At 29.9% G+C, this 72089-nt stretch overlaps 3 protein-coding genes across 3 annotated transcripts in view; 1 reads left to right on the plus strand and 2 right to left on the minus strand.

Moving 5' to 3' along the window:
- Positions 1-6058: 6058 nt before the first annotated feature.
- Positions 6059-23207, minus strand: dup (chromatin licensing and DNA replication factor double parked). Its single transcript, XM_087161701.1, has 10 exons — positions 22301-23207; positions 20841-20980; positions 19229-19444; positions 17312-17454; positions 16133-16242; positions 12312-12497; positions 10386-10526; positions 8441-8553; positions 7277-7365; positions 6059-6315 (listed from the first exon to the last, which is right to left on the minus strand). Exons 1-10 carry the CDS (start codon positions 22994-22996, stop codon positions 6176-6178), a joined length of 1974 nt encoding a protein of 657 aa, XP_087017827.1. The 5' UTR covers positions 22997-23207; the 3' UTR covers positions 6059-6175.
- A 95-nt stretch (positions 23208-23302) lies between these two features.
- aln (divergent protein kinase domain 1C) lies at positions 23303-33251 on the plus strand. Its single transcript, XM_087161702.1, has 3 exons — positions 23303-23612; positions 29801-30661; positions 32901-33251. The coding sequence occupies exons 1-3, from the start codon at positions 23412-23414 to the stop codon at positions 33102-33104; spliced, it is 1266 nt and encodes a 421-aa protein (XP_087017828.1). The 5' UTR covers positions 23303-23411; the 3' UTR covers positions 33105-33251.
- Positions 33252-71194: 37943 nt separating this feature from the next.
- The window catches only part of LOC107455300 (silk gland factor 1-like), a 1669-nt gene continuing 774 nt past the window's right edge, over positions 71195-72089 (minus strand). The window contains 1 exon segment of the mRNA NM_001323833.1: positions 71195-72089. This exon segment is cut by the window's right edge and continues 774 nt beyond it. Coding sequence (NP_001310762.1) covers positions 71252-72089 — 838 coding nt within the window. The 3' untranslated portion in view covers positions 71195-71251.

The following is a 72089-nucleotide window of genomic DNA, read 5'->3' on the forward strand; positions in this document are numbered from 1 at the left end:
TAATGTTCAACTCCACAGCCTTGTAATTATGAACCCAATCCAGAAGACAAAGGAACTCCTGGATCAAGTAAAAGGAGATATTTGCCTTCGTGGAGCACTTTTTAATGGAACTAACCTTCATTTGCGTTGCATGGAGAGGAAAACCAAGAAAATCTCCCTCGGTTAGCCTGATGGCAAGGGGAGTTTAACTCATGATCCGTCTGCCACTGAGGATATTTTACGCCAGCACTGTGGTCGGTGCAAGCCGGATGCGGAATTCGTCATAAGAAATTGTTGCAGCACATTTTATGATAAAATTTTATAAAATAAACACAATATCTGAAAAATTAAGTAAGGCTAGAAACTAACTAACTAGTAACACTTTATTTTTTACTTTTTCGTCCGAAACCATAAAAAAAGTTTTTGTTTCTTAAAAAATTTTTAAACTAATTTTATTAAAACATGTGGTCATCATTTCAAAATTGAAAATATTTAAAAAAATATTTTTTCTAATAAGATCTAATTGAGAAGAAGATATAAAAAAAAAAGTATTTGTATGAAAAAAAAGTACGTTAAACGGAAACGTCACATTTTTCTTTAGCAGCTATTTCGTAAACTACTGTTGTTTTTACTAGTTAAAACAAAAATAACAAGTGTTATTGCATTATTATGTGTTATTGTTATAATTACAGTTAATTTATTTTAATTAAAGATTTTTCAATGCATATGCTATATATTCTACATAGTTTGACTGATTATATATGCGTATAAGTTATTTCTAACAAATATTGTTTAAACATAATATATTTGTTTTTATCAGGCTTTACCTCTGAAGCTTGTCATAGTTCTTCCTTTCAATACTACAATGCAAAAATTTTGGTCACATTAAATACCTTAATATTCATGTAAATAAAAAGTTTTGTTTTTATTTATTAATTAGATATTTCTTTGAAAAGAGGATATAGGTCAAGTGTTTGGTTTCTGTGCGTCTGTTTTATTTAACTGCCAAAATACCAGCTTACAACTCAAATTTAAAGAAAAAATCAAAAAAAAAAAAAAAAAAAAATTGAAATAACTAAAGCTAAACTAGATCAGTAACTTTACTGTTACTGTGTGCAATCCAGTTTTGCCTTGAAAGAAAATTCCGCAATGCCATATCAAACTGTGTAAAATCTTCATCATTATACTTGACGGCAAAAGCTTCATAATTGAACTAAAAAAAAAAAAGGAAGAAAAAAAAAGGGTGCACCCAAAAGCGAAGTTCTTCTCAAAACAAGTTCACCCTTTTACCATTTCAATAACGAATTTTTTATTGTCATGAGTATTTTTTGCGAATATCCGTTTCATATCAACATTGGTTGATCATAGCAAACGGAAGGGTTTCAGTCTTCAAAAAACGAGTTTGTCTAGCAGAAGTTTTGATTGGTACATTCGACCAAAATAATGTTTGATTATTTTAATACTTCCTTTGCTCTGATGAGCTCCAATAATGGTTCATCAGAGTTCTCCTCGTTTGACTTAACTAAAAAGTTAGCGACATCAAAAAATTTTAAATATTTTTAGCGTTATAGTCAAAATAAAAACTGTGTTACCATTTAATAAGTAATTTTAAACTTCATTCATTCAAACTTAAACAAACTTGGAATTTACATTTCTCTAGCGTAAAGAGTTTTTGAGTTTGTAAAAATTACCATGAAAAACGGGGCACTAATCTAAGTAAACATTTCCTAACAGAATACTACAAAGATATTATTTTTTTTCCTTTCAAAAAAATATGTTTGAACCAAGGCTGGAGCCAGGATATTTTTTCGGTGGGGGGGGGGATATGGTAAGAAGCAAGGACGGTTTCAGACATGCAAAGTAGGGGGAAAACATTGAAAACAAATATTGTTTATTCTGTTGTTTGCAAAAGTTAAACGTCCCGCAGTGGACTGATCGTTAAGACACGGTTCCCAGCAGATCACCGAAGTCAAGCATCACTGGCTACGGTCAGTGTGCGGGTGGATGACCACTTGGATCAGTCTGCGTAGGGACCGAGGGTATGCGGTATTGGTCCTCGTTAAACTGTGCTAGCGTAAAGTGCTCGACTTCACGCGCAGGTCGTCAGGCTACCGAAGCGGAGGTGCCATCCCTTCTGCAGAGGATCAAAATTGTGATGGCATATCTTCGGATCATCCTCCGGGATGTTTCCCAGACCGTCGCCTATAGCCCATTGTGCAGCTTTAGTGCGACGTAAATTAATAACAACAACAAAAGTTAAACTAGTAATTAAAAAATATCACATAATAATTATTTTTCGATTAATATAACATAATAATTATAATCAATTTGTAAACAAAGACATGAGACGGGGATTTGAAGAAAAATTTTCGATTACTTTTTTAGGACAAACCGAAATATCCCTGATAAAGTTAGTTAATAAAAGGTTTGATTCTACAGTTTTTGTTTTTACTGAGAGGCTCAAAGAAAGATTAAAAATTTTGAATCCCAGTATTTTTCGGGGGGGGGGGATTTGTCCCGTCGCCCCCCCCCCCCCTGCTACGGGCCTGGTTTGAGCACTCTAACTGCTACGTGAGGTTATATCGTCAAAAAGAGCTTCCTAAATAAGAGCCTTACATAAATATCTTGAAAACATTTTAATATACTTATTTGTTTTGTTTTTAACTTTTTTTTGGGGGGGGGGGGGCTTTTTCCCCTGTCGCTGGAAGAGGTAATGGTTTCTCCTGAAGGTTTTCTTTAACATAAAGTCAATGGAAAAAATTCTGTGCCCCCCAAAAGTGGTCGCACATAGAGGTAGTCTTCCCCCGAGGTTTTATCAGTATAAACTTTTAGCTCAGTTTGTTTCAGCTTTTTGCTTTACACGCATAGAAAAGACTTTTCATTCAGAAATTTACAAATATGTGCATGTTTACGCTTTCATGCTAGTGGCAGCTCACAAGGTCCCGCAGTGGACTGATAGTTAAGACACGGTTCCCAACAGATCACCGAAGTCAAGCATCACTGGCTGCGGTCAGTGTGCGGGTGGGTGACCACTTGGATCAGTCTGCGTAGGGACCGAGGGTGTGCGGTATTGGTCCTCGTTAAACTGTGCTACCGTAAATTGCTCGACTTTGCGCGCAGGTCGTCGGGCTACCGAAGCGGGGGTGCCATCCCCTCCGCAGAGGATCAAAATTGTGATGGCATGTCTTCGGATCATCCTCCGGGATGTTTCCCAGACCGTCGCCAATAGCCCATTGTGCAGCTCTAGTGCGACGCAAATTAACAACAACAACAGCTCACGAGATTGGTATTTTATTTTAATTCCTTGTTGGCAAAGCGAAAAAAGAATAGGGACTTTCGTCGTTTTCACTTGAGAGAAATATATATTTGACCGATATAGAAAAAATATACGAGAAATATATATTTGACGGATTTCGCTTAAATTTTGCCACCAAAAATACATTCTAAGAAATAACGTAAAATTTGTAGAACTTAAAATTTAAAGTTTTACGACAATTATTATATAAAATATCTCGAGAAAGTACGTTTTGTGTCTGATTTCGTAACTTTTAATATCAGTTGCACTAATTAGTTAGCTTATTTGATGTTACTCTGTTGAACCATTAAGTTTGAGGCCTGAAAGATCTGATCATAGGTTATTCAAGGTGATCCTTTAATTCTTCTGCGTACTGTTAATAAGTTATACAATAGTTTGCATGCATAGTAACATCATCAATTTGTAATTGCAATTTTGTGATTCTCACCTAGATATAAAAAATTCCCATAGTTTATCTGCATAAAATTTTTAGAAAAATTGAACGAAAGAGAAGTTCTTAAAACCTTTATTCCAGTAAAAGAAATAGCAAATTGAAAAAGAAAATTAATTTCAATATATTAAATAAATTATGAAAATGTTATATATTTTTAAAAAACTGCCTTACTACGTACCATCAAACATAGAATTCATAGGTTTTCCATATAACGATTACGGTACTATGTTTACAATTGAAGACCACAGGAAAAAACAACGGTTTATTTTTATAAAAGCTGTGTGATTCAGAGAAAAAAACGATTTTGCGTGCAAGAGGAAGGGTTTTAACACAGTGCAGACCATTTTCATTGTGTTTTAACTCTCGGGGAGAACTTATTTTTCACATAATTGATTTGTAACAGATGGCGATTCAATAGTCATTTTTATAAAAAATCATCATAAAACATTCCTCCACGTTTGTTTTTAATTGTAAATGTACTAATTGCTTAGAGTTTATAGTGGCAATGAATAGTTTTTACATTCACAGTTGCTAATAAACATTTCTTGTAAAATCTAAATTACAGGGTGGCTACTAATTACTGTAACATTCCAAAAAATAGGAATTCATTTTAATCGTTTGGTAAAACAATTGCCTCTCCCATTACTTCTGTGAGACATACTTTCTATAAGTGCAGATGATTTTTATTTAAAGCAAAATATTTCGAATCAGTTTAAAGATGGAATCTAAAAGGTTGATGGTTAAATAGCTTTTAGATTGTGGATAGAATCTTTAAACAATAAAAATTTCATAGGTTTAATAAAAAATTTGCATATAGAACTATATATCGATTATTGGATACTAATAGAAATAACTTTGAAGATTGAATCAGATCTGGCTGTCCATGCTCAGTTCATTCTTAAAAGAAGTCTTGAAAAGAAATGAAGAAATCCACACTGTTCTGAAATAAAATGGCTGCAGAAGAGAACCTGAGTCAGAGAACTATGCCAGTTATATTAAATGAAGACTTGGCTAAGGTTATCTCAAGATTTGACAACTACACAAAAATTAGAACTTTACAAAGATGAAAGAAATTGCTGAATTGGTACGGTTGCAAAAGTGTTGACAGAATAATCTCTTCTGATGACAAAATATTTTAACAGAACAAAATTATAATAAGTAATGTTGCATATTCAGCAACCTTCCACAATATTCCTGAAAATGTTCATACTGTGCAATGCTTCCAGAACAAGAATTCTATGATGGTTTGCGCTGCAGTGTCAAGTAATGAAAAATTTCGGCTGAAATTCATTAATAAAGGGGTAAAAAACAAAGTTGAATATAACAAAAAGCAAGCATTGGCTACACTTTTTTTACCACATGCTGACAGATAGTATCCCAAAAAGGATTGGATATTTCAGCAAGATTCTTCACTATTGCATAGAACCAAAACAACAAAAGTTTGGCCCCCTTTCTTTACCAGATCTAAATCCTTTAGACTATTGTGTTTGAGGGATTATAGAGACGTAAGCTAATGCCAAGCAGCACAGTTGTTTGGACTCTTTCAGAGCTTCTTCATTGTCCAAATTGAATAAATTACCTCTTAAAATGATTTGTGCAGCTATCGAACAATGGTGCAAGAGATTATGTTTAGTAATCCATAAAGATGGCGATCGATTCGAATAAAAATTTTTTTTTTTTACCATTTATAGAGTTCATCACATTTTCTACTTTCTGTGAAATGAAATGATTCAAAATTTGTAAGCACCCTGTACAGAACACTTTCTCACTGAACAGAGAATTCAGTTTGACACAAAAAAAGTTAGTGCAGAAACTTTTGCAAGGTTGCCACTCATATCTGGAGGGAAAAAAAATTCTCTGTATTTTCCCTGTACATATTGTACACAATATATTAAGAAGAAAAACACAATCACTCTGCTCCTGTGTGAGCTATAGTGGGCTAACTAAACTAGTTATAATTGCCGACAAAACTTAAAGGAAAAAAGGAATAGCTGAAATATCATCCTTAAATATTTCATAGATTGCACTTTGAATGGTTACCATTTTTTAAAAGACAAAAATAAGAAACAAAATTCCCTCTATTTTCCCAGTTTCTAAATATAAACTCAGAAGTCCCTGCATTTTAGGTGATTTTTAAATTCCCTGTATTGTACAGGTTTTCCCTGTGGAGTGGCAACCCTGTTTCGGACAGCTGTAGCTCATGGAGAGTCTGTTTTATGTAACAGCAACTATATTGTAACAACAGATTTTTCAGTACTTATTATGGTTTCAGTTAATTTAATGTAACTGAAATTTAGCTATTACAAAAGTGGTTATAAAAATGGAATAGATGATATTGCAAAAAACTTTATTTATATAACACACACACATGCTTTAAAAATATATAAAACTAAAAGCTTCGATAAAATTTAATAAAATTGAATAAAAATTTAAAAGCAATAGAATTATCACTGCTGAAATTTGTCAAGCATCTCAGTAATATTTTTATTCTTATTAATAGTAATGTAAAGTCCTTTAGGGATTTGTATAAATGATAACCAGCCAGGAAATTCTTCAGTTATCAGCGTTAGATGTGCTTTTACTTCCTCTGAAAAAAAAAAGTATATCTTGCAATAAAAATTTTTTAAAAAAAATTTAAATCTTACAATATTATATAAGAGTTACCTAAGTCTAACAAGCATAGAATTTCATTTTATATTTTAGAAAAGATACTCGATAAACTTTAAATTGAATGAAGGAAACTACGAGTGAAACAAAAGTAAAAAAAATTATAAATTCTGATTTAGGACAATATTTAATAATTTTAACCTCATTGAGAAGAGGACAATGTACATAAAATTAATTGTAACAATCATCATAATATCTTTCTCAATTTTTAGTAGCTTGTTGGTAGATTTTATAACAGAAAGTATAGTGTTTCATAAAATGTAGTCATCATGTTTTTCATGAGAACTACTCATAAGTATTTTGAATTATGATATATATTAGTAATAAACATGGCTAGGGTTCCAAAAATCCTAAAAAGAAGTTATAGGTAAAAGAAATATTTATGGAGAAAGGTACATTTTTTTAAAGATCAATTTTTTGCTTTGATATGCTTCATTCTAATTTTGAATAAGTATGAGGCAAAAATAAAAGCAAACAAAAAGGACAAAATTAGCAAATATTTGATATCATTGTATTTAAAGCAAAATAAGCCAGATAAATAAATATCCACCCTTAACAATGCCATGAAAATTCAAATAACATTTCTTATTATTTAAGTTTATCTTTCTAACTGTACGTTTTCAAAGAAAGCAATTAATAACTAGTAACTATTTCATTTCAAAGTTTGCTTTTTTCAGAAAAATTGTTCTTGCTTAAATATAAGATAACCAAATTTAGCAGCAATATGCATATCTTCAACTATTTTATTTCATACATAATTATCAAATTCGCTTAAGGTATCATATGAGTACCATAATTTTCTACAGAAAAAAAAACATATTTAAGAGTCAAGATTAAAATTATTTTATTATATTCAATACATAAAATACAAAATGACATACCATGAGTGGATAATGAGCTGCAGCTATGAATTATTTTCTCAATAGCAGTATCAACTGGTACAGCTGCCTTTCTTTCAGCTATAAAATAACTACACAGATTTAAGAAAAATACCCATTTTGGTACTGCTTAAAAGCAAGAACATGATTTGCCTAAAATTTAATATCAGTTGTTCTTAGATTAAGCCTAAAAAATAACAAAATGCATTCTTTAAAGGCTTTTTTAATTATATTGTAAACTATGTAATCTAACTATACATTTGCATGTTCTATTAGAAATATGTAACTACGATAATAAGCTTTAAAATAACAGTTTATAACGTTAAAAATGTTCAAATGCGCAAAATTGATTTCAGATTATTAACTTTGAAAGTCAAATTATTTTTTTAAAAACTTTTTTTACTTCTTCCTCACTTTAAAATGTTTTTGAAAAGACATATTGTATAAAATTCTTGAATCTATGTCAGATAAATGATTGACTAGACATAAATCATTACTCTCGATAAATGTTTTATAAGTTAAATAATGTTTTTCCATTGACATTTGTTATTTTTACTCAAATTAAAAAAAAAACATTTAAAATCTTTAGGTTCTTAAAGACATATAAAGGATATTAATCAGGAGGACAAATACAGGAAATAATTTCCTAAGTTTTTTTTCGATGCATATTTAGATGCAATGATTATAATCTCTGGCTAATAAGTAAACTTTTTACATCTGAATTCATAAAGAAATAAAAAAAAAAAAGGCTTTTTAAGAGGAAAATTAAAAATTGATGATTCTTCTGCAAATATGTAAATTATGGTCTACTTATACTTAATATATATACCTTAAGAAAAGTTTGTTATTAAAAGTTTATTATTATCTGTCGCTAGCTACAACTAAAATATCATTATCATATTATAACTGTTTCTTTTTCTCTCTCTCTACAGGGTCCCCATTCAATTTCAGAAAAAAAATTTCCCGACTTTTCCAGGTATATCAAAAAATTTTCAATGAAATTCTTGACCATATTTCTGTACTAACTCTATGCAATTTTACATCAGACCTCAATGAATAATACGAAATTGAATAATCTAGTTCAGAAATGTGTTACATTATTAACAATGTGTTACATTATCAACAATGTAATACAGTAAAAATAGATCATATAACTCAAAAGGATACTGCCACACAATCTGAATGATCTTTGGAAGACGTTCAAGCATTACTTTGCGCTTTGTTTCATCAGGAGTTTCTATCATCCTCTCCAGAATTTTAGCAGACTCACGAGCTCGAATCTAAAATAAATAGTAAGAAATTAAACACCCTAAAAAGAAGTTAATTTGTGTGAGAAAAAATTTAAATTATCCTTTGTATTGTTTTGAAAGAAAAACAAAGAGCAAGCATTTCACTTAATTAGTTTTTCTCATTCAATTTCCTAACTTTTCCAGGTTAACAAGAAAAATAGCAACCAAGTTACAGATCACATATTTGCTACACAAATAAAATTTTTCAATAGGGAAAGAAATTTTTTTATTTATTAATAAGCAACGAAAGTTATTTTATGATTGAGCGCTAATTGTATACAAGTATATAAAACACATATAAAGAAGTAATATTTTGCAGAAAAACAAAATTTCTAATCTCAATCAGGAAAAATAGTGATTCAAAGTGAAAAATAGATATCAAGATTAATTTATATACCATACATGTTATATATATATATCAATTTTGAACTAAGATTTATAATTAAATTACCTACCAATGAAGAATATCACACTTTTGAAGTTCTAATTTAAGAAAAATCTTAGTCTTTATAAGAATCACCATATTGAATTTTAAAATTGTGTGAATATGAGTCGCGATATTGGATGTTAAGAGCATGAAGATACAAATAGCGATATTGAGTTTTTAAGTTGCGTAAATATGAGAAGCGATATTGTATTTAGAAATCTCGTGAGCAAGAATCGCCACATGAAAACGAATTGTGATGCATAATTATTAGATCACAAGAATATGAATCGCAACTTTTAAATCAGGTATAAATACGAAAATCCAGGTTTGACATTATAAAAGCGTGAAAACAAAATGCAATATCGGTTTTAAAAAAGTGAAAATTTGCAAACCAACGATCTTGTGATAAGTGGAATTCCGTGCTATTTGGAGAAAAAAAAATCATATGATTTGCTCTTAGTCGTTAGACCTGGAAAAATGATATGAAAAATCGAAAATTCTGGGGTTCTCAGAATCCCAGATTTTTCATATCATGAGGGTCTCTCAGAACACAATTCTTCCTCTTCAATGTAATAGAGTTTTTAAATTGAGTCATATCACTCATACATGTAACTTTTTGTTATATTTTTCACAATCGTCCTTGAACAGCCGACCCAATTTTGGGTTTACAACTACTAATTTTCAACTCCCTAGCCTTGTAATTTTGAACTCAATTAAGTATTGGGAGAAATTTGCAGCCGTAGAGGACTAACCCGCATTTGCGTTACATGGAGAGGAAGACCATGAGAAACTCCCACGGTTAGCTTGAGGGCAAGGTCTACCTATGAGGATAGTTCACTTCAGCACTGTGGTCAGTGCAAGCCAGATGCGGAATTCGTGTCGACCAGCCATCGCCAGGATTCGAACTCGGTTTAACTCATTAGAAGGCGGACGCTCTATCCCCAGAGCTACCACAGCTCCTCTCATATGTAACTTGAGTGAAGAGCTAAAATTAATTTATATAAGAAGCCTAATTTTTGAAAATAATTACCATCCAAACGAATAGTATTATTGAAAAGCAAATATTGAATAGCATCTTCAGACTAAATGGCAGACATTTTCAAATCTCCCAACGGGATAAATATACATCTTATACATTATTACACATACATATGGACTTATACATTGAATACACTAAAAAATAAAAATTTTTGAATATAAAAATAGAGTCTCCACTCAAATACCAGATTTACATATAAACCAGAAAATATAGTAAATATAAAGCACAAAATAAGGGTTTTAATTCATAGAAGCATCTATCAAAATGAACTATATCTTTATTACTTTGCACAGTTCTCAGACAATATAAAATAAATAAAATTCGGGATAACACAGCTTTCAAGCACAATGAACTTACTTTTGCTATCAAATCACTACTGATTCCTTTTAAGGCACTTTTTGTTGGTGCTGGCGTTTTCTCACTAGTACTTGGTTCCAGTTCAATCTTTAAGTTGCTGTTTGTTGATTCATCTGCTACACTTTTCAAAGCTTTAACAACCTATGTTTGATACATATTTTAAAGCAAAGACTATCATATTACAAAACGATTACTTAAAAAAAAAAATTAGATTATGATAAAATGAGTAATGTGTTCTTTGGTAAAAAGTACAAATAATGGCCAATATTATATAATAACAATATTTTAACTAAAACACTTAAAGTTTTGAACTAAAATGGCAAAAAATTGTCATGTTATTACAAACCAATCACGGAATAAATAAAATCGATTATTAAAATCGGATAAATAAAATTGGAATAAATAATTCAAGTTTAGCAACCAAGTTTTATTAAAAATACAGTAAAGACCTGATCATCCATTTTGACCAAGCTATCAAATATTTCAAGGATTTTTTTGTTCTTTGTACATTTTATTTTTCAAACACCAGAAAGAATCTAAATTTTATCTTCCAAGCACTCAGGAAAACAAAATCCAACAACTTGATTCGCTGAAATGATCATTAATATTATCAATAATGAATCTAGCGAAGATAATGACGGTGAGCAGTGACGATGAAAATCAACATATAATCACACAGATGGACTAAAGCTATCGAAAGTGATATGGAATACATAGAACAAAGAGGCAACGCCTGTTATCCCTAAAAAATGGCGAAGCACTGCTGTAGAAAAGCACCAAAGTAATTTAATACAAAAAACCATTAAGAACTTTTTTAAGTAAATACTCTTCAATTCTTGTAAAGTATGCTCTTTGTGTCTTTTTTTAACATTTGCTGCCACTAAAAATGACATTTCCATCCTCAGAAGCCGGATTACAAAACAGGGTTTTAATGGTTCAAATGCTCCTTATATTTTACCAGGAAAACCAGAAAAACGAAGAAATATATTATTTTCCAGTTTAGAGAGCGTATTTTTTCTCGACGCTCTGGAGCGTCAGTGGCACACAGACTCAACCTGTCTTCGTGAGTGCCACTGACGCTCCAGCGCGTCTGATCAATATTCTCTGAAATTACTGGCATATTGCATAAAATGGCAGCTTAAAAGGAATAAATCGGAATACCACTCAAGTATATGTAGTGCCATTTATGAAACGATACTGAAAATATTTACAAATAATAAGCACAATATACAGATATTGGCAATCATGCACATAAAAAAATTCAAACAAAAGCTTTGAAAATCAACCATAAAAAAAATAATGCTTCACTAAAGTGCCAAAACAACCTCTCCGTTCAACTATCAAAGCCACACTAAACACAGAGCACATAACTTATCATAGACGATCGACACGCTAGCGCGGCATAGCAGAAGGTGCCGCTGTGACGCACTAGTGCATCGGTGGCAGCAAACTTTTTAAGTAAGCCTTTTAATTATAATATGAATCGTATGTGTAAATTTTGTATTTAATTTTGTATATCTTGTATATCTTTAATTTTTGTATATCTTTAATTTTGTATATTTTGTATTGTGTAATTTTGTATATTTTGTATTTTGTATATCGTATGTGTAAATTTTGTATGAATCGTATGTGTAAATTTTGTATTTGTGAAATATATAACTTTTATGCCTACTCTTTCTCTTACTTTTTCATACTCTTCGCTTTAACCAAGTTTTTCAGTTATCTGAGTTAGTCATGGTCCACATTAACTCGGATAACCGGGACTCTACAGTACATTATAAATTTGAGGAAGTTATATTATTTATTATACATAGGATAATAAGATTAATTATAAAAAATTTTGCACACACTAACCCAATAAAAAAAAAACATAATGTATGAACTAACTACGAATTAAAAAAAAAATTTAATAGAGAAAAAATTTACTTTTCCACGAAAGGATGATTTGACAATTTTGTTCAATACATCTTTAGCAGTACAAACTTTATTTTCAGGTATTTCTGGTAAAGTAGCAGTTTCAATATCAGGTACACTATCAACTGCAAATTTGGGATGCCATCTTTTAATACTTTCATCAGAAACTGATGGAAAATTCAGTCTGCTCAAAAATACCTAAAAGAAATAATTCAATGTGTTTGAATGATCCATTTAAAACTATTTCAACAAATAATTACGGTAATAAAAATAACATGAATAATATATGTATTACATATATCATTACATCCATATATTACATTACATACATCCATTTGCTGGAAGCATATATTTTCAGACAGTTTTTCACAATCAAAAGAAACAAATGACTTTTCCTTAATAAGCACACTTGAAGAGTTATGAACTATAATATTAATAAAGCTGAATAATAAAATATTTGAAGAGAACACCAGAAAAGAAGCTTTGTTTTTCTAAAAATAATAAATGTTTTTATTGAAGAATCTACTTCTTCTTTTAGATTAGTTTTTATTTAATAAAATCAGATTAATTTACTTTTGAAATTCGAAGATAATTTTTTAATGTTATTTTTTATATGCTTATTTACACAGCTAATTCACATTTCTTGTGCTGAAAGTTCAAATTAAAATCTGCTCATTTTTATTTATTAATGCATATATTTTTTAGACTAAACATTCTTAAGCTAATTAAATGTCATCCCTTAAGAAATTTTCTGTAAGAAATTGAAGTGGAATATAATCTTTTTTTAAAAAAAAAAAATTTAAAAATGAATGTTTTTATGTTTGCTGACCTCGAAGAAGTATTATTCAGAAAAATTTATTTTTAGGAGTAGCCGAAGTCCCCACAATTCCGGATATGGGACTTTCCACTGTGAGTGTATGTTTATATATATACATAAAGTACCCTTCCAAATTATTAGGGACACTTAAAATTTCTAAATAATTTTCATTTTTCAAAGTGTCATAACTTTTTAAAAAATGAATCAATTTTCATAAAAATTTCAGGATATCATGTTCAGGTCTTCTACTTTCACCTAAATAAAAAATACTAATTTAATTTATCTCAATTTTTTGCAAAAAATTTCACATTTGAACAAAGCAATTTTTTTTCAAAAAAAATGTCAAATCTGACAAGTTGCTACTTTGTAACAAAATTTTTTGCATAAAAATTATTATTTACACATTAAAGTACAAGTCGTTAACTTTAAAACGGGCTAAAGTAAATGATTTTAAGATTTATTTTGACCGAGATATGAGATTTTGAAATTTTTTGTCATTTATAGTGAAAACAAAATTATTGTGAATTCGAAAATTATTTAGTATTTAGTATTATTTTTTTGCAACTTTGTTATTCAGATTAATTAAGTTTTTTATTTGAAACATTATTAGAAACAAGAACATTATTTGTAAATTTACAATAACAATTTAAACGGCTCAAGAAATTTTTAAGAAATTTAACTTTATTTTGCCACCTATTTTTATACGAAAGTTAAACTTTTCTCAACTGTGATAAATATAAACTTATGCGAACTTTACGTTACAAATAAATAATTAATAGCTAACAAATTTTCAACAGAAAATCGTCAATAGGTTAATCTTTTTAAGCAGAAGAGTAAATACTAAAAAATTTTCGAATTCATAATAACTTCATTTTCACTATAAATGACAAAGATTTTTCAAAATCTCATATCTCGGTCAAAAAAAAATCGTAAAGTCATTTACTTCAGCGCGTTTTAAAATTAATGACTTGTACTTTAATGTATAAAAAATAATTTTTATGCAAAAAATTTTGTTACAAAGTAGCAACTTGTCAGACTTGACATTTTAAAAAAAATAAAATTGCTTTGTTCAAATTTGCAAATTTTTGCAAAAAATTGAGATAAATTAAATTAGTAATTTTTAGGTGAAGGTAGAAGACCTGAAAATGATATCCTGAAATTTTTATGAAAATTTATTCATTTTTGAAAAAGTTATGACGCTTTGAGAAATGAAAATTTTTTAGAAATTTTAAGTGTCCCTAATAATTTGGAAGGATTCTGTAGCTGCCAACATAGATAGGAAAAAATCCGGTACATTTTAAGGAATATAAATGTCATGATAACTGTTGCAAAAAGTACTAAACATTTTACACATAGATTTTTATAATTATAAAAATAGAAAAAGTGCAATATTTTCCAGTTATGATTAACATTAAATTAACTTGAAATGTTATATAATATGTTTACTCATAATTTTGAACAGCAATAGGCATTTTATTCATCAAAGATTGTTAAGATTTTTTAATTAATCTTAAAAAAAAAAAAGAGCTCTGAATAAATTTAAACTCAACATTTTATAACAAAAAAAGTTTTTAACTGACTTTTATAAACAAGGCTTGCTTTATTATATATATGTAACACTTATTCAAATATTCAAGCAAGCAATAATCTGCACAAAAAATCTATTTCAATAGGGATTTCTTAAAGAAACTTACTTAATCATAGGGAATTTTCTAAAATGTATAAAAACCAGGAGAAATTTTACTAAACCAGTAGAAACTGGCAAAATCCAGTAGAGTTGGCAGTCATACATACATGCATACATACATAAGAAGAAAAAAAACAAAGAAAATCAAGAAAATCACTAAGTTGTATTTACTGTGCATAAGCTACAAGTTAAAAGAACTCATAAAATAAGTTCAAAATGTAGAGAAAACATGAAAAAATTTACAGAATAATGCAAAAAAGAAAAAAAATTATTTTCTGTAAAAGTAGCAATGAGCAAAAATTTTAGTTTTCCTAGCTTTAAAACTGAAATTTCATGCCCTGATATATGCATGAAAAAAAAATCTATATATAATCTCTTTATCAGCTCACACCATTATATCCGCAAAAAGGAGTGCTTTCTTCTTTTTTTTCCGGATTTTTATTTTAAAAAAAAAGTAAATAATAATTTTTAAGTAATTTTTTTTTCTTTTTGCATTATTCTGTAAATTTTTTCATGTTTCCTCTACATTTGGCAAAATCCAGTAGAGTTGGCAGCCATACATACATAAGAAGAAAAAAACCGAAGAAAATCACTAAGTTGTATTTACTGTGCATAAGCTACAAGTTAAAAGAACTCATAAAATAAGTTCAAAATGCAGAGAAAACATGAAAAAATTTACAGAATAATGCAAAAAGAAAAAAAAAATATTTAAAAATCATTATTTACTTTTTTTTTAAAATAAAAATCCGAAAAAAAAAGAAGAAAGCACTCCTTTTTGCGGATATAATGGTGTGAGCTGATAAAGAGATTATATATAGATTTTTTTTTCATGCATATATCAGGGCATGAAATTTCAGTTTTAAAGCTAGGAAAACTAAAATTTTTGCTCATTGCTACTTTTACAGAATATATGAATAATTCTTAATGTTAACAAATGCTTTTAATACTTTGGTGCTCATTTACTGCTGTCTTTTGGCACTAAAATACCATTTGCTAGAATCAGACTCTGTTAGGGGAAAGGGAACATTTAGAGATTCCAATTATTGCACAAGCAAAAATTGGCAACAACAAAAATGGTAGTTTGACTTGAAACACACAACCTTACAAGACAAAACTTACTTGGAGGCTTAAATATTTGGTTGCCTATGGCAAGTTGGCCAGTGGGAAATTTTCACCCTGATATATATATATATATACAAAACAGAAAAATCGATAAAACCCTAGAAGTACTTTTTTTATAAAAAAAAATTTTACTAAATTTTTTAAGTATTATAAATTTTTAAAAAAAATGTTTTGTATTAAAGCAAATTAAATATTATCTGGACTCACCTTGTGATGTTGCTTAACTATATTTATTAAAGTATTATGAAAAGCCTGCTCCCTTCCAGAAAGATCTAGAGGCGTCATAGTAACATTCTTTGACTTAGTGTTATTACTACCTGAAATAAACAAAATTTATGCAGCATAAATGATTTAATACTATGATTAACTAAATATTAATAAGATATGAATCGTCACCAAATGAGAATTTAATAAATATATGTGTCTGCAAACCTGCCAACACTGAAGAAAAGCTCTCAGTATCATATACTAGAGTTGAGTTAATGCAAATTATTTATAATTAAATAATTGATAATTATTTTAAATATTTCTAATGGATAATTATATTTTTTTCCTTTACCCCTTCCAGAAAGATCTAGAGGCGTCATAGTAACATTCTTTGACTTAGTGTTATTACTACCTGAAATAAACAAAATTTATGCAGCATAAATGATTTAATACTATGATTAAGTAAATATTAATAAGATATGAATCGTCACCAAATGAGAATTTAATAAATATATGTGTCTGCAAACCTGCCAACACTGAAGAAAAGCTCTCAGTATCATATACTAGAGTTGAGTTAATGCAAATTATTTATAATTAAATAATTGCTATTTATTTTAAATATTTCTAATGGATAATTATATTTTTTTCCTTTACCCCACACCAATAATGCCGCTAAGTTTTGATTAATTTTGAATGATTACTAAATTTATTTATAAATTAAAAATATTTATTAATGATTTTTTTTAAAAAATGTTTGTACTTGGCCATTTTTTTTTTGTGCCAAATATTTAGTATTTGGCCAAATCACTATTCATTACATCCTGAATTCTTAGCAATTTGCAATGTATAGAAAAATAGTTTTCCTTTATTACTCAGAAACGATGAATGATGCCCAATTCTATAATAAAAAGTACAAACACTGTATTTTTTAGAGCTTGACTCATACCCGTTTATTTACGTAGTATTACAGAGGCTCTACAGATGATGGCCTATGAATCAGTATAAATTCTTATTCTTAAACCTTAACATTTCTTAGCTGTTTCAAAAAAAAAAAAAAAAAAAAAAAAAAAAAAAAAAAAACGGACTTTAGCAACAAACCTTTTTTTTTTTTAAATTTAAAAAAATAGCGAACAAAAAAAGGTAAATATAGTTTATTTCTATTAAGATGAAAGAACATACCTTCAGCTGCATTAAGTTTAGGAGTGATGATTAACTGATAATCTGGATCATTGGCTTTCTTAAAGGTACATTTTTCCAATACTACATCATAGGCAGTAGGCATAACTGTCATAATCTGCCCCAGATGGACTTTAGAGAAAGTTCTGAAAAACACAGCGTTAGTATTAATGTATCAGCATCAGTATTACGTATTATTATCAACATTTATAAGAGATTTAAAATTAAACTTCACAAAAGTGGAAATTCATAGAATTATTATTATATTTATGAAATAAGGAAATAAGATTGATTTAAACAATTACACTGAGGAACAATTTCATTTATTTCTTTTTTCCTCTGTTGCATGAGATATGGAAACTATAATAATATAACAGCAATACAATTATATATTTTATTTAGTAGAGATTAAAACAAATTCAGTGTTCTCCCTAGGAATAAAAAGGGGCCGGGTGTTTCCTCTCTGAATAGGTAGAGCGCCCTTCTGAAAGGGCACTCACTCAACACTGTAAAAATTTACCAAGTTGCGTAATATTATGTAACAACTGAATTTTACCCTCAGCAATTTTTAAATTTCCCTTTTATACTATATGTATATATAGTATAAAATATATATAGTATATATAGTATATATAGTATATATGTATATATTTCAAAAAGTAATTCTCAGCACATTATCAAAACAAGAAAAAAAATTTTAGATTATAAAAAAAACTAGTGGCAACCTCTGTGTATATTTTTTAAAAAAATAATAAACTAACACAAAATTATTAAGTTTTTTTCTCTAATCTAAACTGAAAATTATGGAAAAATAACCATTTAAAGGTGAATTTAAAAAAAAAATCTATTTTAAAAAATAGTTTTAAAATCACTTAAAAGACACTTATAAAAATTTAAAAAATTGAGAATAGTCCCAACAAAGTAAATATTTGCAATAGTAATCAGAATTAAACCTATGAACACAGATAACTTTACCAGCATGTAATTATTGTCAAAACCAGGGGTGGTCAACATGCGGCTTGTGAGCCACATGTGGCTCCTTGAAGGATTATTTGTGGCTTTCTATAAATGTAACCGAGTTCCCTTTTCATTCCTGCGATATAATGTTTTAAAAAATTATTATTGTTCCGTATGTGTTTCAAAATGTTTAAATTACTGAGAACAAATATGAAAGACTAAGTGCAACGTTGTTCAATTCAAGGTGAGTTTCCCATTTCCAATATAATTATGACACAAAAAGCATCTGGAGAATTAGAATTAATAAAGACGCAAGAAGATCAAGCTCTACAATTAAACTATAAGTCGACGTCGATTACTGAATTTTGGAAATTTGTACCAAAATCGAAGTATCCTGAATTAAAAAAGCCTGCTTGTCGAATTATTTCAATATTCGGAATAACGTACTTATGTAAATCTTTTTATCCCACTTTAAAATTCGTGAAATCCAAACACCGATCAGTATTAACTAAGCAGCATCTCAAAAAATTACTGAGAAGTGCTGTCACCAATTATTCACTAAATTTTAAAAAATTATCAAGAGAAGTAAAATAAATGTGTTTAACTTTTAATTATTTAATTCAATACACATATTTTGTACTGTTACTTATATGTTCTCAATAAATATAATTTCTGTAAAAAAAAAAAAAAAATTAATACCCTTTTTTCATACCTTTTAAATACATATTTAATTGCGGCTCGCGAAAAATTTCGAATTCTGAAAAATGGCTCGACTATCAAGGAGCTTGGCCACCCCTGGTCTAGACAATGAATTAATTGATCAAAATGGAATATGAATAAAAAGGCATTGTTTTTAAGGGACGGTGGCTTAGTTTTAGAAAAAGGGCACATTCATTGGATGGGCCACCCTTCAAAAAACACTTAGAGTGAATACTGCAAATTAATTATCTTAGCTTATCAAACCTCTTCATCATCCGCTGAACGCCCTCCTTAACTTTCTCAAAGGTAATCTTCTCTTTTCGGTTATTCAGAATGCTGATAACGGTATCCATGCTTCTGAACATTTCCAACAGCAATTTGTATTTGAATGGTAAAATCAGAGATGATGATATTTCTGGATCAACCAAGTAGCTGTATTTTTGATAGGCAGGAACAGTAGGAACAATAGATTTATTCTCACTGCAAAGAGAAACAGTGTTATTGCAGAACATAAACACTGTTAATGCAAAGAAACACTTTAAATGTAAAGATAAATAATAAAATACACTATAAGATAAATAATAAAACAAAAATACAAGTACTATCATGGGTCTGTTTAGAAGAAATTTGGATCTGTTAACGGACCCTTCAAAAAATATCATTTCATAAACCCTTGGGTCATTCCATGTCGGTTCATCCAGCCATGGCACCCACAGTCTAAGATTTTGATGAAAATTTGTACACTTATAGAGTTTTTTGTGCTGATTTCAAAAATATCAATTATATTTAAATCGGTTTATGGGTTTAAAAGTTATAAGAATTTATATTTTTGCCAAAATGGCACATTTGCCGCCATTTTGATTCATACATCAAAAGCTATTAATGATTGTAACTCACCTTATATTTGTCATAGAGTAATAATTTTTTTTTATTTTGTTCAGAATAAAGTAATCTGTCATATAAACACTTTTTTCTGCAAATAAGTATTTTACTTATTTAGTAAATGGGTCTGTTTTGCAGTTTTTTGATCAACGGAGTTGAGTAACTTCAAGAGATTATTTCTGGCAACTCGCTCCCTTCAATTTCAAAAATATTTTATTCGAATGTTAGTTATATCATCAGATATATCAGATGTTAGTTTGCACTTTCAAATATCTTTGAATAAAATATTTTTGAAATTGAAGAGGGCGAGTTGCCAGAAGTAATCTCTTGAAGTTACTCAACTCCATTGATCAAAAAACTGCAAAACAGACCCATTTACAAATAAGTAAGATATTTATTTGCAAAAAAAATGTGTTTAAATGACAGATTACTTTATTCTGAACAAAAAAAAAAAAAATTATTGCTCTATGACAAATATAAGGTGAGTTACAATCATTAATAGCCTCTGATGTATAAATCAAAATGGCGGCAAATATGCCATTTTGGCAAAAATACAAATGCTTATAACTTTTGAACCTCTTAAATGATTTAAATATAATTGATATTTTTGAAATCAGCACAAAAAATTCTATAAGTGTACAAATTTTCATCAAAATCTGAGATGGTGGGTGCCATTTTTGTAAAATCCTGTATGATTTGACATGGAATGACCCCCTTTACAAAATTATTTTTCTTTTAATCGGATCCTTAACAAATTTGTTTATCTTTGTTATTGTTTTGTTAATCGAATAAACCCTTCCCAAGGGGAAAAAAATGAAGATGGATGCAAACGAATTAAGTTTTGTCTTCGGCAGACGCTTCTTCCATTATTCGTCTGAAATGAATCTTCTCCGTTCATCTTAACAAAGCTTTACATAAGTACACATATTTCAAATTACATTCTCAAATCAAATATAGTTAAAATTAATTTTATATAGAAATGAAAAATACTTACAGTCGTTGAGAGGGAGATACGATGGAATTAGTTTTAAAACAATTTGCATTATAACTTCGAACCAATGAAAGTTTTGCCTTAAAATTTGCTATAGCTTTCTTTGTTTGTTCTGACGGACTTCGAACTGATGGGAGGATCATCTGAAAAATTCAAAGTAAAATAGATTTGAAAATATAACAAATGCAAGAAGCAGAATTGATAGAGTTACTACCAAAAAACTTCCGGTTACAGGAAAAAGTAAAATATTTTAAAAATAATTTCAATAACTATTACTGATCCCTGTGGCAGAATTTTTTCCTATGGTCCTTATTATCGATCTGTAAGATACGTTTAACAATAATGAACATATATGTTACTAATTTAAGGTATCAAAAGTGCTGTGTATACAAAAAAAAAAATTTACAATTTTTTATTCTAATATCATGGCTGATATTCTCACATTTTGTTGGGTGGGGGGGGGGGGGGGGTAATACATAAAGTATTGTCTTCCTCGAATTTCGTACACAATCATCACAATAAAAAAAAAGTTATGAAATCCATAGTAGAAATTGCAGAAAAAAAGACTGACAACGAAATCGCGCAAAACGGATTTCCCAAATGCATGCGTCGTCTGCAGATTAGGTTGTTGTAATAAATAATATAGTATAGAAAATATTGGACACAAAAACTATGGAGATATCAATAGCAATACATGCCAACAATTCAATAGAATTATTGCCATAAAAAGTAAATACTCAAATGCAAGATATGAATTTTCCATATTGTTTGAAATGTATGAGGATATTTAAAATCCATGTGAAAATCAATAACTGCCAAAAATACAATCGAAACATTAAATGTAAATTTCTCCATGTGTAAATTTCTCCAAAAAAGAAAAGTTTTTTTTTTTTTTTTTTTACTTTTCAAAAGAAAAATCTTTATGCAAGTGCTCCTGAACATTCTGCAACAATGTTGCTGCAATTCTGCCACGGGGTTGCTGATAAACATTAATATAGAAAATTATCCAAGTAATCATAAAGCAAATCTTTACTACTTAATTTACTATAAAAATTAAAAAACTTTACTTTTTATAACATTTATTTTTAAGCATTTTAGGGGGAGATTTCCGTATCGTGATCTGTGGCAGAATAATCGCCAAGTCCGGGCAGTGGCCTGCAATAAACTAAAAATATTAATCACAGAAAGGGACCAACTCGAAAGGTATAACTCGTAGCCACCACCGGGCAAATATCTACAGGTTTTTTTTTAAACCTATTTGGCACCTTGGCGATTGTAGTTGGTGCAACAGATCACAATTCAGAAATATCCCCCATTTTAGCATATTGACTAACTTTATATTCTTGAAACAGATCAAAATTTGTAAAGACCAAATGTTACTACAATACAGCGCACGGAAGTTAAAATTCTTAAAAAAAAATGCTATAGAAGTTGTAAGTACGAACTTAACATTAATAACTAACCTTTTTTTCAGGAGTTCTTTCATTTGGTTTATTTTCAGGTGCTTTTTCATTTGATCCTTTTTCAGTTTGATCATCAATAAAAAGCTTTTTGGGAGTGATACATTTAGAAGGGGATTGAATTTCTTCTGAAGCAATTTCACTACACGATAACTTTTTTTTCGGAGGAGTGCCTACATTCGGATTACTTAAATTCCGCTTCGGAGAACGTAAGTTATCTCGATCAAGAACTACCCGTTTCGACTTTTGTTCAGGTATTTTCACTTTTTCAGGAACATTATCAGCAGCTGAAGCACAATCAGTAATAGAAGATTGTTGAACACTACATTCAGCAATGGTACTTAATTTCGGTTCTTTTGAAGTTTTCTGGGCTTCGTAAAAACTCGTTACCTTAGACTGAGATACGTCGGTTGACGGTGTTTTCTTAGAAGCTTTAGGAGCTCGTTTAGAAACCTTCGGTTTAGCATCTTGTGATTTCAAATTATTCCCTTTATTTGCAGCTGATGGCGCTTTAGCTAAAACTTTTATCGCTTCTGGAACTTCAGTACTTTTTTGTTTCTTGAGCTCTTGAGGGACAGACTTTCCAATAACATCTTTTGCAACAACAAGATTCTTGGCAGATTCAATGGCTCCTTTATTGTTTTGGTTTCTAGAACTTCTTCGCGTAACATAATATGAAGTAACTTTAGACTGGGACATTTTACTTTAGATAAAAAAACATGGAAATTGAAAAATGCGTTTTGTTAGGAAAATATTAACACATGAATCCACAATCTACAAATACTAAATTTGCCTCCAAAACAACTCATGCGTAACGCTTTGGACTACCTACTTTCTTACCACTAAACTACGGCCAAAAACCTACTTGCTTGCGAAACCAATCCTTGCAAAATTTCGCGTATGCGAATTCGGAGATACGAGCGAGATTCTGATTGGTGAAAATCGGTCTAGCAAAAAGCCAATTTTCTCATCAGGCTCCTAATGAAAATGGAATTCCTAAGGGAATCTTAAATCATACAGAAATAGGTAGTGCAAAGCGAATTGATATTTTAATAAACAATTGTAGTAAACAAAAGTATGCGAAATAGGTTTTGCTCAAAGAAATGTTTATATAATGCGCTATACTACATATAAATCGATAAATTATTCACTTTTCAGACTCAAACATTTGTCATGTCGGTATATATTTCGTAAGAAAACACTTTGCACATCTATTTTAATTATACTTACTATCTTGCTCTATGTTGCCTATTCCACATATTCAGCATATAGTAAGTGTTCCTTTCTTGAAGTTGAAGAAGCAGTATTTACTATTGTAAGTGCCTGTATAAATTGTTTGTAATATTAAATGATAAAGATTAAAGTTATAAATTAAGCTGTTTGTGAACAATTGTGTATAAATAAGGTTATCCAATTTAATTTTCCTTCTTCATAGAGTTAACCTTTTGTAGAGGCGGGTTTCAGGGCTCTGAGAAGCCTTAATAACGTTTTTCTTTCTGTTTAATGTCAGTTTTAATTGATTGCACTTTTTATTTAGAAGATAATTATTTAATTGATTGCACTTTTTATTACCTCGTTGGTAGAAATTTATAATTTGGTGCCCTTTCTTATTTTTCGGCACAAAAGGTAATTAATTTTTGTTGTTTTCTTTGCAAATCTTTTTAAAACAGTTAATATTTATGTTCATTTATTAACAAAATTCTTTTTTTTTTTCGAACATCTTAAACATGATGCAAATATTATGTTAGCAAAATTGAACAAAATTCAGTCCAAGATGCAAATTGCTAATCCTAGGTGCACCCAACTCTATTCCTCTAACCATTTTGATGCCTTGAGTGTACAGTGTGGGTTAAATTTCTTTACTGATTCCTGCTATGAAGCTATTAAAATTTATAGCACTTTTTAGTGAGCTAGACACAAGTGAAAAGTTGCCTATAAATGTAGACTTTTGTCAACTTCTTTTTTTTTTTACCATTTTTTTAAGCTCCGAAAAAAAGGACTAAAAATTAAATAAAATAAAGGGAAAAAAAGATTAGAAACAAAAAATATTATTTATTTTATTGCACCCGACTAACCGAAAAGTACCAAATTTTATTTTGGTTAATCCATTCGAGATATTCCGGTATGGGTGTCTGTTAGCATCGACTGCATATGTCAAGGCAGTAGGCACTAAAGGGCTTGCTTGAGATAGCCACAAGTTACATTGTTCATGTTTATTCTGTTACCTTCTTTGATTTTTTAAAATTTCTTCTGTGCTACTGCATATAAGCAGGGTGCGTAGCATTTTAAAAAATGCTTCAAGGTGCTTATTTTTTATTTACATTTTTTAAAAGCCCTTAAAAGTGCTCTTTTTGTTCGGGGTTTGTAAAAAGCGCTTAATTTTCTATCCTTTCTTTGCCGTGTCGTTGTTGTTCTAAATTACAATAAAATTGTGATTTTCGCAATTCTTTCTCTCTCCAATATTTATTATGATCATGTGATATTCATAAAAATGTTTTTGAATTTTATGTTCATAAATTAAGAACTTTAAACGATTGAAAGAAAAAACATTTTATTACTGCACATATCCTAATTGTGATAGATTTTTTTGTTTTGTTTTTTGGAAAGTGATTAAAAATATTTTTTGAGTGCTCAAAAAGTATCTACTCAAAAGGTGCTTATTTTTTGTTGAAAAATCTGTCTATGCACCCTGTATAAGTTGCTGAGTCTTGGAGATTATCTTAGCATTGATACTGACCCAATCTTCACAATTCCATCTCTCTCTCTCTCTGATTTATTATTATTTTTTTTTTTTGCAACATGCAAATGTTTATTGAAGTGCTACATTAAAAAAAAATGAAGTTAAAGATTTTAAGCTATGTAATATTCTTAACATATCTTTACCACAATATGTGTTATTTTTATTTCCATCTTAAACTTATAATATTAAAAAATTTCGACATGTTTTATCGGCCTCAGAAAAAAAATTCTTCTATATCCCTTCTTCTGAATTCAAAGAAATATTATTTTCAAAATTTCTAGAATTTTTAAAAGCTTTCTTTCAAAATCATAAATTTTTATATACAGTGGAACATCGTTTATACGACGCCGAAGGGACCACCGAAAAACGTCGTATAAACGATAACGTCGTATAATCGATTTTTACTTCTAAAACAGAAACTGACTCTGTTTTCAGTTAATTTTGATGTTTAACGTGTTGATTTACATAAATTTCTAAATTAGACAAAGCAAAACAAACAAATAACCAAAGAAGAAAAACTGCAGTGAGCAATTTGAATCTATGTTACCTCGAATTATATTTTCTTGCTATTAGTCTCTACAATGCTTTGAATAGCGAGTTGAACTTACTGCTTTCTATGATGCAATTTTAGATTTCTAATCACGGTCAAATCTAATGGCTGAAGCGCACTTGTACAATTTGCAGGAAAAAAGAGAGCTTTTACATTTTCCAAAATAATTAGTATCGATGGGTGCGCTGGACATGATCGAAGAATAGCAAAATTTTTCATTTTTGCCTCTTCATAACATTGTCTAGTTTTTTCAGTCATCTAGTAAAAATTACGGTCGTTATCCAAGCATTCTCGTTGGCACCCTTTTCTGTATCATTTATATTGGCAAATTGCGCCCTTTTTTAAAATACACAAGAAAAAATAAAAAATTAAATAAACGTGAACAAAATCTAAAAACCGACGTATAACCGATTCTGTGCGTCATATAAACGATATATTTTTACATTAAAATGAATAGGAATGATTTGGGACCACACTAAAACGTCGTATAAGTGATCGTCGTATAAACGATGCTCCACTGTATATATTTTAAGAAATTATTTTCTTTTAAAAAATTAATAAAAAACTTTTTTTTTTGTCTGTAGAATTCAGACCAAGCCCTCAGATGGTTAAATTTATACCTCCCCCCATAGTATGGCCAAGTTTGCAGTTTTTGTTACTCATTTTATGTTGGTTTTGTGTAATTATAGTGATAGTTTTAACAATATTATTTACATATTCAGTTTGATTCTAAAAATGATGTCTGATTTTAAATAAGATATACTTTAAAATGTTCTTGATGCTTGATAATTCCATTCGACATGTATTATAACATATATCATAATACTGATAATAAAAAGTATCACTAGCAAAATTATCTTGCCAATAAAAGCAGCAGTGAGAAGTATTTTTATCAAGTGCTAAATTTAATTATTTATTAGGATATTTTAAAATTTTCATGATCGAAGTTTTTATGTAGTAGTTTTGTTATAAGATTAAGTTTTCATTGTTTTTCTTCTTCTATTTTTGGTTTATTAGTATAAGATATGCCAGTTTTTCAAAATTTTTAAACTCATTATTTTATTCCTAGTAGTTGATATACATAGCTGTCAACTTCTGTGTTCGTGGAGAAAGATTTTTCAAAGTAGTGGGAAAGTTTTTTTTCTTTAATTGCAAAAGCACTTGACTTTACATCATTGGCCCTCATGCATCGAAGATGCATGAGATTGGAGCATATGAAACAAAAACTGAACCATTGAACAATATAATAACAAGAGCAATAAATACTTGCAAAACGTGAACCACTTAAACATGAACGAGAATCAGTTGCTGGAACGGTTCTTGCAGGAGTAGTAGGAAAGTAATTATTACAATAGATAGAATTTTCTTAAAATTTAGGTTTTTTCACCTACAACTAAAAACTCAAGTTCCTAACTGTTCTATTTTATTTTGTTTAGATCATTGTTTTTTTATGTTTAGAACACAGACTTTGAAAATTTTATAAACAAAGATTTAATCACGTATGTAGTTCCCGCTACCAGTAAAAAATATTTCATCAATGACATATGTTGGAAGCTATGGATATGCTATAATGTTATTTGTGCATACTCTTGTCAACAATGAAAGTTGGTGCAAATTTCGCCAAATTGGCTCCAAATTCATATCTAATCAGATTAAAATGACAACTTAATTTTTTTTAGAATAAAATGTTAAAATTAATGTTTTAAAACATATCATTGAAAAAAAATTTGTGGTACAGTCAATTCGCTATAACTCGAAGTACGATAACTCGATTTTTCTAAGGGGTCCCGACCCTTTTATCTTCAATTTCATGTTAATTATTCTCGATTACTCGAATTTTACTCCCTTTAACTCGATTTTTTGTGTGGATCTCTTTATGTTTTCAATATTGATGAAATAGGTTATTTTTTAAATGTCTTCCAAATAAGACTATGATGTTTAAAGATGAAAACTGCTCAGGGGGTAAAATGAGCAAGGAACGTTTGACTGTCCTAGTTGAAGGAAATGCGTCTGGGACAGAGAAATTGCCCTTACTTGTTATCGGAAAATACCGAAATCCCCGATGTTTCAAGAATGTAAAAACTTATCCTTTGGATTACAAGTCTAACAAAAAGTTTTGGATGACATCAGTTTTATTTGAAGACTATGTAAGAAAATTGGATCGGAAATTCTTCGCTAAAAAAAGAAAAGTGATACTCTTTATGGATATATACACAGCGCATAGTGATCTACCTAATTTGAAAGCAGTAAACTTGCAGTTTCTCCCACCAAACACAACAGCAAAGTTGCAGCAGATGGACCAGGGTATCATAAAGTGCTTCCAACAGTCTTATCGTAAATGGCTTATCAGAAAAATGATCTTAAATATTGTAAGCATTTAGAAGATTTGTAATTAATAAGCATTAATTAAATAATCCGACAATATTTTGAAAGACCAAAACCGAAACTAACGGTAAGTCGAACTTCCGATATGTCGAAGTTTTTCGTCAGTCCTATCAGATTCGAGTTATCGTGAATTCACTGTATAATTTTTTTACTACCATCTTTATTTATTAGGAGGCTTCTGTTTTTAGCCAGTGTTCGAAATCATTAGTAGTCCATGGGTCTGAAACCACTAAATCCCCCCTATGACCACTATGAAATAATAACCACTTGTCTGTGGGATTATCAACACATCTACTTTTAATAGATATTAAAATTTAATTTAATGGATCACAATTTTATTTTATTCGAATGGTATGATTATGGTTAGGGTGTAATGGAATAATTCAATGTAGCACTTCTCTAACATATCTTAGTTTTTTTTCTCTTTCCACTTTTGAGGTTTATGTTTATCATAGAATTATTTAATTTTAGGATACAAAATATGATTTTCAGGAATAAGGTAACCTTTTTCAAGAAAAAAAAAACTGGAAAATTGGATATTACATTGAAAATAAAGAAAAGGATATCCCTTTCATATATATATATATATATATATATATATATATATATATATATATATATATATATATATATATATATATATATATATATATATAAAGGGAAAGAGAATGAAGAATATATTTTAGGATATAAAATGCAATTTTTTGCGAATACAAAATGCAAAAAAAAACTAGAAAACTGGATCATACATTCAATAAAGAAAAACATATCCCGAATGCAAAAATTAAGTTAACTCTTATATTTCAGAATAAATGGCTGGCAAATTTAGAATTGCTAAAGTTTGATGTCAAAGAAAACAAAATATGCGTATTATGCATTACTATTTAATATTGATGTTTATTTTTCCGAATTTTATGTGGATAATAGCTGCAATTTTGAGTACTTATTTTTTTTCTAAGACCAATTTAATATTTTATTCGATTGTTAGATCAATTTACTATAATTAATCAAGTTTTATTTGAAATAAATTAATAACTGTGATGTTATTATGAAGCACAAAAATGATTTTCAGTGATGAAGTGTTACATTTATTTGTACAGCTAGTGAAATTTTTTGTAGACCAGTATATAATGATGCTTACTGATCCTAAACACCAGTTACTCTTTTTTATAACTTTTAATGCTGTTAGTGAAAATGATTGACTGAATTTTACAGAAGCGCTTACTGTTTTCTTTCTTCTTTTTTGTATGTTTTCATTATTCAGTTGATATTATAATTGATATTATCTTCACGATCTCAACAGAAAAATTGAGATTAAGTGACACAATGTCACAATTGTATTCTGGTAAAATGTAGTTAAACGTTATTTTGAAGGTTACCAATTTGGCCTGTTTTGCGGACTCTCTCCGTTGTAAATCGAAATAGGTTAACAAAAGAAGAAGAATATTTTAAGTTTGTCGAATTTATAAACAACTAAAATAATATTTTTGAAACTAGAAACTAGCAAATGAAATAAATGTATAATATTTTAAGTAAGAAAATTAATGAATAATTATAGGAATATTTTTGCAAATCTATATAGCTGAATGAAATAAATGAAAAATATTTTCAATTACAAAAGAAAATTTTACTTACATATTTTTCCAGTTATCCATATTTAATTAGAAAATTAATTAATAATTATAAATTTTTTTTTTGCAAAATAAAATAACAAAATAATATAAATTAAGTAAAAAAATTTCTATGCAAAAGGTAGGGTTAAACTACAATTCAATATTTAATTTTTACTTTTGTTATTATCCTTTAATTTAAATTTTTTCTTTTACAGTGCGAGAAATATCAAAATAGAGAAGCTTTAGGTAATCTTTGTGCTGATCTTTGTGAGTTGAATAACCTAAAACCAAATAGTTGCCTTCCTAATCATTTGGGCAAAGATGTTGTTTTTGAAGCAACCTATTATAACAAACATGTCGTTATGAAATCCAGCAAATTGAACTCCGATGATTTCGATCAAGTCTACTACAAAGATGCAGATGGGAACAAAATACATCCTAGCATTGATATGTTTTATTCTATGATCAAAAACACAATTCAAACTGAGCTTGATATCAATGTTTCCTCCAGCATGGATGATAAGTCATTGCATCTTCTATCGAAAGTATGGACGAGAAACATGCAGAATTTTTTCCACTTGCCTTCTGCCATGCAAAACGTTGCAATGAGCAACATTTGGTTTTTAGTTCAACAGACTGAGTATTTGCTTATGAAGTATTTTGAAGACATGGATGTTTTCCCTAAGATCAAAGGGACCTGTGGTCCTTTTTATGTTGTGGAGTTCATTCGGCCTTTGGATAATTATTTCTTGATGTTTTATCCGTCCTGGAAACAAGATTTCTTCAAAAGAGCTAATTTAGCACTTAAATTACTTAATTTTTTGGAAGAAACGGAGAAGCACTTTCCGTTTTTGCACTTCTGTGATGTCAAGGTTGGTCATTTCGGCCTGGATGAGCATTATGATATCCGCCTTCTTGATATGGATATGGTGTTCTTCGAGCCTTCTTTGATCAAAAATATTGTTGCTATTCAAAACTGCACAACTGATGAAGACTGTTCGTTTATTGATTGCTTGGGATCATGCAGTTATGCTGAGAAGAAATGTAAAGCCAAAGTATTTGACAATAACTTTCAGGTAATGATTATTTTCAATGAATTCTATGTTTTCAGCACCTCCCAATCCTAAATGATCAAGCTTCTTTTGTTAGAAACCTTGCATTATAAAAAAGAAGTTCATTAGCAGTGTGAATATGCTTATCTAAAAGAAAAGAAAGAAAAAACTACCATAAACATTGATGAAAGTAATTTTTTATTTTTGAAATTGTTTGTTTTATTTTTAATTGAAAAGCTTGATGAGAAATACTTATTAATTTTTTAAAAAATTCCTATTCTTTTCATAATTTATTCACTATCTTTTCAGTAAGGAAAATGTATTCCCTAAAATTTTGTTATTTTTTTTAAAAAAATTGGCATTTTATATAAATAATTTTATATAAATGAAAATGAAATAAATTATGGATTGTTAATTTGATTTAAATATAATCATTAATGGATAGAAAAGCCCATGTAATTCTTTCCTGAAACCCTGCAGACCCTTTAGGGAACTACTAGTGACCATAAACGTTTTTGGCAAAATTTATAAAATGTTATTTACAGTAATATTAATGAGTAAATCTAAATTGATTTTTTAATGATAAACAAAATTAGACATTTTTATTTTTCTAATAATAAATGTTGTCATGAAAGATGGTGGTTATCTGTTTTTCTCAACGCTTGGAGCTCTCTATAAGTCTCTCACCATATTTCAGACAAGTAAAGAAAACACAGATGACCATCAATTTGAAATCTTTTTTGAAGATAATTCATGTGATAATATGGGAGATTTTTTTTTCTTCTTTTGCATGAAATTCGGAGAACTATTGTATCAGTATTTTTATTTTATTTTCACCCTAACATTTGGCGAATGATGCCTTTGACAATGTGCTTTATACAAAATTTATGTGGATTTTAAAATGTTAAATTCTGTTTTTCTAATTCTAATGTACAATATTCCTGATTTTTAAAAAAGTAAACTTTATATATCTTTTTTTTTTAAAAAAAAAATTTGTTTTGTCACTAAAAACATTCAAAAAAAGATTTTATTTGAAAAGGGTGAGGTTATGGTTTACTGTAATATTAATCATATAGATTATTACCTGTACTTCCACTTTCTATGCTTTTAGATTCCAACTTATTAAAATCTTGATTTGAAAAATTTATTTTTTAGGTGTTCGTTGTCTATATTTTTTTTCATATGCATAGTTTACTAAAATATTAATTAAAAAAATTGTGTTTTGAGGTATCTCTTTAACTTCATGTCTAATTTACTAGAATATTAATCTAAAGAATTGCTCTATCAGGTGTTTACAACAAAACTAGACTTGTGTTTTCTCTACTGACATAATAAACCTAGTTCAAAAATATAGCTGATACATTTTCCAAAGTATAAATAAGTCTATATTCCATAGTAGTTGCAAGGTATTGATATATATTTGTAAACTCTGAGAAGAGTGCCTTTCAACTGTCTGCTTTCAAAACTTCTAAGAATGTTTCTCTTAATAAAAAAATTTTGCTAAAAATTAGTATGAATAATAAAAGTCTTTTTTTTTCCTTCCTTTTTTTTGTAATGTAAAGTTTTGTCCTAATCAGTAAGTTGATTTCAAAATATTTAGTAGAGGTCTCTAAAAGCCTGGTGGGTCTTGAGCTTGCCCATATTTGCCTTTATAGGTTCCTGGCTAAAGTGGGAACTATAAGTTAGTATTCATTTTAGATGCAAAAAGACTCAATTTATTTATTGGAAATTTCAACTTTTTATCAATCTTATTCATTGTAGGAAGAAAAAAAAGTTTCGTAGTGATTTTGCAATAAAAAAAAGTCCAAAGTAATCTTTTAAATCGTTATATGAAGTTAATGTTTTAAACTTTTTGGAAAATCAATAAAATATTGAGGTGTGCGTGAGGAGCTAATTAAAAAAAAAGAAGAAAAGAAAATGGAGAAAAAAATATATACAAAGAAAAAAGCTATATTTCATGCAAATAAATGCATAATTACTGATATAATTGTTATAACATGTTTAAAAACTATTTTATCAATAAAAATGAGAATACCAAATGGCAAATATTCATCAACTTCACTTTTTTGATCGAAATAAATTTTTAAAAATACCATGAGTCTAAAGTATTTTCTTCGTTGAAATTAAATGATCTAGCACTCTTCTCTTAATATTAACCTAGATTTAGTTATAGATCTTTTTAGTTGAAAATGTTATTTAATCAATAATGTTAAACTCATCTATATTCCATGTATTTTGCTAATTTTATTCCCTTCTGTTTTAGAGAGTATGTCGAAATATACTAGCTGGGAAACTCATGCCTGCATACTTTGGACTCCTCAGTTCGCCTCCTCTCTCTATCCATAGTGAACTCCTTTCTTTATTGCAAACTTGTTCAGAATATCTTGACGATAAAGCAGCGCATATACTAGCCAGTAGATTGAAACATTTACTTGTTTCAGTTGTTCAAGGTGATATAGAGCTGTAAAGTTTACAAACAGAAAGGGCTGTTTCATAATTCATTTTGACCACATTAGAATTGCTTAGGTGGGATATTTCCGTATCGGTACCTTTGCGCCAAGCACAATCACCAATGCACCAAAGGGTTTTTAAGTTTGAAAGAATTTATATATATCGCTCATGGGCTGCAATAGAGGCACAACTCAAAAAATCACATTGTGAGATAAGTGGGTTTAAATTTTTCATTGCTATGGGAAATACATAGGAAATGCTTTAGTTTACTTAAACGAAAATTACCTTCAAGTTGAATTATGAATTGTGTTAGTATTGCTGCTGAAAAGAAAGTGTATTTTTTTATTTATACCTGTTCTTAGTCCAAAACGCGTGTTTTTTTATTTGTGCCACTATTGCAGCCCATGAGCGATTATTGTGGTTTGACCAGGGGGTCTACAAGTTGTATTCTTCCAGTTAGTGAATTGTATTCTTTCTTCTGTGATGTTTTTTTCCTTCTTTTTAGTTTCTTGAATGCTACTGCCTGGAAGCCGCCAAAAGTTGGCGATTATTTTGTCACATGTACCAGTACTGAAATTTTTCCTTGCCTAAATGTTTTTGAGGAAAACTAAATTGCTGGTAATGTTTAATCTGGTTGAAGACATTGGAAGTAAAAAGTGATAACCCACTTTTATGTAGTTTACAGATAAACAGATTTTCTTTGCCATGCATAGAAATGTATAGCTTCTGATAAAAGTGAACCAGTCTTATGTTGCTGTCTCACGACAGAGATTCTTACTATATTTCAGTAAAATGAAGGCTTTTATTGAATATAGCTATATTTACAGTAGGAAAGTGTGTAATGTTAGCAAAATGGGGGTTATCACTTTTTAACAACAAAGTTTTCAATTACTTCAAAGAGATTGACTTCATATATCAGTTTCAAGTCATGATAGCACAGTGTTTAAAGCATTCAGCTGATATTGTTAAAAGACACAGGTTCTAATACTGGTGCATACGTTAAGTTCAAATCGATAGGTACCATCTAGTTTAAGAAATAAAGACGGTGAGTGCACTTTGGCACCATTGTGCCGTTGGTCACGATATTAAGAAGTCTTAACCCCTATGACTCCCAATCTACTAATAGTTGTTGGAGGAGTGCTTTATTTCATGTATCAGTTTCAACTTACTGTGCTTTATTAGATATTCAGATTATAATGTGGTTACTGTGACTTATGAAGTAATCTTTCTATTTTTCTTTCATATTATACTCAGGAACGAAAAAGAGTTTATATGTAGTTTATCGAATCACATGAATTTAATGGAGTTAAATTAATAATCGTTAGATTAATATTTCATACTCTTTTAATTCAAAATTTTTTATACTTCTCGAATTTTTGATAATGAATCGAATGGCATTGTTAATCAATAATTTATGCACTGTTGTAACTAAGAAATGTCGAGAAATTGCGTTGATAAATTTGGGAAATATTAGAAAACTGTTACCTTGAATCAAATTTACTGTCTAAACTAATTTATTTGTTAAAATTGTGCTTTTATATCTATACTATTTAAAAAAATATATATATATGATTACATTTACAGTACTGACAAAATTATAAACTTTTATGTTTTCAATGATTTAACACTTTAACAAACAAGAATTCTTTTTTTTTTAAATATATATATATATATATATATATATATATATATATATATATATATATATATATATATATATATATATATATATATATATATATATATATATATATAATATATATATATTTAAATATAATTTTTTTTGTTCATATATTACTCAATTTTTTTATTGTTATTTAATGAATGCGCTATTGATTCTCTATTCTGATTCAACCTATTATTTGTATGAAGAAGATGCATTTTTTCTCGTAACAAAAAAAATTAACATTTGATAATAAAAATCCAATCAGATATAATTTTCAGATTGTGAGGTGCCTCCAAAAATTGGTTTCCAATATTTGTGTAATTTATAAGTCATGATGCCTTTCTTTGAAAAAATTTTTTAATCCCCATGAAATTGCACCAATTATCAGAACAATATTCTTTTTTTTTTTTTACCTTTTAAATTAATATTGTGATTATATTCTTGAAGAGGATGCTGATCATAATCAAAGGTGGAAGTTATTTTTTGATGCTAATAGTGATATCCTTGATATACAAATTTATTTATTCCAATTTCATGTATAATATTTTCTAAAGACAATGATATTCTAAAATTTCTTTTATATTTTTAATTATAATTATTATCAAACAATTGTTGTGATGTATTTATGGTAAAGATACATGTATGTTTTGCACTATTCTTTATCCTTATTATACTGAATATATATTTTATACTACTCTTTCTTGCACATACTCATTTCCTAAATGAAACAATCTTTTCTTACAAATTAGCAATTTTAGTTTTGGTGGCTATTGTACTTATGCTCTTATCCGGTTTTTTTCCCCTCCTTTTATTTATTTCTGGAAATTTATATTAATTAGATTGCAGAACAAGAAAAATACTTAGGTTTGTTTTATTATTTTGAGTTGTTAGCTTATAAGAAATCCTAGTGATTTGTTATAGTTTTATTTATTGGAATTTTTTATCTTAAATGTGTTGTTGTTTGGGCAATGTGAGATCCTACAAGATTTATCGATAAAAGTTTAAAATTATATAATTAAGTTAAGATGCAATTTAAATTAAAATAAACTAACAATAGGGGTTGATTTCTGATTTTTTTTTCCTTGGGCTATTTTTGGAGATTAGAAAGTATTCTTTTGAAGTATTGGATCATTTTTCTTATATAAAATGTTTCCAATTTTTTTGCCTTCAATGCTGTATAAAGCTCTATGTAGTTTTTTACACGTTTTCTCCCTTCTTCTTTAGTATTTTGGCCTTAAGGTTCATTTTAAAATTTTAGGAAAATTGTATCGAACAAATCTTATTATTACTTTCTTTAATGTAATAAATGTAAATTTAAGAAAGAAATACTGTTCCTCTTGCTTAATTTTTTTATGCACTGATTTATCTAAGTGATTTTTTTAAAATGTATTTTCCGGAATTTTTTTATATCTTCAAAATTTGCGCCCAATTATTTTATGGCTATTAATTTATATTAACTAGCAAACAAACTTTCATCTTTGTCTCCCTGTACAGCTTTAACTCTCATATGCCCAAACAGCAGATATATCATACTATTATCTTTGTTTAATTAAATTTGTTTTATGTGCAATTTTCATTTAAAATGTTTTATGTAACCCTCTCATGCATTGATTCAATTCTTGTAAGTAGGCTTAAGTGACGTTGTCGTAAGTTTATCAAGATTGGGTACACATTAGCTGAGAAGACTAACAAATCGTTAAAAATAACTATTATTATTTCATAGAAATATTATGTTAAATGCACTAAGTAATTGTTTTAACATAATTAGAAATTATTATCAAATATAAATGATTTGGGTGATCACTGAAACAAAAATGGCGAATGACTAGTCTAGGGTTTTTGTTTTCGCTCACCATTTAACCAAATTGTTTCATTTGACAATAAAGCGAATTATCATAAATGTCCAATTTTAAGAGTTGGAAGTTTTTTCATTTTAAAATTGTAAAAAACTTTTTGGTTGATTCTGACAAATTAGTGTTTAATATCCACAAAATCATCCTTTAGTAACTGATAAAAAAAAATTAAAAAATTTCAAATATATGGCCAGAAGAAAATTGAATTAATTTTTAGTCATACACGTTTGAGTGATACGCAGGACCTTGGTCTGCTTGAAATGATCTGAAGAGTCGAAAATGTTTAAAAGTTGTTTTAGGTCTCTATGTAGCAGCATGAATTTGGAAGTTAATTTTCCTAATCTGTTAAGACCAAAACTTTAAAGAATTGCAGAAAATGAGTTTTCTTCTCAGAAATCAATATATTAAACATATTTTAAACTCCTAACTGTGATTTAAAAAAATTAAAAAGCATTTTATTTTCAATTAGTACATTAAAAGTGATTTATTTTTAATTTTAGGTCTTTTAGCATGTTGTAGGATATTTTTATAATATATTTCTTTGCATTTTGGTCATAAAAAAATCCACAATACCCAAATAAGATATTTATGTCCCATGGTCGTAAAAAAATCCACAATACCCAAATAAGATATTTATGTCCCATGGTCGTAAAAAAATCCACAATACCCAAATAAGATATTTATGTCCCATGGTCATAAAAAAATCCACAATACTCAAATAATAAGCTGTTTATGTTCCATTAAACTGTTTAAAAGGTTGTGTAAATCACATTTCTTATATTTTTTTTGGTAATTAACTAAAACCTTGTTAGTTATAATTAAATTTTTTAATTAAAGAGGGTGAAATACCTTTTATGTAAAATAAATCATAAAATATTGTTTCTTTCATGTTGAAATTTGTTCAAATAATGCCCAATATGTTGTATGCTGGGTTTCAGGAGAAATAATGTACATAAAAAAATTTACCTAAAAACTGTTTTTTCCCCCTTTTTTATAATTTGAGCTATTTGGCATTGCATATTAAAATATCTCTTAACAGTGCAATCGCCCCTGTATACACTCTAAAGCTAAAATCAATGTCTAAGTCTTAGCTAATGGAGTGAAGAAGAGAGTTAGGCTGGCTTTACTATACTTTACAGTTCACTTCTGTTAAATGTCAGAAATTTAACTACTTCTACTTTTCAGTGGTAAAATGTCAGACTAATGTTTCCAGATACCTGGTGTATAATTTAAATGTTTACATTCATTTTCTTGATCAAAAGTTCATAAATGAAGACTGCATGAGAGGGTTTATTTTTAATTTTATCTATGTATTGTTTTCTTTTTTTAATTGTGTTATACTGTAAGGTGGACTGAAGAAAATCAAAGAATCTTTCAGCATTAGGGAGGAAAAGGGAAAAGTTATCAACTAGTACCATTGTTGGGAAATTGAGTAAAATCTTCCAACCTTGATATAAATTTGTATTGCTGCATCAATAGGCCTAAAAATATGAGAATTAGACTGAAAATGCTTAAAAGATACAAAATCACAAATTTTGTTGATCAGATTGAGGTAGCTCTTAAACGTTACTATTATTTCTTAATGTCTGTAAGATATTTTAAAATTAATAGTTATTATTTTGTTCCCCCTCGACAGCACCAATTTTTAGATATTGAACGCATATTTTTAAGTAAATTAACATCGTACTTCATTGTAATACGATTCAAATATAGTGAAACCTCCAGGAAAGGCAACCTCTTGTAGCGACCTCTATTTACGGCCACTTTATGAGGCACGGAATTTTTTTTCTATAGACTTTGTGTTGAAGGAAACCTTTAGGAGAGACCATCAAAACCTCTTCCAGCTATCAGGCAAACCTCCTCACCAAATGCGGAAAGAGTCAAATAAAGAAACACGAAAAAATATCGATGTAAATGAGTAGATTAAAATGTGTTCAAAATATTTATAAGTGACTTTTATTCTGAGAGCTCTTTATGCCGATCTCTAAAAGAGATTGAAAAATCTCTTGTTGCTGTCAGAGTGCACTAAAATCGATGACCATTCTTTTGTCAATGATTTATTTTTAGAGTTGGAAGTTAAATTTAAAAAAAAAAAGAAGTAATTTAAAAAAAAAAAAAAAAACTATGCATCTCAAGCAAATGAGCCTAAAATTAAAATCGCTTGTGAAAAGTCATGCACCTTCGATAACATTTTGAAGCCAATGGTGGTAACCCTTAGGAACCACCATTTTACTCTGGACCAGAGGGTGATCGCTCCCGTGAGGTTACACTGTACAAAGTTTTTCATCCGAAATTTTGGGACCTTGAAGTGACAGAAGATATAAACTTATATATCTAAAATCTTGTAAAATTTGTATGTCCAAAATTTTGTACAAATGACTTTTAAGCATTACTGCAAGCCAGTCGGCAAAGTCTGTGACTTTTTTGCAAATTTTTTAATTTTAAGATTTTTAAATCTAATTTTCGCAATTTTTCTCCCGTGTAGGCAACGCAATAGAAGATATTAATTCGAAGTTTTTTTATTTTTATAACCGTCGTTGAACAGCCGACTCAATTTTTGGGTTTACGACTACTAATGTTCAACTCCATAGCTTTGTAATTTAAAACCCAATCCTGGAGACAAGGGGATGAAGTATTGGGAGAAATTTACCTTCATGGAGGAATTTTTGATGGAACTATGCCGCATCTGCGTTACATAGAGAGGAAAGCCACGAAAACCTCTCATGGTTAGCCTGACAGCAAGGGGACTCTAACCCATGATCCGTCTACCTCTGAGAATATTTTAAATTAGCACTGTGGTTGGTGCAAGCCAGTTGCCTAATTCGTATCGACCAGCCTTCGCCGGGATTTGAACCCGGTTTACCTCATTGGAAGGCGAGCGCTCCATCCCCTGAGTCATCACGGCTCTAATTCAAAGTTTTGTATTCTTCTTAATATTGGTAATTCATAACTTTCCCGCAGTGCACTAATTGTAAGACCCGGTTCTTGGTAGATCACCAAAATCAAGCACAAGTGAACAATTGGATGTCCACTTAGGTCAGGCTGCATATGGACCGAGGGTGTTCAGTATCGGTCTTTGTTGAACTTCTTTACCGTTAAGTGCTCGACTTCACACGCAAGTTGTCGGGGAACCAAAGTGGGGAGCCATCCTCTTTTCAGAGGATAGAAATTGTGATGGCATGTCTTTCGTATCATCCTTAGGATCATCCAGTAGTCCATTGTGCAGCTCTAGTGAGACGTAAATAATTTAGTATTATTCATAACTTTTCAGCACTACCAAGAAACATTTAAGATCTTCAACTTTTTCAGTCCAACCTTTTATACAAATATGTATTTTAAAACTGGAGAGAAAAGAAAATTGTTTGTTTACTTTATTTGATTTTATCAAAGATTATATTATTGTTTTAGCAACAGTTTTATCTATGTGAATAATAATCTAGTCAGTTATTGTATTTTACTTGTTTTAATTTGACTTACTAACTTCGTATTTAGAAATGTTGTAATTGTAAAGGGATTTTTATGCAGGAGCTCATTCCATCTGAATTGGTTTGAGTTATCTCCTCTGTAACTCTTCCAATTCCCTCTGTATTTGTTTGAGTTATCTCCTCTATACCTCTTCCAATTCCCTCTGTATTGGTTTGAGTTATCTCCTCTATACCTCTTCCAATTTTGATGGAATTCAGTATTTATACAGGCTATTCCACAATGCAACAGCCTTAAAGGTATATATTTTTTAATTTTTAAAATAATATAATATAATTAATATTATAATATATAATATAATTTTCAAAAATGAAAAAGTCAAAAAATATTCAAAACATATTAATATTTAAGTGTTGTTAAATGTGGGTGTTAAAAAATGGTTGATTTTAACAAGACATAAAGCTTTAAAAATGTTGACTTCTGAATTTCATTAAAGATTTTCACAGCTTAATTCAATTTGCTTATAAAGCAGTTTTTTCACTACCTACTTTAACCCATTTTCTACACAAGGTGCGTAAACGCTCCTTTCCAATATATTTCTTTTTATTTACACGTTTCACTATTTTTTTTTTCTGCTATTGCCTGGGGTTCTGATAGTAATTAAATTGAAATGAACACTTTGTATTGAGAAATTTTTAAACTACTCTAGTTTCTTAATTTTAAACGGTTATTGAGAAATTCGATTTTTTGAAAATGTGTAATTATTCCATTGGAGAGTAATCTTATATTTTTTATGATGGATTAAGGTTGTAACTTCTATGAATAAAATAAAACAAATTTCATTAAAAAAAAAAAAAACTAGTGTTCAACTGAATGATTTGACCAATGATGCATATATACACCATTTTATTTTTCAAATAAAATATTTTTCATGCACGAAACTCTTTCTTTGTGTCTTAATAAATGCAATATAATCATATTTCAATGAAAATAATACATTTTATAAATTTTCTGTGCTTGGCCTAAAATGGGTTAAAAATTTTGAGGCCAAAATTTTGCTTAGTGTTTTCTTATCTAACGAAATAAAGTTTATAAAGACAAACATATACAGAAGTTTTTCTCTAGACTTAAATGTTTTATTTTATTATTGCACCATATAATTTTTAGAATATCATTACATTTGGAAAGGGGTGGATTTAGTCCATTTATTTGAAATAACTTGTGTAGAAAAATAATCATAACGATTTTTCAACTTAAATGCAGTTATCTCATTTTACTACAGTATTACGCAAAAGTAAAAGCTCAAACACAAGGAAAACCGAAGTCAAAAATTCTGTGACTTATAGGATTGCGTATCCTGTAACTCTGATACGTGAAAATTTATCTCCTACGAAGGAAAAAAATCTTTTTTACAAAAGAGAAGAATTGTTTACGTTTCCCTTAATATAAATTATAATGTATAATATAATTATTATATAAAAAATTATGCTATAAACTATTATGTAATAATATATTATGTAATAAATATAAATTATATATTTAATGAAATTATGTCAACTCTGATTTAATGAGATGCCTGGGTTAGTGAAGAAATTTTTAATAAGTTAGCGGTTTAATGTTAAAAAGAAAATATAAAACTATTATCACTAAAATAATTTGAGTTTAACAAGGAATTCTTCCCTAATTTCATTAAAGCTGTCAGAATGAAGTATTAACTGTTTGTGAAAATTTCATTCTCTTTTTTTAAAAAAAAAGTTAAATAACATTTATTTAGTTCAATTTGTACAAAAATTTACGTTGATAAAAAATTTCTCTTATTCTTTTCTTTTTAAAAATAAAAGTTTGTGTTTAAAAATTTATTTTAATACTAAATCGTTTGCAAATAAAATAACAGATCACCGAAGTCAAGCATCGCTGGCTGCGGTCAGTGTGCGGGTGGGTGACCACTTGGATCGATCTGCGTAGGGACCGAGGGTGTGCGGTATTGGTCCTCGTTAAACTGTGCTACCGTAAAGTGCTCGATTTCGCGTGCAGGTCGTTGGGCTACCGAAGCGGGGGTGCCATCCCCTCTGCAGAGGATCAAAATTGTGATGGCTTGTCTTCGGATCATCCTCAAGGATGTTTCCCAGACCGTCGTCAATAGCCCATTGTGCAGCTCTAGTGCGACGTAAATGAACTACAAATAAAATAAAAAAGAGTGGGAAATACCTTTACTCTCTCCGTCTAAGGTTTAAACCGAACAAACTTTTTCAACTCTTTAAATACTGCTACTATTTGAACTATCTCCATGTCAGGGAAATCGCATGTTCTTTTTTTATAATCTAACTTAAATGATAGAGTAATTACTGAATACAGAATTCGGTTCGACATTGTGTTTGAGCAGAAACCAGGGCTCGAAGAACAGCCCGTCCGCCCGTCCTCGACGGTCAAAAATTCTCCGCGGACAACGAATTTCTCGAATCCGACGTCCGCGCGGACGGCCATTTTCCCGTTAATGTTCGTGATACATTTTCAATTTTTGTTATCTTACAAGAGTCTTGTAAGTTACAAGGCAGTAAAATGACCCACAATACAGCAACATACTGCGCATATATTGATGTTTTCTCTGTCTGGGAGTACTGCAGCGGTTGAAAGGGGCTTTGCAGCAATAAACTTACAAAAAAACACAATACGTACTGGTCTTGAACAAGAAGCTTTAAAAGCAATTATGAACATCTACCTAAATGGAAAACCCCTTTCAGATTTCTGTTCAGAAACCTCTGTAAATCATTGGCTTGATTGTTGAACTGGCAAGCGTCATATTTGATTCATTTAAAAAACGCAGTACCCTCGGATAAATTGACATTCCAGATAACTTGACTTTTGTTATTTAAATTATTTCATAAAAGAAATACTAGGTTACTATTAGTAACCTAGTATTTCTTTTATTACTGTATAATGTAATCCTAGTAACGACTAATTCATTGTGCAATTTATATAAATGTTTGTAATAAATAAGAGAAAAATATATTTTTATTTATTTAAAAGCGACGGGTTAGTTTCAACGGAGGACGGGTGCATTGTTGGACAAGCCGTCCTCGGGGACGGGTAAAATTTCTGAGTTTTTTCGAGCCCTGGCAGAAACTTTTGGATATTTGTAGCTCATTGATACCTGTTTTGTGAAAATAAAATAAAAAGCTTTAGTTTAACAAAGGATTTTTCAATATTATCTGTTTCAGTTAATTAATCTTAACTCGTTTCATTCCATATTTACATTTCTTCCCCGAAGCTTCTGCCACAGCGGACTTTCGCATGGTTTGCAAAATTTTTATTTAAACTAACATCATAAAAATCGATTTTACAATGTCTATAAAACAAATTAAAATGTAATTAAACAATGAAAAGGTTGTGAAAATATCGTTAATAATATAACCGCCAAAAATATAATTTGAAATTATGAACTTTTTTAAAAGAGAAAATGTAAAATATTGATTAATTCTTTTTTAACCTAGAAAGTTACACTCCCTGCTGCCACCAAACCCCGGAACAGCTTACGCAGTTTATTTCAGATATCTTTGCTTGCCCTTTCGGCCCTGGTCTTATTTAATATCACTTTAAGATCTTTTTAAATTTCATGTTAAAGGCTGCCTACCTGCTCGCTATCGCCCATCAACCCTCGAAACTGCTTCTTTTTATATCGATTCGCAATCTGTTATGGGTTACTTAAAACAAAAATTAAAATAGTGGAGTAGATAACTCTTCAATGATAAAAAAAATAAATAAATATGACTTACAATTCAATGTCTGAAAATCTAATTAAAAGCTTAAACAATGTATGATATATTGATGCAATAAACAATGTAAGATATATTGTTTATCTTCAGATGTAAGAGTACGTTGCCGAAAAGCTTAATCTACTGTTAATATTTCTCACATGACTAAATTACGCAGAGCTGAAAATAGAATTTAACAATGACATAAAAGATGCCAAAAACTAATGTTCACTGCTTTAAATTACATTAAAGGCTACGCCCCCTGCTGGCCAACTCTCGGTACTGCTTACAGAGTTTTTCTTCCGAACACTTCTCTCGTTCATTTCATCTGTCCTAAAATTAAAATAGCATACAATTGTAAAAAAATTTAAAATCGAATCACGTTAAAAATTGAAATTCACGCCAAAAAAAGTGCTATTTCGATTTTGTTCTCAGTTAGTTATTCTTTTAACTTTTCTTTAGCATTAATTTAGTTTAGATTACTAAGTGCGCCGACCGGCCTGTGTAGGGGGCAGGGAACTGTCCTTGCATCAGAAAGGTCCCTGGGCTCGAATCCCGGGCAAGTCACGGATGTATCTTTCTCTCTCTGTGTGTTCTATGTCCTTTCTCCTTTGTGTGTGAATGTGACCCGCCCTATAAAAGGGTTGTGGTTGTGTGAATGGCGTGGCAGAAGTCGAATTCCAGGCCATAGGTGGCGCCACTAAAAAACAGCATCAATCGCACCCCCACTGACTAAACAGGCATACGACAAAAAAAAATTACTAAGTGCAACCTAAAAGAAATGAAAATTGAAAGTTACAGAAAAAAGTTTAGAATCAGAAATAAAAATTAAAATCGAAATGCCACTGGGGAAATTCAAATCGAAAAATTTGAAAGCATTTTCTCGCTTATTAAGCCTTGTAATATACCCGGTTGTAAAGAAGCTAAAATTATCAAAGTTTTAAATAATATAGGTATGTTTAAATATCAAAACGCAAAGATTCAATAATTCTTTACAAATGAATAAAAGGACTAATTAAAATATTCTTAACATTGAGCCCTCCGAATAAAATAATCCTTTTTTTTATTTAATGAAAGAAGAAGACATGGCTTTGGTTCAGTTCAAAAGACATTAAAAAAATGCGTTATTTTTTTTAAAAAAAAACTTTCGAGAAGGTAAGAATCTCAAATTTATTAACTACAAAACTAGTTCGAAATTTCCAAGAAGCTCAACAGTTTCATACGTTCCGTCATGAGAATACGTGGCTGCAAAAAAACTAAAATTTTACTGTATTTCCTTTACATCGAAAATCACCAATATAATTTATTTAATTACTCCCAAACTAATTTTAAATGTAGACAAAGTGAGACGCGTCACATATAAGAACATGGCTGTAAAATTCATCACGTAAAAAATCATAATGACCCTGCTTTTAATTTTCGCTAAACTGAACTGCACGACAACGAGTAAGTTATCTTCAATTTTAACGTTAACCCTTTAACGCAGATGGGAAACCGGTGACCCTTATATATATATATATATATATATATATATATATAATAGCAGGGCTACATCCCTGTTATCATTGTTGTATTCAGCAAGAGACATGCGAAAAGCATCGGTCCCGCGTTAAATACTACAGAGAATGATGTAATTAGGTTCCAGTCGTACATACCTTTGTATTATGGAAAATCATTTAATGCTTCCTAATATGGAAGTGAAAGGGGGACAAGATTCTAAAAATAACTCCTCCTTTGAAATATAAATCAGATTATGATTCCATGGTATGTTTTCAGCCTTGAAGTCCTAAAATAGAATTTCTACACCCATTCTTTACCAAACACATTATATGAAAACGAAGGTTTTATTAATACAAAAGTATTTATAATTTTTGTATTATATATATATATATATATATATATATATATATATATATATACACTGGTTATCATAAATTAAGGAAAATTCACAAAAATCGCGATAACTCAAGAAATTACACATGGAATTTTATGAAACTTACCCACAATATACAACACATAGTAAGGTATTAAACAACATAAAAAGAAATTATCAGACATTAATAGTAGTATAGAAATTAGCACATGTATAAAATAAACAAATTGGAAGTATCGGTTTGCAATAGAAAAAGTACCTTTAATATGGAATATGATTGCCTCTAGAAGCAATACAGCACAAACAGCGATGTGTGATGCTTTCAATTATGCGGTCTATCAGTTCAATAGGAAGTGAGAGCCATTGCTCTTGTAAAGCAGTTGCAAGCGTGGCAAGGGTCTGAGGGGGCGGATTGATGGCAGATACACGCCTCCCTAGAGCATCCCAAACGTGCTCGATAGGATTCAAGTCCGGGGATCGAGCTGGCCACTCCATGCGAGTAATTGTTTCCTGTTGAAGATAATCATCAACAATGCGAGCTCTGTGTGGTCTTGCATTATCGTCCTGTAACAGGAAGCAATCACCAATTGCCCCGGCATATGGGCGCACATAAGCATCAAGGATGTTGTCTCGATAAACCTGAGCATTCACGGTTCCCCTTGGAAAGACATGGAGGTATGTGCGCCCTCCTAAGGATATGCCTCCCCAAACACAGACACTGCCTCTTCCGTATGCATCTCTTTCACGGATGTTTGATGGATGATAACGGATCCCAGGTTCTCTCCATATCAAATAACGTCTACTGTCACTTTCTAGACTAAACCTGGACTCATCCGTAAAGAGAACAGGCCTCCATTGATCTGACGTCCAGTGGACATGTTGTCGGGCCCACTGCAAACGGTCTCTCCTATGGCGTGATGTGAGCGGCACGCAAATGGCTGGTCGTCTCGCATACAGACCACCTTCGTGGAGCCTTCTGCGCACAGTTGACGTTGACACCAACCTTCCGGTGGCTGCAGCAAGAGAGGATCTAAGATGTGTCGGAGTAGCGGTTCTATTCCTGCGTGCACTTAATGTCAAATATCGGTCATCGGCACTGGTCGTAACAGTTGGCCGTCCTTGACTGAACCTCCTAGATGCCGAATCTGTGGTTTGAAATTGCCTCCAAAGTCTATGAACCACAGATGGACTCACATTTAGCCATCTGGCCACTTCTGATTGACTCTGCCCTGCCTCTAGTCTCCCGATGGCTCTCCATCGTAGTTCTTCAGGCAAATGATGCCTAGAGGTCATTATTACGAATTGGCTATCTCAGATTTTCAATGTCGCAATCACAGTAAAATTTGTGTGCTTTCTCTCAAACTTGGACTTTTATGCTCCAGGCAGATGACGTAAGCCGAGTGCAGCGCCACTAATTTGCATATTGCAATTTTACTCAGCTACTCTTAGTGGACAACATATGCAAATTTTGCACGGTTTGGCTTACTTTTGAAAGAGTTATCGCTATTTTTGTGATTTTTCCTTAATTTATGATAACCAGTGTATAATACAAAAATTATAAATACTTTTGTATATATTTTACCATAATATATTTTGGTTCTTTTCATTTATAAAAAAATCTGTTATAATCTGTTATTACTAAAAAAAAATCTGTTATATTATTGGAATTATATTTGCACTAAAATTAGTAAATCCAAAAAAAGTAATTTAAGAAGAAAAAAATTCATTCATATTCAAAAATTTATCAATAATTGATTTTTATGTTGTAAATTAAAGAAATTTCAATAATGAATAACTCTTAGATCTAAATAAGTGAAAATTTAAAAAATTATTACATATTTGGAAGTGAGCTATGTTTGGAAGATTTTACCTTTAACGCAGAAAAAGACACCTGTGTTTCATGCTGTATTTTATAACCATAAATTATCAAAATGCTAAATGCAATATTTTTCACTTACCTAAATTAACACAAAATAATGGACAAAGTATGAAAGATATGTTTAATAAACATTCTGCTTCAATTGGTTAAAGTTTCACAATTTCATGACAAACGGCATGATTGTAACAAATATATTTTTGCTTGTAATTAGAGCGTAAAAAAAAAAAAAAAAAAAAAAAAAACGTAAAAAGGACACCGGCGTCCTATTAGCGCCAAAGAGTTATCCTCCTGACTCACAACGGGCTGTTGCGGAAATGTTTTACAATGTAGAGCTATATAAAAAGAGGAAAAACTCCGGAATCGATTTCGGTTAATCGAAGTATTCGAATAAAATATTCGAATTCTACGATATTTATAATAAATGACATACAATAAATTCCAAGAGATAATTTAATAAATAAGTCTTTATAATTGATTATATTATGTCTTTAACTATATTGAATTAAGGTTTTATTCCTAAAATGATTTTTTTATAGGTATACATTAAATATCGAAACAAGAAAATGAAGTCTAAGTTAAACTTTCTTCTTATATTCCCTACGTAAGATCTGAAGTGTTCCTGTTATTGACAACCGGACGCAACGGTGACATAAAGCGACACCTACTTTGGGTGCATTTCCTTAATTTGTTGTGCGCAGGAGAAAAAAACACTTAAAGTTAGAATAACTTCTAATTTATTGGAATGCGTCCTTTTTCAATATTTTCCAGTTACTGTGAAACGTGAAATTAAAAAATATGTGTATATATTTATTTATTTTTTTGAAAATTTTTACTTACACATAATTAACTTATACATAACTACTTTATACATAATTAACCTCTTTACTTATACATAATTTACTTATACTTAATTAACCTCTTAACTACTGAAGCATAGAGGAATATAGAAAAAAAAAATATTTACAGTTCAGAATTTCTACTTCATTGCCATAAGTTATAATAAGATAAACAAAACGCAAATTATACTGCAAGGGGGCGAATAATTTCAGATAAACATATGTGGACCCAAGTTTTAATTACAAGAAATACAAATATTACAACTGTTAAATTGCACCCAAAGTAGGAACAAACATACATAATGTTATATTACGTTCTATTTATATATAATGATGAATAGATTTAATAATTATTTAGAAAAAAAATTTAAAAAATACTAAGTCTTATCTAAGTACAAGGCAATAATGCATTAAATCTCAGTTTCAAAGCTATTTTAATTATGTAAATCACGCGAATTAAATAATTATTGGAAAGGATCTGAAATCAATCATAAAAAAAATACGTAATTAATGGGAGTATTATTTCAATATTATGGAGAGAAAAAAAACACAAAAAGTTAAATTTATTAAATATGTATATGTACCTTAATATAAAACTAGGAGGCTCCGCCCCCTGCTCGCTAACGCTCGCCAACCCCCGAGAATTGCTACGCAATCCTATGTGGTTCACGCCGTGAACCATGGCTCGCTGCGTTCGCTCGCCAATGAACACAATCTTCTAGCACAAAGACATAATATATTATCATCAAAGACATAGTATACTTATGTAGATGAATTCTACCAATGTTCTTATTGGCTTTTAAAAAAGTATATTAGCTATTTAGATTGTACATGGTGAAAAAATCAAAACATTAGCTAAATAAGAAACATATTAGCAAAATAAATTATCAAATATTGCTTCACTAATATTCTGCATTTTAAAGAGTGAAAATTCAATGCATAAATAAACGCGAAATATAAAAAAATTCAATGCATTCAATACAAACACTTAAACGTTTTTTAGACGTTTAGGTAGCTCCCAGTAGAAAAATATCAATTCAACAGCGGCCTTTTAAAGCATTCTCACTTCAATTAATTAATTAATTCCTAATTGAGTTTAAATTAAATATTGTCATGTTTTTAGTGCATGAATCTGAATTGAACAACCTGATAATGCTCACTCTGGTTATTGTTATCTGGTTGCTCACTACGTGCTCTTGCGCGCCGAATCCATCAATTAAAAATGAAAACTGTTGCCAGCGCGAGAAAAGAAATATCATCGGTTTTATTGATACATACATACGTACGTATTAGCGTTTTATATAATATAGATAGCTAATTAAAATATATATAAAGATATTAATACGCAGATTAGCAAAATACATAAACCTATTGATCAAAAAACGGTTACTTTTTTCTGGAAAATCCGAATCTGCAGTAAAATATAGGGTTTCATATTAAAGATTTTAAAGTTGTCCCCCTAGATCAAGCTTAGTATCATTGGATAGCTTTTAAAAAAATATATGAAATTCGGCTATTTTTACTTTTTCGATTAGATGTATATTTTTTGAGATATTTGGCCATTTCAAGAATTTTTTTTACACTCTGTATGTAGTTTAAAAATAACGTTTTACCTCAAGTGTAAACAGTAGTTTTTTTACATTGCTGGAAGAAAGAGCTTCGAGGAACACTATTAAATTGCAAAGATGCACATTGCTCAATGACGGCACATGATCTGACAGTGGAGGTACATATTAAGAGGCGTTGTTTAACCCAACAACACTGAATAAAAACAAAAAGAATACACATACCTATTAAGATGTTGATCGAGAGAGTAGGCCCATTTATCTAAAGAAACTGAGAGTTCACTAAAAAAAGAGTCATGTGTTGATGAATAAAGTTCGTTTTATTGAATATTTAGCTTAGTGGCGGCATCAAAAACAAAATAACAGGGATTGTTAGTGAAGTGGCCAGGAGTGACTGGGAATTTCGTGGTTTCCATTCAGACTGAACAAGCCCCAAGCAAAACACAGGAGGGGATTCGATATTTTGATGTGGGGCTTAATGGATCATATGCCCATAAAAATTACTAAAGTTTTTTTTTTTTTTAACAGTTTATAAATTAAAACAGTCGGTGATATCTATGTCGTTGACGTTCGTGGTAATAAATTTACCGCAGCTGTAATATACCAGAGCTATAACAAATTTACCATAGATGTAATATACCACAACTATGACAAATTATCAATTGCGCTAATATATCACAACTATGACAAATTTACCATTGCTGTGATATGGCACATCTATAATAATTTTACTATTCCTGTAATATACCACAGCTATAACAAATTTACCATTACTGTTATTCGCTACAGCTGTAACAAATTTACCATTATCGTAATTCTTGTAACCGCAATACAGTCCAAATATAAACTTCTAAGTTTACCCACATATATAAGAAATAATTTATATTATATAAGAAATAACTTTTTTAACTTGGTGGGAACGAAATACTGAGTGACTGACAGATTTTGCATAAAACATCTTTCCAACAATTTGATTTGCAACAGTTATTCGTAAAACCATTTAAAAAAAATTTTTTATTGTGGGTGCAGTGGAGCGTTCAAAACACGGACAACTGGTAATTAAGTTGCAATGAGGGTTAGAATTTCCCACCACATTTACGTAACTGTTGCAGGATTGTTAACAGGCGGTATTGATCGCATGTCAAGGGGCATGAACGAAACGCTTCGGAATCCATTGTTCTCGTATCCTGGCACGCGTCCCTATAGCACCCCTTGCATCAGACTACAGTCACCAAAAGCTGCCACTTTATGACACCTGTAGATGACCTCAACATCCGGCACGTGATTGTACTGTGCCAAGTGCCATCAATATGGTATTTTATTACATAATTCGATGTTTTATAATAAACAGAGTAACCTGAAGAATATTTTCTAAACTTTTTGGGTATCGTCAGAAAGCATTATTGCGTTCGACAATCTGTTCCTGAAACAGCAAAACAGTATCTCATCTTCCTCAAGACTTATACTAAGTGGGGTTGTTGACATTATTACAATGTTCGGACATTTAAACTTCAAAATAGTTGTAAATTTTCAGTTATTTAGAGCTCTTTGAATGATTCTATCCGAACTTTGGATTTTGTCATTTAAACTTCTAAATAGTAGTAAATTTTCAGTTTTTTAGAACTCTTTGAATGATTCCATCCAAACTGTGGATTCTGTCATTTAAACTTCAAAATAGTAATAAATTTTCAGTTTTTTAGAACTTTTTGATTGATTCTATCCAAACTTTGGATTCTGTCATTTAAACTTCAAAATAGTAGTAAATTTTCAGTTTTTTAGAACTCTTTGATTGATTCTATCCAAACTTTGGATTCTGTCATTTAAACTTCAAAATAGTAGTAAATTTTCAGTTTTTTAGAACTCTTTGATTGATTCTATCCAAACTTTGGATTCTGTCATTTAAACTTCAAAATAGTAGTAAATTTTCAGTTTTTTAGAACTTTTTGATTGATTCTATCCAAACTTTGGATTCTGTCATTTAAACTTCAAAATAGTAGTAAATTTTCAGTTTTTTAGAACTCTTTGATTGATTCTATCCAAACTTTGGATTCTGTCATTTAAACTTCAAAATAGTACTAAATTTTCAGTTTTTTAGAACTTTTTGATTGATTCTATCCAAACTTTGGATTCTGTCATTTAAACTTCAAAATAGTAGTAAATTTTCAGTTTTTTAGAACTCTTTGATTGATTCTATCCAAACTTTGGATTCTGTCATTTAAACTTCAAAATAGTAGTAAATTTTCAGTTTTTTAGAACTCTTTGATTGATTCTATCCAAACTTTGGATTCTGTCATTTAAACTTCAAAATAGTAGTAAATTTTCAGTTTTTTAGAACTTTTTGATTGATTCTATCCAAACTTTGGATTCTGTCATTTAAACTTCAAAATAGTAGTAAATTTTCAGTTTTTTAGAACTTTTTGATTGATTCTATCCAAACTTTGGATTCTGTCATTTAAACTTCAAAATAGTAGTAAATTTTCAGTTTTTTAGAACTCTTTGATTGATTCTATCCAAACTTTGGATTCTGTCATTTAAAATTACATGGTTTGAAATGATGTAAAAACGCGTACGCTTCAGAAATTCAGCATATTTTTGATCGTTATTAGGCATCCAACTAGTTTTGAAATTTTTTTTAAAAAATATAAAAATAAATTTTTTAAAAAACTAGTTTATTTGTTTTATTATGTGTAAAAACTTCTAAAACTAGCAAAAACAATCATCATCCTTATTATTTACTTTTTATTCGGCCATTTTTAGATTTAAAAAAATAAGGCTCTTTTTTTCCTGCATATACGCTAAACACTGTAAAACTTTCTATCTCCTGAAACAAAAAATTCTTTGAGGATTTTATTTATAAGACTATTAACTATGTTTTGAACTATTAAAAGCATGTGAATATACTACTGAGTTAGGAATCAATGTAGATATATTTTTAAAAATTTCAGCACTTGTCTTTGCGAAAAAATATGCAAAAAATAAAATTCTACTCTTATCTCTTAGTCTGAACTTCAAAACATGTTAGCAATAAACACTCATGTAAAATTGTAGACAATTATTTTAAAAGCAGCATGAGATATCGTGTTTAAGATGGTGTAAGATGTGAAAAAACTTGATTTTGAGATAAACGCATGTAAAGACTTAAAATCACTAGTCTGTCCACTGTTATCACCTTTCACAAAAGCTGCTATAACCTTGTAAATAATTGGAGTCGAAACAAAAGAAAAATATTTTTAGAAAACTGAGAGTACAGGAATTCTAAATTTATAATAAACTAAATATCAAAAATTTTGCTCGAAATCATATTTTTTGCACTAGTTAGATACCTTAAAATAACATTATTAATTATCCATAATTATAATTACGGACAATCAAGTATTATTTAGTGTATTTTTTTAACTCACTAAAATAGGTCTAGAGCTTTTGAGTAAAAAAAATTAGAAAAAAAAACTTTAAATTTTCAATTGGACTTTAGTTTACACAAAGAATTCCAAATCTAATGCATTGCGCAAAAAAATCTACATCTAAGAATTCAACAAGCTCATTTCTGAATATAAAAAAAAAAAAAAAAAAGCCAAACAATTTCAAAAACGAAAAACCTTCAAAAAAATTTTTTTTCTAATAACGTCTGGCGAAGAAACATTTAGAGTGTACTTAACTTGAGCAAAAAGTGTTTTTTTTTTTCCTCCCTATTTTTGCATATATTTGTGTAAATGATCATAATGTGCCTGAAATTCTTATTTGTAGAGTCTGCCATCTCAATAACAAAAATACATGGGTTATAAATTTGCAGAAATTATGAACCAAAAAAAAAAGCATATTATTCTCCCATCTATTTCAACAAATTATTATTCCATCTATTGTTCTTCAAATATTAGGCAATTTATCAAACTTCCACCCAATCTGGAATCTATAGATTTCTCCATAAGGAGCCGAATACAACTAAGCCAATAATTGAATTATCATCAGGACGTAATACAATTTCTGTCCTCTCCTCCCCTCTAATCCGGTCGCCTCTGAAACAGAAAAGTGGGCAACTTTGATTTTGGGGACTTGTCGCCCTCAGGCCCATATATGTCTTCATCATTGCCTTCGATTGACGCCATTTTTCCCCTTCCACGTGGAATAAAACGCGGCCTCCAGTTATAGCAAAGGTAGAGTTGAGTTGTGACCTTCCTTCTTTTGATACTTTTATTGGATTCTCTGAGCTCCATTTCGAATTTCATTGTCTTCCGTGTTTATTTTAAAGATATATTTTAAAGTTTCCGATTAGAATTCGAAAGGAATATGAGTTTGTCTAAGGAATGGGAATGAATTGAAACTTCAAACATCAAGTTACGTGCAGACCGTTCGAGAACGTTGAACATCGCCAATCGATTTTAAATCTAAAAAAGCTGTCGGCTTTAAGTCAATCTTCCGCTTTTTTTTCCCTTCCTTTTTTCTCCATCCTTATTCCTTTAGAAGATTTGTTAAGTCAAAATGAAAAATGTCAATAAACGTTTTGCTTTTTACGTTGTAATAACGCATGCTTTTGAAAACGCATCAAACGGCAGGGAAAAATATTAAAATGAATTTCCTTATAATTCTTTTTTTAAATGTTTATATTAAAAAAGAAAAATAAAGATTTTGTAAGGCAACAATTTAAAAATTATTCCATAACATTTTAAGTCGTCTTATCTATTCTTAATAGTTATTTTTATTACATTTTTCACAATAAGAAAGAAATAATTTACACTTTTTTATTAACTGGCGTGGAATCTGGCAATCAAAATTTCTGTTACTTTTTGATTAACTAGCGTACCTAAAGGTTTACTAGAACCCCTTGCCTTATGGCAGTAAAAACCTCAATCGTTTCCTTGTCCTTTACAAGCAAACTTTATCGTTATCGTTATTTATCATCAATTAAAGTTCTAACCTGTTTATTTTATTTTTATTTATGTATTTGCTTAGCTTGGCCTTCTTTCCACAGTTAAAATTTTCTAAGCAAAACAAACTGTTTTCTGAAGTTAATATGTGTTTTTACAGCTATAATTAACAGAAAAAACATACCGAATTAGTCCTAACTTTTAATTGAGTTATTGGATTTTTCATTTCCACATAATATTAAATGGCAAATAATGTAATGACCCATATTAAATTGCAAAATACAAATATGGCATAAAAAACGTTTTCTTTGAATAAACGTAATACGTTTTGGTATTTGAAGCCTTGAGCTTCAATGAAAAGATGGGGGGGGGGGGGGTAAACTTAGTTGAAGAATATGGCGGTCCTTCTGTACTTATTGCCCTTAATATGTATGTTTTGAATCCATTTTAATCATAGAGTCGATAAAGAATTTGCATATTGTGGGCCGCAAGTCAATGTTTAAATAAGCAAAAAAATCACTACCAGAATAAATGCCAGCTTTTTCTGTTTTATCGATTATTTACGGCAATATACAAACGACGTTGACTGATGGCTCAGGGGATAGAACGTTTGTCATCCAATGAGGTGAACCGGGTTAGAATCCCAGCGATGGGTGTTCGATACAAATTCCACACCCAGCTCTCACCGACCAATGTGCTGACGTAAATTATCCTCACTGAAAAGCGGATCATGGGTTAGAACCAGGCTAACAGTAGGAGGTTTTCGCGGCTTCCCCCCCCCCTTGTAACGCGTATGCGGCTTAGTTCCAACAAACAGTCCTCAACGAAGGCAAATCTCACCCAATACTTGATCCAGGGAGTTTAATTGTTTTCTGGATTAGGTTTAAAATTACAAGGCTACGGAGTTGAAATTTGGAATCAAAATTTGTGTCGGCTGCTCAACGACGGTTATAAAATAAAATAAATATATTGGAGGGTGGAGTAGCAGCACTCTTGAAATTATGATCCAGGGAGTTCCTCGTCCTCTGGATTGGGTTCAAAATTACGAGGCTACGGAGTTGAACACAAGTAGTCGTAAACCCAAAACTGGGTCTACTGTTCAAAGACAGTTAAAAAATAAAGTAAAAATATCCAAACGACGAATTTTCGTTATTTGGTTACTGGCATTTCGAACTTTCGTGATACGGACGGATTTGTGTTCAGTAAAATCAGGTGATCAGCTCAGTTCTAGTTCGGAAAAATCTTGAAATAAAAGCATTTTTGCAAACGATTCCAGACCTTTCCATGCCTTTCTAGAAGTTAATTTCTCAAACTCACCAAAACATCGTCTCTAACAAGCGTAATTTAGCGCTAGGTTCATCAATTAATGTTCAAATTTCAAACACGAAAAAAGATGAATTGCTAGTTTGCTTAACAAAAGAAAAAAAAACTAATATTGACACCTGTCCCATTTCTTTTCTTTCCCTAATTCTTTGTCTTAAGCAACATTCTCTCTTTTCCAGCATTGACCAAACACGTAATTACCCATCCAAAACAAAAACTCATCACCTGACTTTGAAGACAAGGCATAACTAATTTTTGTAGATGAGGATGGCAACGGATGTTGGGAGGGTGGTGGAATATTAGCACGGCTCTGAGAATCACACGTGTTTGCCTCCGTTTTTTCCTTGTTTCACGCCTGTTTGTTCACGGCTAATATTGTACTAAAATGAGGGCGTTGTCCATTTGTCCTTACCACCCACAGTTAAATGACTTTAGTGGTCTTTTACTAAATACCAAGTACAGCCGTGAGGAAAACAAGGTCGCCGAAGAGGCCAAACCATTAAAAATGGGCCGGAAGAGATGGTAGTTATGTTTTTCATAATTGCTTTATTGCGACAACTAAAAAAAGAAAGAAAAAAAATTTGCAACGAAAAGTAGTGTGATTGTGGTTTAGAATAAAATGTAATGCTTTGAAAGAGAATAAGGTTAGATGCTCATGTCAAAGTATGGTTGTTCTTTAAGAATGCTGGGTCCCAATATATATTGATTTTAAATTAAGGAATATGCTAGAATTAGCTTTTAACTTTTATTCGACTTATAGAACAATTGCAATTTACTTAATTTATTGCTAATTTTTATTGTCGTTGCAACTTATTTGATAATTTAGTTTTGATAAATTTAGCAGCAATTGCTAAAATTATTAGAAGTTGCACGCAATTTATTGTTGTGCAACAATTGCCAAAAGCAGCTTTGAACCTTTACATAAGTTATTGCTATGCAACAACAGCTAAATTTAGCAAAATTTTTATACATATATTTATTATCACAGTTCACTGTCACATAACAATTGCTAAAATTAACTATTGAGCAATTTATCGTTTTGTTATTATTTTGTACTGTTTTTTAATTATTTTTTTACTTGCTTTAATTATTTTTTTACTTGCTTTACTTATTTTCTTCGAAAATGTTGCTATTATTTTATTTATTTAAATTTTTTATCTCATAGAGACACATATTTTTTTCACCTTTATTTCATCTTTTTTTATTTTTTAAAAATATCTACGCTATATATTGAACAAATATTTAAAAAGTCAAAATACGCAAAAATCTTCGCTTAAAAAATTTCGCCGAAATTTTAGTTCAACTGGTAAAAAAAAAAATTGGGTAATATTAATTTTAAAAAAAATAATAGTAATAAAATTAGACCTGTCTTATTTTTCTACATGCTCTCAATAATACTTTTTTTCCCCCATTCCTTTTACGAAAAAAAAAAAATGAAAAAGTAAAATTTTCGTAATTTTTAAATTTTTTTGTACAAATGGAGGAGAGGAAATAGTGGAAGCGTTCTCAGTCTCATTTTTTTTATATGTTTTCATTAATATGTTTTTTTGTTCATTCCTTTCATTTTTTTTTTCCTTCATATAATATTTTTTTTTTTATAGTTTTCCTTTAAAAAGATATCTACTCTACACGAAACTGATATTTAAACAATAAAAAACAGCAACCATCTACATTTTCATCTTCGTTCAAAAAAAAAAAAAATAAGTAAATAAATAAATAAATAAAAAAAAACAGTAATTTTATGTCATTCGTTTAGTTGGGGGGGGGGGAATGGAGAAAAAGTTGCCTGTTGCCATTTTTTTTAAAAATATTTTATTTAAATGTTTTCTTTCATATGAACTTTTATTGATAATATCACCCTTCAAAATTATATCTACTCTATTTGAAACATTTAAAAAATATTAAACTACGGAATCATCACCGTTTATAAATTTCGCTGAAATCCTGCATACTTAAATTTTGGTTTGCTGTTAAACCCGACGGTTATAAAATAAAATAAAATTTCGTATCAATCTCTCAACTCGGTAAAATAAAAATTCGAGAATGTTGCCTGTCATATCTCTCTAAAGCGAGACAGGTATAATCCATGCCTTCGTACCTGCTGTATGGTCGCGTCTTCCTGCCTACTGAGTGTTTATAAATCAAATCATCATGGAGCCAGATGTCACTTTCCTTTCGCCTTAAACCGTCCTGGAACTAGGAAGTAATTCTTAGAAGTTATTAATCTATAACATTCATAACTAATACAACATCAGTCCCTTTCATATTAGGATAAGAAGCTACAGACTTTTTTCTAGGAATAGAGGAGATATGGTTCTTTTGAAGTCAATTGAAGCTATTTAGGAAAAATGGATGTTGTTAAGCCTTCCCTCTTCCATTGTAAAATTATGCCCAACCATAGATTATCTTATCCTTCTACCACAAACTAAAAATATGTTTCACATTTTGTAATGCGTGTTTGTTATTTTTATTTTACGTCGTTTAGTTTCGAACAATAGTTTAAAACGTTAATATGTACCACATAGATATTATTTTTTTTGTTTTTGCCATACGAGTTTTGTTCTATTCATTTAATGCTTCAGCACAGTAGAAACAGAACAATAAAGATCTCTTTCGAACACTATATGAACTCATAGATAATTTTGTATTTTTACGATACGAGTTTAAATGTCTTTTTCAAACTCGATAAGGCAGGCTCTTCCATTCTAAAATTATGTCCAACCATAGGTTACCTAATCCTTCTTCTACAAAATGAATATTCATTTCACTATTTGCCATGCGAGTTTGCTACTTTTATTTTACATTTGTTCATTTCGAATAAACGTTTGTTTAGTTTCGAAGAATAGTCTAAAACGTTAATATGTACCCCATGTATATTATTTTGTGATTTTGCCATACGAGTTTTGTTCTATTCATTTAACGCTTCAGCACAGTAGAAACAGAACAATAAAGATCTTTTTCGAACACGATATGAAATCATAGATAATTTTATATTTTTATCATTCGAGTTTAAATGTCTTTTCCAAACGCGATAAGGCAGGCTTCCTCTCTTACATTCTGAAATTAAGTCCAACCAAAGGTTTTCTTATCCGTCTACCACAAACTGAATATTCATTTCACTTTTTACCATGCGTGTTTGTTACTTTTATTTTACGTTTGTTCGTTTCGAACAAACGTTTGTTTAGTTTCGAACAATACCACATAGATAAGATTTCGTGTTTTTGCCGTACGAGTTTTGTTCTATTCATTTAACGCTTCAGAACAATAGAAACAGAACAATAAAAATCTTTTTCGAACACGTTATGAACTCATAGATAATTTTGCATCTTTGCCATACGAGTTTAAATGTTTTTTTTAAAACGCGATAATGATCTCGTATATACCATTTTGCATTTTTTACCATACGAGTTTCGTTATCTTCATTTTGCGCTTTGTAGTTGAGAACAGTAAGTCTTTTCCAAATACGACGCTTAGGGTTCAACTACTGTTCCAGCCGTCTTCAAAAAGTTGCATTTCAAAATTTCTTACAAGTTAAGTTATTCCTGTTTCTAAGAAAATCCTTTTCTAAAAACGTAAGAGTCATTTGGGGAATTAAGGAATAAAGGGAGGATGTCCTGAAACCAACATATTCTTATCCTCGTGTCCCAAACAGTGTTTCAAATTAACCGTAGTAATACTCTACTAAACATGTGAAAAATTTAATTATCTCTAAATCCTTTAGGAAATGATCAGTCACTGAAGTAACCGCAGCTTTAACAAATTTTGATTGATTGTTAAAGGAAATCTTCTACCTTATTCTTCGATTTCTATTAATTCTGAAATTCTTGTGTTAGCATCATACACTCAAATCTTTTCCCACGGTTAAAACACTTACGTCAGTGTACAGTGAGCTAAAAAACATAAATTTTGAGGCTGGAGAGCACGGGCAGTAGCTCCCTAGTTAATTAAATATTTTGCGTATTCGTATTTTTTTTTAAATATTTTCGATATATATATATAAATATATATATATATATATATATATATATATATATATATATATATATATATATATATATATATATATATATATATATATATATATATATGCAACGGATGTGGGAATTTTAAATCTGAAACTAATTTTGCTCCTACAGCTACAGATTTTTTTTAAAGGACATTTTAAGTCTATTTTTTGTCGAAATATTCAATTTTAAAAACGCTATATTAAACAGGGGGTAGCGTAAATGATGCTGCAAACCTATACAGGAGTTAGGGCAGGATCAAAACTCCATAGGAACAAATTCCTGGAAATGTCGCCGTACGTCGTTACGCAATTATTGTTCCCTATTATCACCTGTTCAGAGGCATGCGAAGAAACTGTTTAAATACAGGATTCTAGAGGCGTATGGCAAAATTTCCGAGAATGGATTTCAATGCAGTTTCAATCCTGATGATGTGCCCTATCTCCCCTAGAAAATTCTTGCAACCTCTTGTTATATATAACGTTTTTAAACTTGTATATTTTGCCAGAAAATTGACTAAAAATATCATTTAAAAAAAGAAGAAGGGAAAAAAAACTTTAGCTTGGAAGGAGAAACTGATTGTAAATTTGATATCAGCTGTACAAAAATAAATAAAATTTGTTTTTAAAAAAGAACATCACGCCACAGAAAAAAAAATTGTTCCCCTGTATTAATTAAACTAACTTTAAAAAAAAAATCCTTTAAAGTCATAGAGAAATATAATATAAGATATTTTATTTAGATCCACCAAAACAAAAATATACTTTATATTTATTAAGACATATTTGGCCACGATAAGATTGCAAATCTGAAGAATCTTCATAAAGTGTAATCGAGTCTTGTCTGTGTCAAGAATGTGTTCAAAGATGAAGCATAAGACCACACAGGAAGATCAGTTGGATATGACGCGTTAACAAGTTGTACTTGAAACTTCGTGGGGAAGTGGCCAAAGAATTGATTTGTTGACATTTATCGATGATCTTCCTATTGGCGACAAAAGAGGTAGCCTTGTTATGGAGAAGTAGGAGGAGAAAATATTAAAAAAAGTACAATTTGTCTCAATGATTCGTTGTTTGTTTATTTAGTGTAGACTCAGAGTTTCTCATGGTGTTGACGCATGGCGTCTATGCATTTGGACAATATCTTCAGAGGGAAAAAAAATTGTGTTATCTTGTATAATTAGGCTCTAAAGTAGTAGTTAGAAAGTGAGATTTCCGCCAAACTTTGGCAATGGCGACGCTTTTGGCATATAATCATGGATATACTCTTTAATGATTATTGATGAAAGTATAACCAGATGATATATATTTAAATGGAGTGTAATAGTGTCTCTTCTTACATTGATTTAACATTTGCTTGCTATGTTCCGCGTTTCCTCGTCTGAGTGACATTGAGAAATCTAAATTATCCCGGGAATGGTGGTTGATTCGATTCGAATTCCGCACCCAGCTATCACCAGCAACAATGCTGACGTAACATATCCTCAGTGGTAGATGGATCATGCCGTCAGGCTAACCGTTGGAAGTTTTCATGGTTTGCCACCCCAGGTAACGCAAATGCTGGTTAGTTCCATCAAAATCGTGGGAGGTTCTCGTGTTCTTCCTCAAAAAGTTCTACATCAAAAAGTCCTTCACAAAGGTACAATTCTCCCGATACTTGATCCGGGAGTTCCCTTGTCTTCTGGATTGGGTTCAAAATTACTAGGACACGGAGTTGAGCATCGGTAGTCGTAAACTGAAAATTCGGCCGGCTGTTCAACGACGGTTATAAATTAAAATGAAAATAGTAAGTGTGTGTAAAAAGAAAATGCTTTAAATTGTATAAAAATTTTTTTTAAAAGATCATTAAACCAGTTTTATAATTTCAAATTTCGTACAATTGAAACCAAATCTATGAATTAAATTTATATTTAGTTTAATTAAAAAGCAGTATTATAGCATTAACATCATACAGAAACATAAATTATTTTATAAAATGAGATAAAAGAAAATATCATCCTGAATAACTTATTTTCTAATGTTCGGATTGTCCCAAACTAAAAACCAATCTTAACACGGTGAAATCTCGTCTGGCCACACGGTAAATAATTACAAACTAAATTTGCAAATATAGACTGATTTTGCTAGTTTATAAAAGGTTTAGCATGACATATCTGTAAAAAGTGGTGAATTATATATACCTACGAATTATTTAAAAATAGTGGTGGATAAAAATCTACTAAATTGAACTTATTAAACCAAAAATCACAATAATTAAGTAAATTTTGAATAAATTTTCTGCAATTGCGTAAAAGAGTATAAATTTTATAGTTCTATATCATGTTATACGTTGTCTGAAAGCTGTTTTTCGCGGCCTATGTGAAAGGTCAGTGTCAGCAAGCGGTGGCAGACGCAACCTAAATGTAATTTCAGTGTCAGCCACCGGTGGTTGACGCGGCCTAAATGTAATTCCAGTGTCAGCCACCGGTGGTTGACGCGGCTTAAATGTAATTTTAGTGTCAGCCACCGGTGGTTGAAGCGGCCTAAATGGAAAGTCCAGTGTCAGCCACCGATGGCTGACGCGGCGCTCAATCTGTTAATGGCTAATTACTTAGTTCTAACTATTAAGTTATTGAATTAAACATAAAAACTTTCACTTGAATACAAATACCTTTTTTAACAGGATTTGGTTTCTTGACCATCAAAGTAGGAAAAGGAGAGGGTAGCCGTAATCTGGGAAATATAGTTTTAATAGTTTAGTCAGGAAGACAGTCGAAAGTTCGGACCACTTTTTAATTTTACTTTTTACTTATTACACCATATGGCGTGTACACTTTAGAAAAATCAAAAATCTTTGAAAACTATTATAGAGTTCGTTTATCCAAAGATTATTCCATGCAATAAATATTTTTATTTATTATTTTTCGTTATTTTATTTATTTTGAATCCAAAAATTTTCGAATTATCAGGTATGCAATTTTTGCATTATTTTAAATAACAAAATTCAAAATTTGAACAAAATTGGTTGATCAGCTCTCCAGAAATGAAAATTTAAAAATACGTCTTATTTCAAATTCTATAACGCAGAAACTATTTGATCTACTTCATTCAATTTAGTATTTTGTCATTTACAGTAACATCCCTTCAAATAATACAAATATGTTAACCGTAAACTTGTTACTCGGTCCTTGTTAACTATAAAAATAAAAATAATAAGTAATTAATAAAAAATATTTTTTTGCATAGATTATCTTTGAGTAAACAGATTATATAATTGAGTACAAAAAAGTTTTTGATTTACTAAGTTCCTCAGTTATGGCAAGATTAATAGTATGGGACCATATTTTCTAGATTGCGGCAACAGCCATTTTTAATGGATCAAAAAACCAAATCCGCCTAAAAAAAACTAAAAATTCAATGTACGTTTGTGCGTCGGTCTCTGTGAATTAATTAATAATTATCTCTAATTAATTAGCACATTTTTTTAATAATTTAATTTGCACTTAGTAGTAGATAGTTTAACAGCACTTAATTTATGAAAATCCGATCATTAGAACCCAAGTTATTTAAGCTGAAGTTGTTAAGCTTCTCGTAATGCAGTAAGTAGACAGGATTTGTAAACTATCACTTTACCCGGTTCCGTGAGAAAAAGATTAATCTTAGCTTTACCTGTGAGTGATGATATGGATGGGTATGATGGACTACTTTACGATCACGTGATTACGAGCTATTCCAATTTTTCACACGAGTGTCGGAAACTTGAACATTTCCCACATCCATTGACAACATTTTAAAAAAGAATTATTGTTATTGATTGTTATTCAAAGATAAGTGATATCTAACTTTATTTTATCTAACTTAATTAATTCTTATCAGAACAGACTTACAGTTTTAAATAAAATAACGGCATTATTTTGTAAAAAATACACAATAAAAAAAATTAATTTAATTTATATATTTTCTTTTATATTTGCGTTTTTTGTGATGCTGAACACGAATCCGTATTTTGCGACCAATATTTTTTTCCGGAAAAATCTAGTTTTTTACTATCATAATTTTTTTAATCATGTTGTTTTTTAAGTTTTTGTCTCCCTTCTTTTAAATTTCGGTTGTTTAAAATTTTATGTAAAAAAAGACCATCAAAATTGTAACTAGAAATATGATTTAAAAATTATGATTTTAGATGATGACGCACTCGGAGGGGAAGGGGGGGGGTGAGATTAGTTTCGTTCTGTCGTAGAAATATGAAATTTTGGAAAAAACTTACATTCCAAACTTTATTTGCACGAAAATTTAAACAAAAAGGAGACTAAACACTATGGTTTTAGGAACCTTTTTTTAAAAAAATTATGGTTATTCGGGATGAGAGGGGTTGAGATGTAAAACTTTTTCTCAGGGGGTGGGAGTCAATTGACGAAGGGGATGGGAAAAATAACAGGAACGTAATTCCAAATTTTAATTGATTAAAATCTTAAGAAGAGGAAGAAAAAATCAAAGATTGAGAAGTCCAAAATTTTGAATTTGGATTAAGTTTAGAAAAATTTATTGTTATAAGGGGGGATAAGTTTTGCCTTCAGAGGTGGAAATATTTTTCAAATCCAACTGAAGAGTTCGTATTAGATCTCACAAGAGTATGTTTATAGAATATAATATATCGATTTCATTCACCGAATGCTATAGTCATTTTCCCATACTCATAAAATTTCTTTGAATCATAATCTTATGGTCATATTGCAGGAACAGAATTTGTAGGAAATTTTTTCTAATTTTAAACTCTCAATTTTCACCAATTCAACTTTCAACTAATTTTCAATTTTCTTATTTCTAATTTTCTAATTTCATCATAAATTCTCTATCTTAAACCAAAAAATTAGATGGGAAAATTGGATTTTCTGATTTTCTTGGGAAAAATTTAATGCGGATTCGGATTCAGCACCCCCAAAAATATTTTTTAGAAAAATAAAAACTTTCGCAATTATTTCCAGATTAAATCCTCTATTGCCTGAAGTAAATTGAATGTTGAGATCAATCCAATCGATAATTCCTTGAGTCGTACTGTAGGATCTACGATCATATTGCAGAAACAAAATTTTTAGAATACTTTTTCGAATTTTCAACTATGCCATCAGAAATTACCTATCTTAAACAAAACAAAAAAGAAATTTGATGTAAAAATTAGATTTTTTAAGATTTTCTTAGGAAGAATTTTTTTCTCCAAAATGCGGATTCAGCTCCCCAAAAAACATATTTAAAAAAAAAAAAAATTCGTTGTTATTTCCAGATGAAATCCTCTATTGTCTGAAGTAAATTGAATGTTCGAATCAACCCAATCGATAATAGAGAACAACCCTTGAAGATCATTATCACTGTCAACAAAGATAAATGTTTTTCACCATGAAAATTTGAACAATTTAAAAAAAATTTCTACAAATAATGCATGAAAATCTCTCAAATAATGGGTGAGAGGTGATTTGATAAATTTATTTGTTTATAGAATTTACCAAAGCAGTTTACTCAAGGTAGGAATTAATAACGGCAAGTAATAACTTCAATTTAAAAAATTGAGTTGTGAAATTGCTTTTTGTTGGGTATAGTGTCTGAAAAGGAACTTAATGTCAATCTGATATGGATATTTCTATATTTTGAAAACATTAGTTTGACTTACTATCCATTACTTTAATGAAGAAATGTCATTTAGTTTTTTATGCTTATGCAATATTTAAATGAGTAATATAATTGAGAATGACATGTTCTTATTTATTTTCAGAAATTTTTATTATTATTCTACACAAGATTCTTAATTTTGAATTTCTCTTATTCCAAGAAGAGGGGAAAATGTATTGTTTTAAAAATTTATGTACGTTTTGCTGACTTATTTTATGACCGTCTTTGAACAGTCAACCGAATTTTGGGTTTATGACTACCAGTGCTGAACTCCGTAGCCTAGTAATTTTGATCCCAATCCAGAAGATAAGGGAACTCCTGGATCAAGTATTAGGAGAAATTTACCTTCGCGGAGGATTTTTTGATGGAACTAAACCGCACTAGTGTTAGAAGGAGAGGCAAGCCATGAAAATCTCTGACGGTAAGTTGACGGCAAGGGGACTCTAACACATGATCCGTCTACCAATGAGGATACTTTACGTAAGCACTGTGATTGGTATGAGTCAGGTACGGAATTCGTATCAACCATCCATCGCTGGGATTCGAACCCGGCTCACCTCATTAGAAGCCAAATGCTCTATCTTCTGAGCCACCACGGCTCTTGTTGACATATTGGAATTTTTTTTTTTTTAAAGTGAGAATTTTTCTTAATTGAAACATTTTTAGATTTGAAAATTCGAATCTGGCAATTTTAAAGGGCACTAAACCAAAGTTCAGACCCTTGCCCTAAGTTCACCGTAGTCGAGCCTTACCTGTAATTTCAAGTAATCGATTGCTAGAAATAGGGATATTAGTAAGAGAAGAAACTACGTCAAAAGAGAGCTTAATTTTGCATTATTTAATCACATTATCCCACTTTTTACAGCAAACTTGTAATCCGTCATCATTTTATCTCCTTTCTTCTTCTTCTTACTAAATAATTTTTTTTTTAATCATAAATTTATCTGATAACTGAATTTTGAAACTCTAAACTCTTGTCTTTGAGGCAAAAATTGAAGTTTTTAAGTTTAAGGAAAATAAAATTAGTTTAAGATATGTTTCAAAGCAAAATCAGAAATTTGACTCAATCAATCCTATTTTAAGAACACAAAGCATGTCAGCAGCTTCAATATTTTAAAAAAGTATAAGTTATAATCTTTTCATAACTATATGTTTTAAAAAAACCTTGAATCATTGTTTACATTTACTATTTCTTTTAAATACTAAAACAACAGAATTAATTTAAAATTACATATATTTTAAAAATTTCGGAGGAAAAAAAACTGTGCTAGGTTTTAAAAAGCACTAAATATAACGTTCTTTCTTCGATATTGTGTTCCGCATCAAATATGGTGCTCCATTCTGTACTAGGTGCTCCATAATGATCACCCTGAATATATAACTTCAAAATCCTTGTTAAAAAAAAAGTCATGAAAGTATGCACATTAAGAATCGTTTTTCCAGAAAAGACGAAGGCACTAGTGAAATATAACGAATTAATGCAGTGGAAGTCAAAACTTTAAATTTTAAAATGTGTTTGATTGCTAAAGAAAACCGAGGAACTGAAAGCCGATCCTTAGAAACGCATCGAAATTTCATCAGACAATCAAACTGGTTTTGATATATTGTGTGCCCACTTTCCCTTCCAGTCAGATTTCAATCGTTTTTTTTTCCTTCGATTAAACATTAATTTAAACTAATGTGCATACTTAGTAAATTGATGTGTCGACATTTTTGACTTTTTGTCAAGTAATCTTAAAATAATATATTATGGACGGTCCTTGCAAAGCACCCTGAAAATTTAGAGTCTTATGAAAAATAAAGTCAAATCATTTTTCGAATTAGGGATCGCCAACTTACATTTAAGTGAGGGGGGAACGTTTCTCAACTTTGACGAAACATGATTGATGTCTGAAGCAAAGCTGGGTTAAAAATAATCAAAAACCAGTTTTTATACCTGGTGGGGCTGGAATGAATTGGCCTTTCAGAAATGAATACCACTGGGGAGGCATGTTTTATATCCGCAAAAACTGACTCGGATGGTATTTTCACAGTACGGATCTTCTTCACTGATTAATAACTCTCGGGGATTACTGATTTTTCACGTTATTTGTTAAAATTTAGTAATCCTCATAAAGCAACACATGGCGATCCAGCTGTCATTTTTGTGAAAAATGGATGTAAACCATTCTCCCCCCCCCGCCCCTCCTTGATCTACAGACATAATTTTTAAGTGATTAGATAAACTGATCTTTGATTATTTTAATCCGTTAGCGCTTTATTAACCTAAACTCCAATCGGTCAGATTTTGAAAAATTTTATAGGTCCTCAGCTTTTAAATACTAAAGTGAGAACCCTAATGTGTATAGTCAGTAATATAATTTAATAGGATTTCTGAAAAATACGTAGATATTAGGAGCGGTGACTACGAAACATCTTGTAAAAATTATATTCCCGAATTCGAAAACTTATGCTTTAGCTAACTATTGAGGAATAACCATAGAAGCATTATCATTCGTAAAAAGTACGATAAAAGTCCGAGTCAAATTACGGTAAAAAGTACTGGCATCCTGAGTGCAGCATCCGTAAAACTTTACACTATAATTTTTTACAGTAATATTTAGTTAATTGCAGAGAGTCATTGATTTACAGTAATTACTAAACATTACTGTAAAAATTACGGTATATCATATTTTTTGTTCCGTAAAACTTTACGGTAAAATGTACTAACACATTGAGTGTCGGCATTTTTTACCATAATTTGCTTCGGAACTTTTTACAGTGTAGTTGTCGAAAACTATACATAGATGTATTCTGTAGTCCATAATTAGTTTTTAAGTAATGAAAAAATTTAATGCAGTCTTTACTATATTTTTTTTATAAAATTGTTATTATTGTATTATATATTCATAAAATTGTAATTGTCATATTTGCAACAAAAACAGCTGGAATTGTTTGGAGGATAGAGTGGTCACCCCCCCCCCCAGGGATGTGAACTAAGTTCAAAACTTACAGTTAAATCAGTTCATTTTTTGCCCTCGGCTAGCACCAACCACTGCTCTGAGGAAAAATATCCCCAGCGGTAGTTGAATAATGAATTTGTCCTCTTACTATCTGGCTAACCGCAGTAGGTTTTCATGTCTTTAACCATAAAATGCAAAAGCGGGTAGTTACATTAAAAAGTTCTCCACAAAAGGAATCTTTTTAATTTAATGCCGGTTTTAATTTTAAAAAAAATAGTTGTAATAAAATATAATTCTAAAGTTCGCAAATAGTTTACGATTGAATAGAACTTACATGAGAATAAAAATTTAGGAGCATTTAAAAAGTGTCTTTTTGCAAAGAACCATTTAATTTTTTAAAAAAAATTTATGTGCCTAAGTGTAATACAATTGTTTGAGAAAAAGCTATTAATAGTCATTTTATATTTGCACATCAATATACTACGTATAAGAAACAATCACATATAATGAAAAAAATATTTAAATTAAATAAAAGCTCGTTTCTTTACAGCTTTTTTTTTTTTTTCAATACTTATAAATAGCTTAAAACGTAAGGACAAATGTGTTGATTAAATTGTATTTCTTTTATTTAATGAATTTTAAGCCACAATAGATTAAATTAAATTAGAAAGCTTTTTAAAAAATAAAAATTATAATCATAAAATGTATTTTACCGTTTTCATTTTTAATTTTTGACGGATTCAACAAATATATTTAACGAGATATATTGTAAAATCTAATACGAAACGAGAGAATAAAATATTATTATATGTGTGTTCTTACACAAATATTATTCATAAGTAAAAGTAATAAAAATAAGTTGTTAGTTTTGCATGCATACAATAAAAGTAACGTAATTCAAACTTTATAAAATCTATCTTTATTTGCAATTTAAGTAATCAATGCAAGTATTAATGTCACAATATTTTAAATTTGTATTATTATACAAAACTTATTAAAAGTCCTTATTGAAAAAGTAAAATATTCTTAATGTATTGTTTAAAACTATGAAATTCAATTCTTCCAAAAACAATTTATTGGAATTGCTCATATACTGGATACAGTCATTATAAAACCAAAACTAGAATAAAAATAAGTTTATGCTTGTAAAAGAACATTTTTGATTATTTTTAGAATTAAAAGAAATACAATCAAGTTATAACAAAATCGTGAACAATATTTATGGATGAAACTTTACTAAAACATAAAGTAAAAATTCACTTGGAAATAATAGTATTTCCATAAAATATCCTAAAATAAATTTTTTTTGTCAAAATTCTATTTTCAATGTAAATTTTTACAAAATATTTATGAAAAAAGGAATACTAAAATAAATTGAAATCATTAATAACTTGAATTGAGTAAAAAATAAAAGTACCAAGTGGACTTAAAATCTTTTAAATAGCTTTTTTCATTAAATTTTATAATCATTATAAAATTTAGCATAAATTATCTGAATAAAGTAATTTAAAAAAAAAAACTTAAATATTAAACACATAGGTTTCCTAACTAATGAAATTAATTTGAGAAGAAAAATATGCATAGTTATTAAAAAACTTGAAATGCAATGAATTACAAATTAAACAAAAAAGAAATCAATGCTTAATTGATATTGATTTTAAAATAAAATTTTAAAAATAAATTTTAAATTTCAGTTATTGAAATGAAATGCTGCACAACTTTTACACTAGAATATTAAAGTAAAAAAGTATTTAAATATCATACATTGGAATCATTAATGATTCCAAAATTGACTTAAGAACTTAGAATTGCTAAAAAAAATTAAAAAATATTTTCACTCATTTTTTGCTGAAAGGAAAATGATGTATTACTTTTAAAAAGAAATTTTTAAAGGTAAAAATTTAAATAACGTACTTAGAAAATACGAGTCATAATAAGCTTAACTAACAAGCTTAACTAATAAGCTTAAAAATAAAAACATGGTTTATATGGTCTCATTAACATTTTGGAGAAATTAGACACAAATTTATTTTTAAATATATGTATTCATGGAATTAAACAATTTCATTGCATATAAAGACGTAAAATTTTTGAGCTTTACAAAACAATCGTATACTTACATACCCAGAAGCAAACTTTTATACACAAATCTACAATTTCATTTTTAACAGCTGCTGACGAAAATAACAAGGTAAGAAATTTCAGTCTCACAGACGTGTAAAAACACTTTTTTCTACTGTTAATGTTTTTCAGTCAATACTTGATGGAATCTACAGACACTTGAGTCTATGCTTGGTAACACGACAGTATCGTCTTAACTAGATACACAAAATGCTGTTGGTTTCACTAAATGGTAGTAGGAACATATTTACTTCGATTATCGTCACCAATGATCTTCCTTTTGCTTTCATCACATCAGGGTAAACTGTTTGCATCCTCGCCTGAATGAAACAACACGGAGAAATCATCTATCAAAACATCTTTTCTCTAGAAAGCAAGTCCATTGCTTTTAAGTACTTATAAATCGGACAGAAATGGTTGATTCACACATCGGAAGTAACAGGTTGGGGCACAGAATAGAAAGATGGGGAATAGTATGCCATATTGTCACTAGTTGGCATGCCAGAACTATAGTTACTATAATGAGGCACTGTCATTTCAAAGAATTTGGAATCCATTTTTGGATCAGGGTTCGAAATTATATTATTTATTGAAAAAGGATGACTAGTAGCATTAAAACCTGGTTCTAGTTTGTAGTTTGGTTGCTGCAGGAAGAACAAGTCCTTCATAATGTCCTGGTAAGCATTATGATCCATTCCTGGATCGGATACGGAGCAGGATTCTGGATACCTGTGCGAAGAATAAAGCATTTCTTGCTTGTAACAGTCTAGTCTGTTTCTGGAACTATTAGTTGCATTGCTGTTGGCGTTGAATGATTGGATTTGGTACATTTGTTGATAGGCATCTGTTGTCGAGGGCAACGATGTGTTTACAGGCGGCAAGCATGGCTGTTCCATCTCTGGAACTTTCATAGGTGAAGATTTTGGATCCATTTTTGGCGAAGAATTCATCTCGGGTTCTGACTTCACACCTTGATCTCCGGGACTTTTTTGGCACTTTTGAGTCTGACGGATAGCTTCTTTTTTCGTACACTTGAAGCGTTTTTGGCGCCTTAGAAAACAACCATTCTCGAACATGTCGCCAGATTCGGGATGCAGAGCCCAAAAGCTACCTTTTCCTGGCTTATCCGGAGTACGAGCCACTTTCACGAAGCAATCGTTGAAGCTTAGGCTGTGTCGTATGGAATTCTGCCATCTTTGTTGGTTTTGGCGGTAAAAAGGGAAAATGTCCACAATGAATTGATAAATCTCATTAAGGGTC

Source organism: Parasteatoda tepidariorum, chromosome 4, assembly GCF_982258835.1.
Source record: "Parasteatoda tepidariorum strain Cologne lab strain chromosome 4, Ptep-v5.0, whole genome shotgun sequence".
Classification (NCBI taxonomy): domain Eukaryota; kingdom Metazoa; phylum Arthropoda; class Arachnida; order Araneae; family Theridiidae; genus Parasteatoda; species Parasteatoda tepidariorum.

Coding starts and splice junctions, on each gene's coding strand:
- dup (XM_087161701.1), bottom strand. CDS start 22,996: ATGTCCCAGTCTAAAGTTACTTCATATTATGTTACGCGAAGAAGTTCT. Junction 16,243..17,311: donor TAAACTTAATGCAGCTGAAG/GTATGTTCTTTC, acceptor TGTTTATTTCAG/GTAGTAATAACACTAAGTCA. Junction 10,527..12,311: donor AATCATCCTTTCGTGGAAAA/GTAAATTTTTTC, acceptor TATCAAACATAG/GTTGTTAAAGCTTTGAAAAG.
- aln (XM_087161702.1), top strand. CDS start 23,412: ATGCGCTATACTACATATAAATCGATAAATTATTCACTTTTCAGACTC. Junction 23,613..29,800: donor AAGAAGCAGTATTTACTATT/GTAAGTGCCTGT, acceptor TTTCTTTTACAG/TGCGAGAAATATCAAAATAG. Junction 30,662..32,900: donor TATTTGACAATAACTTTCAG/GTAATGATTATT, acceptor CTTCTGTTTTAG/AGAGTATGTCGAAATATACT.